The sequence below is a fragment of the Drosophila novamexicana genome, unplaced genomic scaffold (genome assembly GCF_003285875.2).
Source record: "Drosophila novamexicana strain 15010-1031.04,08,12 unplaced genomic scaffold, DnovRS2.1 tig00001809-arrow-arrow-pilon, whole genome shotgun sequence".
Lineage (NCBI taxonomy): Eukaryota > Metazoa > Arthropoda > Insecta > Diptera > Drosophilidae > Drosophila > Drosophila novamexicana.
Window position 1 is genome coordinate 37,063 of NW_020824893.1, and position 72,089 is coordinate 109,151.

The window sequence follows — 72,089 nt, forward strand, 5'->3', positions numbered from 1 at the left end:
GTATATACGATAACGCAGAAGAATTAATTATAAAAAAGGAATTATAACTGTAAATGGCTACAGTATCGTAAATCATTTTCATAACATAAACATATTTGGCAAACGCCACAGATTTTATGAAATTAATAATCTAGACGCAGATCTATTAGCCGGTTATAATCTACTGAAGGAGATTAAGGCAGTAATCGACTTGTCAAACGGAACTTTGTTTTATAATAAAAAAAAGAAAATTATTAATTTTCCAAAACATGTCCAAGAAACGGTTGGCCATTCAAAAAGTTCAGACGAAGCCTATAACGTTGCTTCGTATTTGAACTACCAAAGTGGGAAATGTAAATCATTTTCTTTATTTAATGTATCCGATACAAAATCATCGTCTTTAAGTGACGCTGATAACCCACGTATCGAAAAAACAAAAGTTGACGATATTCTTAATGAAGGAAAGCTAAAGAAATTAAAACTCAAAAAGAGCACACGTCGAAAGATGTCGGTATCCTCTACAACAAGTTCTTCTTTATGCAAAATAAATCATTCCATTAATGAAATGGATAATCTGAATATCCTTGAGCAACAAGTCGTTCAACAAATAGAAACAAAGCATTCTCAGATTCCCTTTTAGAACAGATATAAGAGGAGAGAGATAAGAACATTAAACGAAAAGGCAATTTTTAGTAAACAATATCCTTATCCTCATTCAGCTAACAATTTTAATAGTCAGGAAATAAACAGGATGTTAAATGAAAATATAATAAGGCCCAGCAGAAGTCCTTATAATGCCCCGGTATGGGTAGTAGAGAAAAAAGGTTTTAATGTAGATGGAACGCCTAAGAATCGATTGGTAATACATTTTAAGAAACTGAATAACGATACAATCCCTGATAGGTATCCAATGCCTGATCCTTCAGTCATTCTATCCAACCTAGGCAAAGCCAAAATGCTTTCGACAATTGACTTAGAATCGGGATTTCATCAGCATCTAATGAAAGAAGAAGACATCGAACAAAACAGCTTTTTCCATTAACAATGGAAAATATGAATTTCTTCGTTTGCCATTTGAGCTTGCGAACGCGCCAAGCATCTTTCAGAGAGCAATGGACAATATATTACGTGAAAAAATCGGATAAACTTGTCACATTTATATGGACGACATAATAGTTTTTTCAAATACCCCGGAACAACATTTTGATGATTTACAAGAAATCATTGAAATTCTATTCAAAGCAAACATGAAAATATCCTTGGAAAAATCAAAATTCTTTAGAAAAGAAATAGAATTACATAGATACATAGAATCATACAATATCATTAAAACTGATCCGAAAAAAATAGAATCAATCATGAAATACCCTCCTCCTAATAATTTAAGGGAATTAGGAGGTTTTCTTGGCTTAACAGGCTACTACAGGAAGCTTGTAAAAAACTACGCGACTATAGCAAAACCACTCACTAAATTGTTACAGGGACATAACGGTATGGTTTCAAAGCATATGTCCAAAAAAACAGAAATATATCTAGACGAAGAAGCAATCGAACTAACTCAGCCAGATTATACAAAAAAGTTCGTCCTCACCACAGACGCTTCCGACATCGCCATAGGCGCCGTCCTTTCACAGGAAAACAAACCAATCACCTTTGTTTCAAAAACCTTAAATAAAACAGAAAGAAATTACGCCACAAATGAAATTTTATGGGCATTAAAAACATTAGGAACTACTTGTATGGTGTTACAAATTTAGAAATCCAAACAGACCATCAACCACTTTCTTTTGCAGTTTCTGCACGAAACCCTAACTCAAAAATGAAAAGATGGCATGCTTTCATAAAAGAATTTTCCCCTAAAATATTTTACAAACCAAGATCTACCAATGTCGTCGCTGACGCGTTATCAAGGGTAATGATCAATCATATTTCCAATGAAAGTAATCGTGTCCGAAGAAGAACCGTCGTCCGATAATGAAACTAGTCATTAAGCCGACAGTAGCGTAATTGAAGAAACACACAAACCATTGAACCAATTTAAACAACAATTGTTTCTAAAAACAACATAACAATTCATGAAAAATATGAAGTTTTCAACAAAACAAGACATCTTATAGAATACGACACAGTGCACAATTTAATAATCATACTTAAAGAATTTCTTCAACCAAACCTGACTACAGGAGTTCATTGCAGTCTCGAAGATTTATACGAAATCCAAAACTCATTAAAAAACACTTTTAACAACAAATTTTTATTTACTAAAAAGTTTGTCCTAGACATCGAAAACAAAAATGACCAAGAAATTATAATAGAAGAAACACATGCTCGTGCTCATATAGGTTTGGACGAAAATCTTAGGCAAATTTTCAAATACTATTATTGGCCAACACTATATAAAACCCTTAAGCAACACATACGCTACGGCGAAATTTGTAATAAAAATAAATATAACAGAAACCCTAAGCAAATTCCTATTTCTAAAGCCCATATTCCGGAGAGAGAAACCGAACAATTACACATTGACATTTTTTATGCTCAAAAATTAACATTCTTGACATGCCTAGACGCATATTCTAAATTTTTAGTGATTAAGGAAATCAATGACAAATCAGATATGGCAAACAAAGTGTTGAAAGTTATCCAAACTTTTCCTTTCGCTAAATCCATAATGATGGACAACGAACATACGTTTTCCTCGACACAATTCAAATCGTCAATGTCTCGTTCAGGTATAGCGATTTATCATGCAGACCCCAGACACAGTTTAAGCAACGGTCAGGTAGAAAGAGTTCATTCAACAATTATCGAAATTTCTCGTTGTATTCAAGAATAATACAATATAATGGATCATTCCGAAGTCGTATACCGAGCAGTTAAATAGTAGTAGGTGATATAATTTATGAAAAAAAACATGGCGAACGAAACAAACTACAACCTAGATTTAAAAAACAGGTAGTTAAAGTCAAAATAAACAATAGGGATCGTATTATTCACAGAGACAATATCAAATTCTAACCTATTTTATGTTTTTTTAAATGAATTTTTAGAATGCACATTTTATGTATCTTATCTGTTATACTGCCTTTTTGCGGTGCAGACATTATTAATTATTCAAATGATGACTATGTCATACTTGAGGATACAGATAATCTATTTTTATACGAAGCATATGGATAAGTTTTTCATGTTACTAATCTAAGTTTTTAAAATGATACTTTTGAAAAAGAATTAAATTTTTTTAATAACAAAAACAATACAATTGATTGGGAAGTAACCTTGGAATTGAATTTAATCAAAACACTCCTTTCTGAATTTACACCTCATAAAATTGCCAAACGTAGTATCAATGAATTAGACACAATTTTTAAATGGATCACAGGAACACCAGACCATGATGACATGATAACTATCCAAACTAAAATCAATAAACTTGTGCAAAACAATAATAAGCAAAATTAAATCAATTCTGCAATTTTCAAAGAAGTCACTAAAATCACAAATTTTTTAAGAGATATTAAATTTAATCATGAATTATTTTCGAAAAAATATCGACTTAAGTGTTTATCACTTGACCTACAAAATCTGCTGCATACTATCACTAACCATACAATGTATAGACATACCAAATGGCACTTTTTATCGAAACATGAAAAATCGAAACGAGGCGACCCCAATGGTACCTGCGACCATTTTAGTGTGCCCAGACAGAGTAAGAGTGCTGAGGGTGGCAGCCGAACGCCGGCCTCAAAAGCCGAACGTTCAGTATGAAGCCGCATCTCGCTCAGCGCACAACGTCGCGGCTGATGATGCGTTTTCTTAATATATGTATGTATGCCATTTTTAAATCCTTACAGCCCAAAAGCATGTGTGTATGCATGTGCCTCGCTCATTGCTTTGCGCACTTGCGTCCATCTCTTTCTCCCTCTCCGAGATCTACAAACATTCCTAAGTTTGTGTTGTGTGGATGTGCGCACAAGTAGATCGAGGCGTTTGTCGCGAGCCAGAGGTTATTTCTTCAATTGTGTGCCTTTGGTATCACTCACATTTAAATGCTCTATCATGTATTTCTTCGTCCAGTCAGGCATGATGAGAATAATTTGATCAAATTTTATTTAATACACAATTAATTGACCTAAATGAAATATTTAAATTTATTTTCTATTTACTGTAGGGACCTATTTTGCTTAAAATACAAAGATATCTAAGTCGTATTTCTGCAACGGTGATTCATCGTCGACTTGTAAGAATTTTCAGAAAAGGTCAAAAATTTCCAATCTTCAATTTTTGCGACTTGCTGCTTGTGCACACGCACACTCTTTCGAGTAAGCAGTTGTGTAATATTATTAAAGGGTTTGGCCTCATCATGTGCAAAATTGCTATTTCCCATGCTTGTTGAAAGCGTAAGGGTACCTCAAAGTTGGCATGTCGCATGTCGTTAGTTTGCATTTTTTGTTAGGGATGCAGAAGCAAGCTAGACATTTCGACCGTTATGACCTGCCATAAAACCATTTAACACATTTTTTGCAATGTCAATAAATGCATAAACAGATCAGTTGAATTTTTGAGAATTTTTTGGCAGTTCTGGACATTTTAGGCGTTAAATATCGTAAAAGAGATTGCCTCTCATAAAAACCTTTAACCTACATTTTTTACAATGTCAATAAATGCATAAAAAGATCACTTGCGTTTTTGATAATTTTTTGGCAGTTCCGGACATTTTAGTCGTTAAATGTCATAAAAAGACGATAACCGGCAGACTTTGAAGAAAAAGTTGTAAAAAACTCCTTAAAATTTACCTCTGCAAGCGAAAGTACGCGCGCAGGATCAGTTGACAGCAAACAACGTAATGGAGCGGTCTTGTCGATCGAATTACATAGTTTCTTCACCTATTCATGCGATTAACAAATATAAAAAAAAACGAAACAATGAAGGATAAAAGAAGAAGTGGTTTGAAGTGTATTAATAATTCGTAGTTGCGAAGCTATAGAGAAGACGGCGATGTGAGACTGTTTAAGTTTCCTAAAAATGATTGGCTTCGCTGTCAATGGGTCACAAAATGTGAATTACCTGAAAATACCGATATTGACAAAGCGTTAATCTGCGATAAACATTTTGAACAAAACTGTTTAGGCAAGACGAGGTTAAAAACAATGCAGTGCCCAGCCTGATATTATTCGCCTCTTCAAAATTAAATATTAACATAACTAGGGCTAGGGACAGTATTGACGCGTTCACATTTTGTAATGAAGACGATACTATCGAAACATTTTCGGCATTTAAAATAACAATATCACAGTAGAAACTAAAACAAGAATTGATTGTGAGCATGTTATAGAACTATCTGATTCAGCTAGTTTAGTAAAAATATCACAATATAATGACCCAGAAAAGACTAAATGTAATTTAAGTAACAATGTGGGGTTCCCTGAATTATATGATAACATTTCATTTAGTGCGGAGAAGGATAGTCAGGACATTAGATTTTGTCCAAACTGTTTAAAAAAGGAACAAAATGAATTGTATTACCGAAATAAGTATTGGAAAATTTTCCAAAAATTTACAAGGGAATATAAGCAAGTCCAGCTTTATAAGAGATGCTAATTTTATTGAGAAGCGAAAGGATAAAGAAAAGAAGGTTTTTCAAAGAAAGCAGGAAAAATAGAAATATATTTGCAATACTTGATAGCAAACCAATCTTATCTAAGAATTCAAATACAGTCTGTAAAATGTTGCTTAAAAATAAGAATTCTTGGGAAGAGGAAGAGAAAGTTGTAGCGCAAAGCATACACTTTTATTCTGCAAAAGCATACGATTTTATGCGAAATGACCTGCATCTATATCTTCCTTCTAAATCGTCATTGGCTAGGTGGGCCCCGGTAAAATATTTGGTTCCAGGCCTAAATGAGTGTTTATCAAACACATTGCTGAAAATTTTTTCAAAAATGGATGAAAAAAGTAAGCAGGCTGTGTTATTATTTGATGAGATGTTCATTAAGAGAGGTCTGCAATATAATTCACGACGGGATGAAATTAAAGGATTTACGGACGATGGTGTAGAAAAAACACCTGAGTTGTGCAAGCAAATTTCAGTTTTTATGGTAAGAGGCCTTTATGACAATTGGAAATTTGTTTTAAGTTATTTTGCTACGTCCACTGGACTATCCTTAATATAAGAGCAATTGTATGCGACTAAGGCTCAAATAACCGTGGTGCTTTTACAAAATATGGTATCAATAAAGAAGTGCATTATTTTACCATCGATGACAAAAAAATGTATGGTATATACGATGTTCCTCATTTGTTTAAGTCTCTTCGCAATATTTTAATGCGAAACTTTCTCGAAACTCCTGATGGTACAGTGTCATGGCAAATATTAGTTAAATTATTTCAGATTGACACTGATAACAGTTCTACTCGATTATGTCCAAAGCCTTCTAGGAAACATATATACCCCAACTCTTTCGAAAACATTAATACCAGCAATAGAACAAATGAAGTCATAAATAAATTAAAACTTCCTGACCAATTTAAAAACAAGCTTACTGATTTATGTACCAATTACACTGATATATTTGCTCTAGAAACAGAGTAATTTCAAAAAATAATTTTTAAAAAGAAAAATTAAGATTAGCAGACAAAACACCCGCATATATTAAAAAGTACAGAAATGCAGAAACAGAAAAGCCAAAAACTAAGAGACAAGTTGAAAAACTAATAAAATATGGTATATATGGTATAGATCCATCTATCTTAGAATATAATAGCCCACTTCGTTTAGTAGTTCGTTTAATAGTTGATTATCGCCAAATAAACAAACAACCTTTAATAGACAGAAATCCACTGCCAAGAATTGAGGAAATACTCGAAACTAGTATGAGCTAAACATTTTTGATGTATATATCTTATGCCTGGCTCCACCAAATTGAACTAAATAAAAAATCTAGAAATATAACATCATTTTCGTCAGGCATGGTGTTAAGGTAGCAATAAATTCATTTACGCGAATGAATGCACTAGCATTTTCCGGACTAGAGCCATCCCAAGCCTTCTCTATATGGATGACTTAGTAGTTATCGGCTGCTCAGAGCAGCACATGTTCATAAAGTTGACAAGCATATTAGACCTTTGTAGAAAACAATAATTAAATAGAAATGCGCGTTTTTTCACACTTTCATTTTTGGGCCGTGAACTATGTCGGTCATTTAGTTAGCTCGTTCATTCATTCAGTTGGTCATGAATGTAGTATTTCGTACTCGTTCAGTCGGTCATGAAATGACCTATTTAGTTCACTGATCACTGAATAAGTTCAGCAGTTCATTTTAATGACCCGTTCAATCGAACTTAGTCTGAACTAAACGACACAACTCTAGTGAAATGTGTTTTCTTATGGGAAAACGTACAAGCCGCATTTTATACATTTTGCAAAAATGTGACATTTTCAGAAATGTGTAAGAAAAATATTTTTAGTGGACAGATGCTATTAAAAAAGGAAAACGAATATTTTCACAATTTTCAGGTAATAATTTGTACTCTAATTGAAAATTCGACTTAGATAAATTTTTTAAAAGGCTCACCAGAAGCCGGAATACATAACTGTTAAAACACAGTTGTCACCAAACGAACAAAAATCCTAATTTGTAACATTAAATGAATTTTAAAATATAGGGAGTAAATATTTTAATATATGATACTAAAAAAGTGACACTTATACCCAAAAATATCATGATGATCCTATAGAAGGATACCATACAAAAACCACAACACATACTAAAGCCCCAATGATATTAACAAATACTCCTGTTTTAATAAACACAATCGGTTCATTCCACATCGTACAAAGAATGGCAACTAATACGCTGTTACTATAATATGTGATCTCACTAAATATCTAGTTACAATACCAGTAACAGATAGCTGAAAAACAGTAGGTAAGGCAATATTTGAATCGTTTGTACTAAAGAACGGTCTTATGAAGACGTTCTTAACGTACCTGGGTAATGAATACATAAACTCGTTAATAAATGACTTGTGCAAGTATATTAAATATAAATAATGTACAATCAACAGCACATAATTACCAGACATTAGGAATAGTAGAAAGAAGTCCTCGAACATTTAACGAATTTATTCGTTCATATATTTCGATTGACAAAGACGATTGGGACTTATGGTTGACTTATTTCCCATATTGTTTCAATACTACACCATCGACAGTACATGAATACTGTCCATACGAACTTGCTTATGGTAGATTACCTAGACAATTCAACGAGTTCAATAACATGTCCAAAATAGATCCTATTTACAGAATAGATGATTACGCTAAAGAATTCTAGTATAGATTGGAAACAGCCTACTAAAGATCGAAAACAATGTTAGAAATAGCAAATAAAAATGAAAATTAAAATATAATATAAAAATAAAAGATCGAAAACAATGTTAGAAATAGAAAATAAAAACGAAAATTAGAATATAATATAAAAATAAATGATATAGAACTAGAAATAGGAACCAAAAAAAAAAAAAAAATAAAAAAAAAAAAAAAATAATACATTTTTAATACATATATATTCGATCATTTAAAAAAATAAATAAAAAATAATTTGCATATTACATATAGAAAACTAACTAACTAACTAAAAAAATCTATATATTATTTTAATGAATTTCATTTAAACATATTTTAATCAATTTCTATACCCTGAACCCATTAAAAATGGGTAACAAGGGTATATTGTGTTTGTGCAAAAGGCAAGTGTGTTTAACAAGCAGAAGGAAGCTTCTCCGACCCCATAAAGTATATATATTCTTGATCAGAATCAATAGCCGAGTCAATGTAGCGATGTCCGTCTGTCTGTCAGTCGGTGTGTCCGTCCGTCCGTCTGTCCGTATGTATGAACGCAAGGATCTCAGAAGCTATAAGAGCTTGAAATTTTAGATTTAGGTGCTCCTAGTGCCTGCGCAGATCGAGTTTGTTTCTGATAATCGATAACTTAATCCGTTTCCAAGCAATTGCTAAAAATCTATATCGATATCCTGTTTTTTGGACAATTTTGGTAAATAATAGGTGCTAGAGTCACCAACCTTGACATTTAGCTTCTAAAATAAAATATATAAATGCATTTCATGTTGGAAGAAGAGAGTTCAGGGTATTCCCTAGTCGGGATCTCCCGAATAAAGCCTCTTGTTAAATTCGTATATATTTTAATACATTTTTCAATTTTTATACTCTTGCAGAGGGTATTATAATTTTGTCGTGAAATGTGTAACGCATAGAAGGAGACATCTCCGACCCCATAAAGTATATATATTCTTGATCACCATCAACAGCCGAGTCGATAGAGCTATGTCCGTCCGTCCGTCTGTCCGCCTGTCCGTCTGTCTGTTTTTAAGCGAACTAGTCTCTTAGCTTTAAAGCTATCTTAATGAAATTATGCAGAAGTCCCTCTTTTTTTTGCCCGCAGCACATATGCGAAAACATGGATCGGACCACTATATCATATAGCTGCCATAGGAACGATCAGTCGAAAATTAAGTTTTTGTATGAAAAAACATTTGGTTTTTCAAGATATCTTGACCAAACTCGGCATTTATTAGTTTTACTAAGCTCCTCATATATATACAAAATCCTATTAAGATCGGACCACGTTATCATATAGCTGCCATAGGAACGATCGGTCGAAAATTAAGTTGTTGTATGAAAAAACATTTTATTTATCAAGATATCTTGCCCGAATTTGGCATAAACTATTTTTCCTGTACTTCTTAGATACGGCATTATGAAAAGGTTGGGTCTGCAAGGGTATAAGATCTTCGACGTGCCGAAGATAGCCCTTCCCTCTCGTTATATATACATATAGAAAGAAAATTAGACTTTTTATTATTATTACTAGCACTAGCGTACACCACTTTGTAGCTGTTAAACGTTAACAGCATAAGCATAGACATGCATCCATAGGTTATGTCCGTGGGCTTTGAATAAACTCATTCTATATAACTAAGCATACCAGGACTGTCGTGCTTTGTTTTCCACATATATATTTTTACATTCACATACACATACGCATACACATACACATACACATACACATACACTTACACATACACACATACACACACACACATACACACATACGCACAAACACATATACACATATACACACACACATACACACATGTGGAAGAAGATTGTTTACCTGGACTGCGGACGCGTTTTTAACTGATAAATATATAACAAGAGGTTCTAGACGGGAGCTCACGACTAGGGGATACCCTGATCCCTCTTCTTCCAACATCAAATGCATATACATATTCTATTTTACAAGCTACAAGTTTGGTGACTATAGCTCTTATTATTTACCAAAATTGCCCAAAAAACAGGATATCGATATCGATTTTTATCGATTGCTTGGAAACGGAGTAAGTTATCGATTAACGGAAACAAACTCGATCTGCGCGGGAACTAAAAGCATTTACATCTAAAATTTCTCTAGCTATTCTAGGTTCTGAGATACTTGCGTTCATAAATACGGACGGAAGGACGGACAGACAGACAGATGGACATGACTAGATCGACTCGGCTATTGATGCTGATCAAGAATATATATACTTTATGGGGTGGGAGAAGCCTCCTTCTACCTGTTACATACAGTTGGATTTTGCACAAGTAAAATATATCCTTATACCCATTTTTAATGGGTTCAGGGTATACAAATTAAGCAGATTACTGTGCAAAGATAGCTAACAAATCTTAGTGGATTCTTAAGGAGTGTTATACATATTACTGTTGTTGCTAAAAATGAATAAATCTAAATACAATAAAAAAGATTAAAAAAAATGAACAGTAAGGTACCGTTTTAAACCCACCTATACACAACGACTACATTACCTTTATTATTGTATACATAATCAACCATCATCGGTGACAAGTGTTCAGACTTTTATTCTTCGAACAAACCACCCAATAGAAAACAATATAACACAGTATAAAATATTCTATGTGTAAGTCGCATATGTATATATGTGTGAATATGATCTCATATCTCATAAAAAAGTACTGAAGCGCTAACCTAATCGCTGATCAGTTCCAATATTTCTACTCATTACATTTTGTCGATTCGAAGTTTAAACGAAAAAGTCAACGCGTATGGGTCGACACCGATTTATTTGTGTAAAAACGATACCAACACGAAAGAAATATTTTTAACACATATTTAATTTTGTTTTCTGATTAACTTCACACTTACCTTGATAACTTTCTATTCTCTCGTGTAGTGTTTCCATTTCCTGGGCCATTTCATCTCTTTCTTTTTCAGCCTTTGATTTAAGTATATATGCTTCATCTAGTCTAATATTCAGCTTATTTAAATCCAAATTTAAGGAACTGATCATATTTGTCTTTAGCATCATATCATGTCTTAAGTCTGCGATAGAGTTGTTCAATTTGATAATTTCACTGCGTAAACTATCACGCTCTTTCTGTAAGGAGTCCTTAACACGGCGAATATCGTCTGCGCGTCCACTTGCATTTAGTACATCTTTCTCAAGAGAATTAATGTTATTTCTAAAAATAAAAATATGGGTGATAGAAGTAAGCTATAATTACATATTTACTTATGACGCATTATTTCGTTATTAAGTATCATCACTTTCCGGTTTAGCTTATACAATCGAGTGCTTGCGTTATTTTGATCTTCCACTGACTTCTTTAGTTTACTGGTCAACTGAATAACTGCATTTGATTTCTCTTTTTCTATTAGTCTTAACTGCTTGATAATCTCATCGTTATTCTTTTGATTTTTAGTTAATTCTGTAATATCATCCTCATATTTATGCATGGCTTTGTTAAGTGCGTTGACTTCACTTTTGTATTTATCTACTTGTACTTTCTGCCGGTCGAAATCAGTCATTTTCTGGCTTAACTTACGAGATGTCTCTGCTAAGTCTCGATTGGCTATTTCAAGCTTGTTCATTGTTTTACCATGCGCTTCTTTCTGTTCTTCCATGGACTTCATAAGAGCTCGTAGCTTGGATTCAACATTAATTCGTTCACCTTCTGAAAATTTAGCTCTCGAAGCCATTTTACTTAAAGCGTCCTCATTATTTCGAATTATATACTCTAGGTTCTCTGAATAGTAACGATTAGTGGCCAGCCTTTTTTCCATGTCAATTACTTCGCCGGCTAATCGATCACGTTCGCGAAGTATGATGTTTTTGTATTTTGCTAAATAGCCAAATCTACAGTTAAAACAGCATTATAAATCTAAAAAAATATTTTTGGACCCTCGGCATATAATTCCCTTGTAGACAATATTCTTAATTAATGTCAACAGTCGCGTCGTTATAACCATGTCTGTCTATATATTTCTATTTAATCTAATCTTTTAACATTATAACGATCTTAAATGAAATCTTTTACGTTGCATTTAGTTTGCAAAAATTTATCGGAGCACTATTTCCATAGATCAGTCATATGGCTAATATGGTAAATTTGTTCACTCCAATATGTGTGTTGATTTTTTATGACAGGCTCAAGCATGTAGGCATGAATAGTTTTACGATCGAGTAAGGGTGAGTGAACGCACATCAGCTTATTCAAAATAATAAAAAACTATTAAAAAAAACAAACACCCTACGTGCCATAAAGAAAAAAGAAATGCATATCGATGTTACCTCGAAGAGCAATATTTGTCGTGATCAGGGATCACAGGACTTGCAAATGGTTTTCTGGTTGGCTTTCTGGTAGGAAATGCATGGAATGCATGGAAATGCACAGGCAGATATTACAACATATGGAGACGATAAATGAGGTGCTTTTTGCATATTATTTTACATAGAACTGCAGGGTATGTGTGCCTATAGGTTATGCGAATTGGTTCAAGGGGAAAGGTGCAGCGGTTGACATGACATATATTATAGGAGGGAAGGTACAGAGCAATTGGACCGTAAGCATGAATTCGGTCTAATTTTACTTGGGGAATACAACTTACTAGGCTTGTGGCGCTGTCGATACGGTAGAAGTTTAATCGACAAATAGGTCGAAGCGGCAGTAGTATAAATAACAGCGGAATAACAGCATAAGTGCGAGCTCTATAAATTCGCGAATAAAGAAAGACAGAAAATAATGCTTTAAGAATATAAGTACACATCGTATACATTATTAAAAATTAAACTAAACAAAAAAATACAAACACTAAGTGCACAGAAATTGAGCACTTGCTGTAGAATGTCGACAAGTTATTATCGTTATTTCTTATATAATCCGATTGCAGTTATTGTGAATGTTCTTAGTAATTTCTTACTTCAAACTCTTCCCACATTTACCTTAGAAATTCATATTAACCGATCATAAAACTGTCTACTTCGAAAAAGCTTGACAAAGTCAAATTTTCGGCAGTCAATCAAGCATAATTTGCCAAATATTTGGTAATGTTGATCAGTTTATATGTGCGGAGTACACTGGAGGATTCTATTTTCCACAGTAATGGTTTGCACTATAGTTGCGACTCGTGTAGGGAGACTGATGGTGAAATTTGTGCGATTTAGGAGCTCGAATGTTGGTTTTCGCAGCCCAGCCCTATAGACTCAGCGTCTACAAATTCAACATCTCATGACTTGCCGTTACCAAATCCTCTTCAGTCTCTGATTCCAATTCAGCAGCTTACCACTCTGATCACACAGCAGATATCTCTTTTGTCACTCCTCAACCTGTCTATTACAGGTATGGCGCTTAGTAATATTTTTATAAACATATTATAATGAGATATTATAGTCTTTCGGGATTCTGCAATTAGCAGCGGCAACCAATTTCTTCTTCGACTGCCTACCCTAAATATGCAGAACACTTGTATTTGCCCTCATTAATTCGCCTTGACGCCAATAACTAAATCAGCTGAGCCCAGCTTTATCACAGTTCGTCTAATATCGTTCGTTCTCTCTCGCCTGGGAATTCGAAAAAGGAATTAGGAAGAGACGATTGCCGTTGCCGAAACTCCAAAAATCAGTTGGAAATCGTTCCCTGGTGGCTGTCGTCGTCGAAAGCAGTTTCAATTAATTTTGTCGCGTAATAATTTTTATCTCATATACGCGAACTGGAAAATTAATAATTAGCTGAGCTAACAGAAATGTAAAACTTTTCTTAACATCTATTGTGAACGCTTTGGAAGTAGTTAAGTCGTCTTAAGCGCATAATTTAAATAATGCGTTAGTTAGGTGTGAGTTTTTATCCTTTCTCGGATAAAGCATGCCACCGCATGGTACAAATATTGATTTCTGATTTATTTCCTTTTTTCCCTTTGCTCTACATATTCTTTCCATTGCTTCAAAATTTTCTAAAATTTTTTTTTAAAAAAGATAAAGATAAAGAGATAGAATACGAGCCACATGAAATTGAAAAAGATTTTATCTAGTGCCTTCTTTTTTTCAATTTTTTTTCCTGTGCAATTCGAAGTGTAACAGTTTTTTCTCAGTAGATCATCGCACATTACATCGATGAAAGCGCTTTTGGAAATGGAGTGAATGCATGTAAGTGAAGTGGAACTCTTCAAATTTTATTTTTTGCATTAATTTATGAGACAAAGAAAATGGCCTGATAAAAAGATTAAAAAAAATAAATTTAATATTTTAACGACGCGTTAAAAAGCAAACTAAGCGCGTTAAGGAGAAAATATTTAGAGATCAATATACCGAAGATAGTCCTTTCTCGTTTACATTGATGACGGCAGTGGCAAGTGGGACAACAACGTGCTTGAGATGCTAGTCGGTAGGGAGTGTCGAAGATGAAGTTGCCGCCAAGATGTTTTGAGATGAGGTATAAGTTTCGGCTCCTTGAGCATTGTGTGAGATAGAAGCAGCGCTGACTGCTTGGATTGCCAAGATGGAACAGGCTATGATGTTTGCTTTTACATCCAACAGACTATCTTAGATTGTTTCAAATTTCGCCTGCAAGTCAGATGCCATGCATATGTAATCTTGCAGCTCGTAGTCATCAACCCGTTTGAGACCGCATCGCATAGAAGGATACAGCGAGTCGCGCAAATCCTGGAGGCGCCGCTCCAAACGGCACTACCTTTATCTCCAATCACATTCCCCTGGGCAAGATCGGTTGGACAACCAGTCAATTAAGCTATTGCCATACATGGCGGTGCTTTTTCTCGTCGCCTTTTTTAATGCAACTCTTCGGCTAGGTCCTTTTCCAGTAGCCTGGAAGAAGGCGCATATAGTTATGTTGCACAAGTGCGGAAAGCCCCCTAATCAACTGGACTCTTATCGCCCCATCAGCCTCCTGCCTACCTTTGGAAAGGTAGAAGGATCCTGGATACCCCGGAAATCCCGAAGTTCCAGTTTGGGTTTAGACTGAAACACGATACCCCTGAGCAACTTCAAATTTTATTTTGGACGGCTTTCACAGGAGTGAAAGGAGTATGTGTGGGAGCATTCCTCGACATCCAACTAGCTTTTGACCGGGTGTGGCACGCAGGACTCCTCTCCAAGATTAAGGGCAAATTGAATCCGCAGCTCTTTAACATCATTGCGAGCTTCTTGAACGAGAGGACATTTAGAGTGGTACAGGATGGCATTACCTCTCATACCAAACGCATAAGAGCGGGAGTTCCACAAGGTAGCGTTTTGGGTCCCACTCTTTACAGCCTCTTCACACACGATATGCCCAAGGCAAGCGAAATAGCCCTCGTCAGTCGGCAGGATCTCCTAGTGGCTACGTTTGCTGATGACACGGCAATCCTTGCCAAGAATAATTGCCTTCTACGAAGCAACAGACATCCTGCAAGAGTATCTGAAACGCTTCGAAAACTGGGCTTGCAGGTGGAATATCTCCGTGAACCCCCAAAAATGTGCTACGGTTACTCAAACCCTGCGCAAGGACTCCTCCCCTGGACTTTTTCTTCATGGCGAGCTCTTAGAGCAGGTGCGTGGCCATAAATACCTAGGGATTACACTCGACAGACGACTAACGTTCAAAAAACATGTCACTGAGGTAACCAACAACTTGAAAAACAAAATCAGACGTCTGAGCTGGCTGCTAAACCCAAACATAATATATAAAGTAATACTTGCCCCTGCATGGCGATATGGACTCCACGTATACGGAATTGCCGTGAAGACGCACCTTGACAAACTTCGCATCATGCAGGCCAAGATCTTGCGAAAGATCTCTGAAGCCGAATGGTATATTCGAACTCGAGACAATGCAAAGGACCTTAAGGTTACTGTGGTAGGAGACCTTATTAACCAACAAACAGCAAGTCACTTATTTAAGCTCCGCAACCACCCTAACGTCTTGGTAAGAAACCTGCTAAGGAGGTGAAGAAGGAGGCTTAAAAAGAGTTATCCTATAGACCTGGCCAAACGCCGACTATAATGAAGCAAAATTAACGTGTATATACACATTGTAAATATTTAACTTAAGCTTTCATTAACAAAAACTCACGCTGATAAAAGTTGCTAAAAGTAAAAAGTAACAGAAAATTCGCAAAAATGAAAGTAACTTACAACCCCCCAAAAAAAAAAAATATATATTATATAATTAAAAATATATTATATAAAGCAAAAATCTAGGACATATATACCAACAAAAATATTTTATGAACATAAATTGGATATCATTCATCAAGAATCCATTAATTTTATTAATTGAACAACTACATTATATTACGTATTCGTCTAAAAGGTGGGTGTAATGTTTATATGCATTAAATAACACCCTGTATTTAAATACTTAAGTATGCGACACTTTGTTGCATACAATAACAAACGTAAATCCAAAAGCGCAGATCCAATTGACCGTACAATATATGTATACTTTGTAAATGACGTGATTAGAGCCTACAGCTAAGAAGAAGGGTGTAAGTAGGAATATAGTATACTAATTAAAATACAAAATAATCTCAATTTGCTATATTATTTAAGAGAATACAATAAAAAAGAAAAAGTAATGTAAGAAGATAGTTAAGAAAGTAAATGTATGCTGGATATATAAAGTGTTAAGCAGATAGGATAAAGAGATAGTAATGGGAAATCACCGACCGGTGGTCAAAATTTATTTATAACACTCTACTTAAGCCTTTCTTCTTACTCTTATAACTCTAATGACGTCACTGACAAAATAAGCTGTGAGAACAGACTTCCCACCTTTCTTTCCAAAGAGATAGAGAGACAGAAGTTTCATATAAACTTGAATATCAGAAGAAGGTGGGACATAAGAGCATGTTACATAGAAATTTAGAATTTTTTCTTTTACATTGGTGTAGGTAACATTGTTTATGGTTACTATGGTTTTAAATGTAACAAGGTAAATGCCTGTAAGCCAGGTTTCGTTAATACAGTTTGTGCTTGATACTAAAATAGCGCCGTGTGTTTTAAATTCCATTGGTTTATTTTTTTCGGATAATTATAAGGAGAATTACAAAACAGTTTGGTTCAAAATTAATGTGGGCAAAACTATTATAAATTTCTCTCTTAAAGTTATCAATGAGGTAAAATGTGTTATTACATTTAGCAATTTTGTCGTTAACGAAAAATTTTCCATCTGTTTGGGATATGGATTTAGCGTGGTATAACTTACAATTGTAATTAATTGTAGGGTATTTTATAAAAACTATGATTATGATGGTATGAAACGATCGAAAAAGAGGAAATGTCTAAAAAATCGATTAGAGTGATATTGAGTGTTTAGTGATTAAATATATTTATCATGTCTTGTTTATTTAAGATTTTTGGATTCAATATTCTGGCTTTGGAAAAAGTAATCGTATCCAGCAGATTTTGTAGGTCAAGTGATAACAACTTAAGTCGATATTTTTTCATAAATAAATCTTGTTTAAATTTAATATCTCTTAAAAGATTTGTGATTTTAGTGACTTCTTTGAAAATTGCAGAATTGATTTAATTTTGCTTATTATTGTTTTGCACAAGTTTATTGATTTTAGTTTGGATAGTTATCATGTCATCATGGTCTGGTGTTCCTGTGATCCATTTAAAAATTGTGTCTAATTCATTGATACTACGTTTGGCAATTTTATGAGGTGTAAATTCAGAAAGGAGTGTTTTGATTAAATTCAATTCCAAGGATACTTCCCAATCAATTGTATTGTTTTTGTTTTTAAAAAAATTTTATTCTTTTTCAAAAGTATCGTTTTAAAAACTTAGATTAGTAACATGAAAAACTTCTCCATATGCTTCGTATAAAAATAGATTATCTGTATCCTCAAGTAGGACATAGTCATCATTTGAATAATTAATAATGTCTGCACCGCAAAAAGGCAGTATAACAGATAAGATACGATACGATACGATCCCTATTGTTTATTTTGACTTTAACTACCTGTTTTTTTTAAATCTAGGTTGTAGTTTGTTTCGTTCGCCATGTTTTTTTTTCATAAATTATATCACCTACTACTATTTAACTGCTCGGTATACGACTTCGGAATGATCCATTATATTGTATTCTTCTTGCATACAACGAGAAATTTCGATAATTGTTGAATGAACTCTTTCTACCTGACCGTTGCTTAAACTGTGTCTGGGGTCTGCATGATAAATCGCTATACCTGAACGAGACATTGACGATTTGAATTGTGTCGAGGAAAACGTATGTTCGTTGTCCATCATTATGGATTTAGCGAAAGGAAAAGTTTGGATAAGTTTCAACACTTTGTTTGCCATATCTGATTTGTCATTGATTTCCTTAATCACTAAAAATTTAGAATATGCGTCTAGGCATGCCAAGAATGTTAATTTTTGAGCATAAAAAATGTCAATATGTAATTGTTCGGCTTCTCTCTCCGGAATATGGGCTTTAGAAATAGGAATTTGCTTAGGGTTTCTGTTATATTTATTTTTATTACAAATTTCGCCGTAGCGTATGTGTTGCTTAAGGGTTTTATATAGTGTTGGCCAATAATAGTATTTGAAAATTTGTCTAAGATTTTCGTCCAAACCTATATGAGCACGAGCATGTGTTTCTTCTATTATAATTTCTTGGTCATTTTTGTTTTCGATGTCTAGGACAAACTTTATAGTAAATAAAAATTTGTTGTTAAAAGTGTTTTTTAATGAGTTTTGGATTTCGTATAAATCTTCGAGACTGCAATGAACTCCTGTAGTCAGGTTTGGTTGAAGAAATTCTTTAAGTATGATTATTAAATTGTGCACTGTGTCGTATTCTATAAGATGTCTTGTTTTGTTGAAAACTTCATATTTTTCATGAATTGTTATGTTGTTTTTAGAAACAAGTAATTGGTTCAATGGTTTGTGTGCTTCTTCAATTACGCTACTGTCGGCTGAATGATTAGTTTCATTATCGGACGACGGTTCTTCTTCGGACACGATTACTTTCATTGGAAATATGATTGATCATTACCCTTGATAACGCGTCAGCGACGACATTGGTAGATCTTAGTTTGTAATATATTTTAGGGGAAAATTCTTTTATGAAAGCATGCCATCTTTTCATTTTTGAGTTAGGGTTTCGTGCAGAAACTGCAAAGAAAGTGGTTGATGGTCTGTTTGGATTTCTAAATTTGTAACACCATACAAGTAGTTCCTAATGTTTTTTAATGCCCATAAAATTTCATTTGTGGCGTAATTTCGTTCTGTTTTATTTAAGGTTTTTGAAACAAAGGTGATTGGTTTGTTTTCCTGTGAAAGGACGGCGCCTATGGCGATGTCGGAAGCGTCTGTGGTGAGGACGAACTTTTTTGTATAATCTGGCTGAGTTAGTTCGATTGCTTCTTCGTCTAGAGATATTTTTGTTTTTTTGGACATATGCTTTGAAACCATACCGTTATGTCCCTGTAACAATTTAGTGAGTGGTTTTGCTATAGTCGCGTAGTTTTTTACAAGCTTCCTGTAGTAGCCTGTTAAGCCAAGAAAACCTCCTAATTCCCTTAAATTATTAGGAGGAGGGTATTTCATGATTGATTCTATTTTTTTCGGATCAGTTTTAATGATATTGTATGATTCTATGTATCTATGTAATTCCATTTCTTTTCTAAAGAATTTTGATTTTTCCAAGGATATTTTCATGTTTGCTTTGAATAGAATTTCAATGATTTCTTGTAAATCATCAAAATGTTGTTCCGGGGTATTTGAAAAAACTATTATGTCGTCCATATAAATGTGACAAGTTTATCCGATTTTTTCACGTAATATATTGTCCATTGCTCTCTGAAAGATGCTTGGCGCGTTCGCAAGCTCAAATGGCAAACGAAGAAATTCATATTTTCCATTGTTAATGGAAAAAGCTGTTTTGTTCGATGTCTTCTTCTTTCATTAGATGCTGATGAAATCCCGATTCTAAGTCAATTGTCGAAAGCATTTTGGCTTTGCCTAGGTTGGATAGAATGACTGAAGGATCAGGCATTGGATACCTATCAGGGATTGTATCGTTATTCAGTTTCTTAAAATGTATTACCAATCGATTCTTAGGCGTTCCATCTACATTAAAACCTTTTTTCTCTACTACCCATACCGGGGCATTATAAGGACTTCTGCTGGGCCTTATTATATTTTCATTTAACATCCTGTTTATTTCCTGACTAACAAAATTGTTAGCTGAATGAGGATAAGGATATTGTTTACTAAAAATTGCCTTTTCGTTTAATGTTCTTATCTCTCTCCTCTTATATCTGTTCTAAAAGGGAATCTGAGAATGCTTTGTTTCTATTTGTTGAACGACTTGTTGCTCAAGGATATTCAGATTATCCATTTCATTAATGGAATGATTTATTTTGCATAAAGAAGAACTTGTTGTAGAGGATACCGACATCTTTCGACGTGTGCTCTTTTTGAGTTTTAATTTCTTTAGCTTTCCTTCATTAAGAATATCGTCAACTTTTGTTTTTTCGATACGTGGGTTATCAGCGTCACTTAAAGACGATGATTTTGTATCGGATACATTAAATAAAGAAAATGATTTACATTTCCCACTTTGGTAGTTCAAATACGAAGCAACGTTATAGGCTTCGTCTGAACTTTTTGAATGGCCAACCGTTTCTTGGACATGTTTTGTAAAATTAATAATTTCCTTTTTGTTATTATAAAACAAAGTTCCCTTTGACAAGTCGATTACTGCCTTAATCTCCTTCAGTAGATTATAACCGGCTAATAGATCTGCGTCTAGATTATTAATTTCATAAAATCTGTGGCGTTTGCCAAATATGTTTATGTTATGAAAATGATTTACGATACTGTAGCCATTTACAGTTATAATTCCTTTTTTATAATTAATTCTTCTGCGTTATCGTATATACCATCTTTTATATAACTAGCGGTGGCACCGGTGTCAATTAATATTTTTAAAATTGTATTTATTTTATTGTCTATTCTGAAAATGTAGGGGAGTTCTCCCCCTCTTCTTCTAAATAATGGTCTTCCTCGAGGTTATTGATACGCATGAGTTTGTTAGGTTGCTGAACCGAAGGGGGAGCGTCTTCCCGTTTCTTTGGTTGAGCCGAATTTCGATTTTGGGGATACGGATAAGGTGTATTCTGTAGTTGTATGGAGTCTTGTTGCTTTGCGCAAAAATTTGATTTTGTGGAACTTGATTGAACCTTAAGTGATTGTCATATCTTTTATTAGGTTGTTTTGGGGATTCAGTCTTCTTTGCTGAATGTTAAGCCCTGGGTTTAGATTGTTACGTTGATGGGAATTTGCGAAATGGTGGTAAGCAAAGTTAGCCCTTTGGTAATTCGCTTCCAGTTCCTGAGCTTTTGCCAAAGCATTAGGCAAATTTTCAAGTTTAAGGGAGAACAAAACTTCTGATAAAGAACCGTTAAGACCTGTGATGAAAATTCTTAAAGCGTTGTCTCTGTTTTTCTTGTTCATTTCCGTAATGATGTGGGCTTTGTCACTATACGTCATAATAGTTTTGTTTATCAAAAGGGTTAGTTTTTTATTAACTAAATTGTAGTATTCGAGAACGGATAAGTTACCCTGTCGTAAAATACTTAACTCCTGTTCTATTATATAGATTGGTCGTCTATCACTGTAGGCGAAATCCAACCTTGCAAGTATAGCTTCAAAATTAAGAACGGTACCGTGATTAGTCAAGGTGTCATTAGCTTTACCTGCTATTTTATTTCTTAATATTGTTAAAGCACCTACGTACTTTCTACTTCCTTCTTTATACATTCGCATGGCACAGCAAGCGGCTTCGCGCCAACTAACATATGCCTGAGAATTCTGGTATGGACTTGATAACATCAAAAGATTCATTGCAACGAATAAGGTCATTTATTTCAGTAATCTTATATTCTTCTTCATTATTAGATGAGAGAGTGATTTATAACTTCAATTCTGCAATTTGCTCTTGAAGCGCTCTGGTCTGAGTTGCAATCAACTGAGCTACCAAATCAGCTGTCAAGTTATTACTGTTAGCCATTTTTAAATTTTGAAAATCTTCAATTAAACTTTCTATATGGTTATCCAGGAGGTGGCCTGCGTAAGCTAGACGCTTTGAGTCATGTTTACGTTAGCAATTGCGTTCTAGAGACTGGGTCTTTAGTTTACGTTATAAATTGCGCATTAGAATATGAATCTTTATGTTAAGTGGTTGCGCTTATACTGAAATGTTGTTTATAATTGCAATAAGAATTGCCTTGCGGGCTGGGTGATAACTTAGATATTCCGTGTAGGCAAAGACACTTTAACTGAGACAATCTCAGCGTCAGTAGGCGTTAAAACAGAAAAGTTCTGACTGGAGAGTGGCTTTAACGGCAATTAACACCACACCACTTCGAGTCGGCCGATCATTTCTATACAAAATAAAGTTACTAGATAAAATTTCAAAATCAGATATGGTTGAGTTTAACCATGTTTCTGAAAATGCTATTACATCCGAATCGAAGAAAGTGCTGGTCATGAAAAGATTTTTAAGCTTTGAAATGAGACCTCTAACATTCTGATAATGAATAAAGATTTGGTCAGAAGGTGAAACTAGTTTTTTGGGGCAGAAATGGTACTCTGTATTGAAGGGACTGGAAGGGTGACAGGCTGGTTACGCTTTTTAGGCTTGAACTCGTGAACAATCATGTGTGGAGGCCAAAATTTGGGATCACAAATGATTGGGAACAGATCATGTGAAACATTTATTTTGAATGATGATATTTCACGAGGGGTGGAGAAATTAAATTTGGTTATTGACACGCTAGCAGAATATTTGCTAGCAATATAGGCTGCCAATGACTCAGAAGTGGTGTCCGACGTAAGTCGAGACACAAAAACTTGCCTACGAGGGGCAACTACCGTTAAAATAGGCGCTGATGGGACTGCAGGTAATACAGGAGTTGGAGGAGCTAAAGAGGCACAATGATTGTTTTGAACAATCTGGGCAAGATTGCGCGCAGGTCTACCTTTGCGGGGGAAATAGGGGAAATTGGACAGTCGCTTGGAGAAGGCGATAGGGACAACATTGGAGATACATCCAAGTTGCTAGGAAGGGACATGAAAGGCGTAGGTGTCTGAACAGATGTAGAGGGCACTTGCAAAAGTTGAGGCTCCAACCGGCGATTGGTTGGGGACTCGAATTTATAGTTGCCAAGCAACTCGAAACTCGAGTCAAAATTACTCGAGAGCTGCTTAGCCACACTATTCAATTTTGAGAACTGATTTCTCACAGAATTATACATTCTGGAGAAATCAAATTGCTTGTCGATGCATTCTGGGCACGACCAACGCAAGCCACCGCAGCCCTTCTTGGCAATTGCAGCGATCTTGTCGCAATCACGCCCATGGAGACCTGCACATTTAGCTCGCATTATATTCTCACACAGCCAGCAATTAACAAATTGCGGCAGTGCAGAATCATCAGCCTGCTTGAACGTGCACGGTTTCTTACAGCACAACATAATTATTTAATGCGTATGCAATTTGCGAGAGCACAGAGCAAAACGAAAACGGCGCACAAGATAGAGCAAGTAAATACTCAAAAAACAATCACTCGTACACAAACAAACTGTTTGGAGCGAAGATATAGAAAAAGTTTGCGAGAGCGCGATGCACAAGCAGAAAATATGCAGCGAACACACGCACAAACAAGTGTATGCACAGGGGAGCACAAAAGCAAAATAATCAATACTGGCAATAACAACAACACGGAACTGACGCCGCGTTTTATAAATGCAATAATTAACAGACTTACGCTGCACAACAGATAACACTTTGTTGCGTCCTCTATCCGCCTAGTGCAACAAACATCAACTGGCAGCCCCAACCTTAAGCGTCCCTTAAGGTTCCAACCTTTAATTTTCTATCTTTTCCATTTGTCTACAGCAGTATGTGCATATATTGAGGGTACACTGTACCAATACAGTTACATCGGTTAAGCATAAATATATTAGCAACACATTGTTGTAGTACACAAACAAAACCATTTCAAGGCAGCGTGTAATATGATCACCCACTTATGAGCTTAGCTAAGTCAGCAGTCCCACACTGACCACTTGTAGCATATATATCTCTATATATATACATATATATATATATATATATATATATTTATACATATATGTACATAAGACTCTCACTCTCCCGATTATGCTGATAAGACAAAATATGTATGAAGCCGCTCCGCTGCTGGCGTAACCGGCAGGGCAGCTATGCGGTCTTAGCCATAAGAATATATTGAATTTTTTATGATTTTGCATGTACATGAGAAGTATAATAATACTAAAAAATGCCGAGTTTGATCAAGATATCTTGAAAAACAAAATGTTTTTTCATACAAAAACTTAATTTTCGACCGGCAGCTATATGATATAGTGGTCCGATCTTAAAAGGATTTTGTCTATATATGAGAAGTATAGTAAGACTATTAAATGCCGACTTTGGTCAAGATATCTTGAAAAACAAAATGTTTTTTCATACAACAACTTAATTTTCGACCGATCGTTCCTATGGTAACTATATGATATAGTGATGCGATCTTAATAGGATTCTGCATATGTATGAGGAGTATTGTAAAAGTAATATATTCCGAGTTCGGCCAAGTTATCTTGATAAACAGTATGTTTTTCATACAACAACTTAATTTTCGACCGTTCTTTCCTATGGCAGCTATATAATACATGTTTTTTCATACAACAACTTAATTTTCGACCGATCGTTCCTATGGTATCTATATGATATAGTAATCCGATCTTAATAGGATTTTGTATATATATTAGGAGCATAGTAAACTAAATGCCGAATTTGGTCAGGATATCTTAAAAAACAAAAAGTTTTTTCATACAAAAACTTAATTTACGACCGATCGATCATATGGCAGCTATGTGATATAGTGGTCCGATCTTAATAGGATTTTGCATATATATGAGAAGCATAGTAAAACTGATAAATAACGAGTTTGGTCAAGATATCTAGATAAACAAAATGTTTTTTCATACAACTTAATTTACGACCGATCGTTCCTATGGAAGCTATATGATATAGTGGTCCGATCTTAATAAGATTTCGCATATGCATGAGGAGTATAGTAAGACTAATAAATGCCGAGTACGGTCAAGATATCTTGAAAATCAAAATGTTTTTTCATACAACAACTTACCTTTTGACCGATCGTTCCCAGTAACAGCTATATGATATAGTGGTCCGATATTTATATTATTTTGCATATACATGAGAAGTATGGTATAACTAAAAAATGCCGAGTTTGATCTAGATATCTTGAAAAACAAAGTTTTTTCATACAACTTAATTTTCGACCGATCGTTCCTATGGCAGCTATATGATATAGTGGTCCGATCTTAATAAGATTTCGCATATGCATGAGGAGTATAGTAAGACTAATAAATGCCGAGTACGGTCAAGATATCTTGATAAACAGCATGATTTTCATACAACAACTTAATTTTTGACCGATCATTCCTATGGCAGCTATATGATATAGTGGTCCGATCTTTATAGTGGTCCGATTTTAATCTTTATATATGAGGACCTTAGTAGAACTAATAATTGCCGAGTTTGGTGATCAAGATATCTTGATAAACAAAATGCTTTTTCATACAACTTAATTTACGACCGATCGTTCCTATGGAAGCTATATGATATAGTGGTCCGATCTTAATAGCATTTTTCATATATATGAGGAGCTTTGTAAAACAAATAAATGTCGAGTTAGGTCAAGATATCTAGATAAACAAAATGTTTGTTCATACAACTTAATTTACGACCGATCGTTCCTATGGAAGCTATATGATATAGTGGTCCGATCTTAATAAGATTTCGCATATGCATGAGGAGTATAGTAAGACTAATAAATGCCGAGAACGGTCAAGATATCTTGAAAATCAAAATGTTTTTTCATACAACAACTTACTTTTTGACCGATCGTTCCCAGTAACAGCTATATGATATAGTGGTCCGATATTTATATTATTTTGCATATACATGAGAAGTATGGTATAACTAAAAAATGCCGAGTTTGATCTAGATATCTTGAAAAACAAAGTTTTTTCATACAACTTAATTTTCGACCGATCGTTCCTATGGCAGCTATATGATATAGTGGTCCGATAAATGGACTAATAAATGCCGAGTACGGTCAAGATATCTTGATAAACAGCATGATTTTCATACAACAACTTAATTTTTGACCGATCATTCCTATGGCAGCTATATGATATAGTGGTCCGATCTTTATAGTGGTCCGATTTTAATCTTTATATATGAGGACCTTAGTAGAACTAATAATTGCCGAGTTTGGTGATCAAGATATCTTGATAAACAAAATGCTTTTTCATACAACTTAATTTACGACCGATCGTTCCTATGGAAGCTATATGATATAGTGGTCCGATCTTAATAGCATTTTTCATATATATGAGGAGCTTTGTAAAACAAATAAATGTCGAGTTAGGTCAAGATATCTTGAAAAACAAAATGTTTTTTCATACAAAAACTTAATATTCGACCGGTCGTTCCTATGGCAGCTATATGATATAGTGGTCCGATCCTTATAGGACCTTGCCTATATATGAGGAGTTAAGTAAAACTAATAAATGCGGAGTTTGTTCAAGATATCTTGAAAAACAAAATGTTTTTCATACAACTTAATTTACGACCGGTCGTTCCTATGGCAGCTATATGATATAGTGGTCCGATCCTTATAGGACCTTGCCTATATATGAGGAGTTAAGTAAAACTAATAAATGCGGGGTTTGTTCAAGATATCTTGAAAAACAAAATGTTTTTTCATAGAACTTTATTTTCGACGGATCGTTCCTATGGCAGCTATATGATATAGTGGTCCGATATTTTTATGATTTTGCATGTACATGAGAAGTATAGTAAAACTAAAAAATGCCGAGTTTGATCAAGATATCTTAAAAATAAAAAATGTTTTTTCATACAACAACCTAATTTACGACCGATCGTTCCTATGGAAGCTATATGATATAGTGGTCCGATATTAATAGCATTTTTCATATATATGAGGAGCTTTGTAAAACTAATAAATGCCGAGTTTGGTCAAGATATCTTGATAAACAAAATATTTTTTCATACAACTTAATTTTCGACCGATCATTTCTATGGCAGCTATATGCTATAGTGGTCCGATGTTAATAGGATTTTGCCTATATAGGCATATATGAGGAGTATAGTAAAACTAATAAATGCCGAGTTAGGTCAAGATATCTTGAAAAACAAAATGTTTTTTCATACAATTTAATTTTCGACCGGTCGTTCCTATGGCAGCTATATGATATAGTGGTCCGATCCTTATAGGACCTTGCCTATATATGAGGAGTTAAGTAAAACTAAAAATGCGGAGTTTGGTCAAGATATCTTGAAAAACAAAATGTTTTTTCATACAACAACTTAATTTTCGTCCGATCGTTCCTATGGCAGCTATATGATATAGTGATGCGATCTTAATAGGATTCTGCATATACATGAGAAGTATAGTAAAACTAAAAAATGCCGAGTTTGATCAAGATATCTTAAAAATAAAAAATGTTTTTTCATACAACAACCTAATTTACGACCGATCGTTCCTATGACAGCTATATGATATAGTGATCTGATCTTAATAAGATTATAGTAAAAGTAATATATGCCGAGCTCGGTCAAGATATCTTGATGAACAGCATGTTTTTCATACAACAACTTAATTTTCGACCGTTCCTTCCTATAGCAGCTATATAATATAGTAGTCCGATCTTAATAGGATTTTGTATATATATAAGGAGCATAGTAAAACTAATAAATGCCGAGTTTGGTCAAGATATCTTGATAAACAAAATATTTTTTCATACAACTTAATTATCGACCGATCATTCCTATGGCAGCTGTATGCTATAGTGGTCCGATGTTAAAAGGATTTTGCCTATATATGAGGAGTATAGTAAAACTAATAAAAGCCGAGTTAGGTCAAGATATCTTGAAAAACAAAATGTTTTTTCATACAACAACTTAATTTTCGTCCGATCGTTCCTATGGCAGCTATATGATATAGTGGTCCGATCTTAATAGGATTTCGCATATGTATGAGGAGTATTGTAAAAGTAATATATGCCGAGTTCGGCCAAGTTATCTTGATAAACAGTATGTTTTTCATACAACAACTTAATTTTCGACCGTTCTTTCCTATGGCAGCTATATAATACATGTTTTTTCATACAACAACTTAATTTTCGACCGATCGTTCCTATGGTATCTATATGATATAGTAATCCGATCTTAATAGGATTTTGTATATATATTAGGAGCATAGTAAACTAAATGCCGAATTTGGTCAGGATATCTTAAAAAACAAAAAGTTTTTTCATACAAAAACTTAATTTACGACCGATCGATCATATGGCAGCTATGTGATATAGTGGTCCGATCTTAATAGGATTTTGCATATATATGAGAAGCATAGTAAAACTAATAAATAACGAGTTTGGTCAAGATATCTAGATAAACAAAATGTTTTTTCATACAACTTAATTTACGACCGATCGTTCCTATGGAAGCTATATGATATAGTGGTCCGATCTTAATAGGATTATAGTAAAAGTAATATATGCCGAGCTCGGTCAAGATATCTTGATGAACAGCATGTTTTTCATACAACAACTTAATTTTCGACCGTTCCTTCCTATGGCAGCTATATAATATAGTAGTCCGATCTTAATAGGATTTTGTATATATATAAGGAGCATAGTAAAACTAATAAATGCCGAGTTTGGTCAAGATATCTTGATAAACAAAATATTTTTTCATACAACTTAATTATGGACCGATCATTCCTATGGCAGCTATGTGATATAGTGGTCCGATCTTAATAGGATTTTGCATATATATGAGAAGCATAGTAAAACTAAAAAATGCCGAGTTTGACCAAGATATCTTAAAAATAAAAAATGTTTTTTCATACAACAACCTAATTTACGACCGATCATTGCTATGACAGCTATATGATATAGTGATCCGATCTTAATAAGATTATAGTAAAAGTAATATATGCCGAGCTCGGTCAAGATATCTTGATGAACAGCATGTTTTTCATACAACAACTTAATTTTCGACCGTTCCTTCCTATGGCAGCTATATAATATAGTAGTCCGATCTTAATAGGATTTTGTATATATATAAGGAGCATAGTAAAACTAATAAATGCCGAGTTTGGTCAAGATATCATGATAAACAAAATATTTTTTCATACAACTTAATTATCGACCGATCATTCCTATGGCAGCTATATGCTATAGTGGTCCGATGTTAAAAGGATTTTGCCTATATATGAGGAGTATAGTAAAACTAATAAAAGCCGAGTTAGGTCAAGATATCTTGAAAAACAAAATGTTTTTTCATACAAAAACTTAATTTTCGACCGGTCGTTCCTATGGCAACTATATGACATAGTGGTCCGATCTTAATTCGGCATATGCATGAGCAGTATAGTAAGACTAATAAATGCCGATTTCGGTCAAGATATCTTGATAAACAGCATGTTTTTCATACAACTTAATTTTTGACCGATCGTTCCCATGGCAGCTATATGATATAGTGGTCCGATCTTAATAAGATTTCGCATATGCATGAGGAGTATAGTAAGACTAATAAATGCCGAGTTCGGTCAAGATATCTTGATAAACAGCATGTTTTTCATACAACAACTTAATTTTCGACCGATCGTTCCTATGTTAGCTATATGATATAGTGATCCGATCTTAATAAGATTATAGTAAAAGTAATATATACCGAGCTCGGTCAAGATATCTTGATGAACAGCATGTTTTTTATACAACAACTTAATTTTCGACCGTTCCTTCCTATGGCAGCTATATAATATAGTAGTCCGATCTTAATAGGATTTTGTATATATATAAGGAGCATAGCAAAACTAATAAATGCCGAGTTTGGTCAAGATATCTTGAAAAAAAAATGTTTGTTCATACAACAACTTAATTTTCGACCGATCGTTCCTATGGCAGCTATATGATATAGTGGTACGATCTTAATATGATTTCGCATATGTATGAGGAGTATAGTAAATGTTTTCTCATACAAAAACTTAATTTACGACAGATCGATCTTATGGCAGCTATGTGATATAGTGGTCCGATCTTAATAGGATTTTGCATATATATGAGAAGCATAGTAAAACTGATAAATGACGAGTTTGGTCAAGATATCTTGATAAACAAAATGTTTTTTCATACAACTTAATTTACGACCGATCGTTCCTATGGATGCTATATGATATAGTGGTCCGATCTTAATAGGATTTTTCATATATATGAGGAGCTTAGTAAAACTAATAAATGCGGAGTTTGGTCAAGATATCTTGAAAAAAAAATGTTTGTTCATACAACAACTTAATTTTCGACCGATCGTTCCTATGGCAGCTATATGATATAGTGGTACGATCTTAATATGATTTCGCATATGTCTGAGGAGTATAGTAAATGTTTTCTCATACAAAAACTTAATTTACGACCGATCGATCTTATGGCAGCTATGTGATATAGTGGTCCGATCTTAATAGGATTTTGCATATATATGAGAAGCATAGTAAAACTAATAAATGACGAGATTGGTCAAGATATCTTGATAAACAAAATGTTTTTTCATACAACTTAATTTACGACCGATCGTTCCTATGGATGCTATATGATATAGTGGTCCGATCTTAATAGGATTTTGTATATATATAAGGAGCATAGCAAAACTAATAAATGCCGAGTTTGGTCAAGATATCTTGAAAAAAAAATGTTTGTTCATACAACAACTTAATTTTCGACCGATCGTTCCTATGGCAGCTATATGATATAGTGGTACGATCTTAATATGATTTCGCATATGTATGAGGAGTATAGTAAATGTTTTCTCATACAAAAACTTAATTTACGACCGATCGATCTTATGGCAGCTATGTGATATAGTGGTCCGATCTTAATAGGATTTTGCATATATATGAGAAGCATAGTAAAACTAATAAATGACGAGTTTGGTCAAGATATCTTGATAAACAAAATGTTTTTTCATACAACTTAATTTACGACCGATCGTTCCTATGGATGCTATATGATATAGTGGTCCGATCTTAATAGGATTTTGTATATATATAAGGAGCATAGCAAAACTAATAAATGCCGAGTTTGGTCAAGATATCTTGAAAAAAAAAGGTTTGTTCATACAACAACTTAATTTTCGACCGATCGTTCCTATGGCAGCTATATGATATAGTGGTACGATCTTAATATGATTTCGCATATGTATGAGGAGTATAGTAAATGTTTTCTCATACAAAAACTTAATTTACGACCGATCGATCTCATGGCAGCTATGTGATATAGTGGTCCGATCTTAATAGGATTTTGCATATATATGAGAAGCATAGTAAAACTGATAAATGACGAGTTTGGTCAAGATATCTTGATAAACAAAATGTTTTTTCATACAACTTAATTTACGACCGATCGTTCCTATGGATGCTATATGATATAGTGGTCCGATCTTAATAGGATTTTGTATATATATAAGGAGCATAGCAAAACTAATAAATGCCGAGTTTGGTCAAGATATCTTGAAAAAAAAAGGTTTGTTCATACAACAACTTAATTTTCGACCGATCGTTCCTATGGCAGCTATATGATATAGTGGTACGATCTTAATATGATTTCGCATATGTATGAGGAGTATAGTAAATGTTTTTTCATACAACAACTTAATTTTCGTCCGATCGTTACTATGGCAGCTATATGATATAGTGGTCCGATATTTTTATGATTTTGCATGTACATAAGATGTATAGTAAAACTAAAAAATGCCGAGTTTGATCAAGATATCTTGAAAAACAAAATGTTTTTTCATACAACTTAATTTACGACCGATCGTTCCTATGGATGCTATATGATATAGTGGTCCGATCTTAATAGGATTTTGTATATATATAAGGAGCATAGCAAAACTAATAAATGCCGAGTTTGGTCAAGATATCTTGAAAAAAAAAGGTTTGTTCATACAACAACTTAATTTTCGACCGATCGTTCCTATGGCAGCTATATGATATAGTGGTACGATCTTAATATGATTTCGCATATGTATGAGGAGTATAGTAAATGTTTTCTCATACAAAAACTTAATTTACGACCGATCGATCTCATGGCAGCTATGTGATATAGTGGTCCGATCTTAATAGGATTTTGCATATATATGAGAAGCATAGTAAAACTGATAAATGACGAGTTTGGTCAAGATATCTTGATAAACAAAATGTTTTTTCATACAACTTAATTTACGACCGATCGTTCCTATGGATGCTATATGATATAGTGGTCCGATCTTAATAGGATTTTTCATATATATGAGGAGCTTAGTAAAACTAATAAATGCGGAGTTTGGTCAAGATATCTTGAAAAAAAAATGTTTGTTCATACAACAACTTAATTTTCGACCGATCGTTCCTATGGCAGCTATATGATATAGTGGTACGATCTTAATATGATTTCGCATATGTCTGAGGAGTATAGTAAATGTTTTCTCATACAAAAACTTAATTTACGACCGATCGATCTTATGGCAGCTATGTGATATAGTGGTCCGATCTTAATAGGATTTTGCATATATATGAGAAGCATAGTAAAACTAATAAATGACGAGTTTGGTCAAGATATCTTGATAAACAAAATGTTTTTTCATACAACTTAATTTACGACCGATCGTTCCTATGGATGCTATATGATATAGTGGTCCGATCTTAATAGGATTTTGTATATATATAAGGAGCATAGTAAAACTAATAAATGCCGAGTTTGGTCAAGATATCTTGAAAAAAAAATGTTTGTTCATACAACAACTTAATTTTCGACCGATCGTTCCTATGGCAGCTATATGATATAGTGGTACGATCTTAATATGATTTCGCATATGTATGAGGAGTATAGTAAATGTTTTCTCATACAAAAACTTAATTTACGACCGATCGATCTTATGGCAGCTATGTGATATAGTGGTCCGATCTTAATAGGATTTTGCATATATATGAGAAGCATAGTAAAACTAATAAATGACGAGTTTGGTCAAGATATCTTGATAAACAAAATGTTTTTTCATACAACTTAATTTACGACCGATCGTTCCTATGGATGCTATATGATATAGTGGTCCGATCTTAATAGGATTTTGCATATATATGAGAAGCATAGTAAAACTAATAAATGACGAGTTTGGTCAAGATATCTTGATAAACAAAATGTTTTTTCATACAACTTAATTTACGACCGATCGTTCCTATGGCAGCTATATGATATAGTGGTCCGATCTTAATAGCATTTTTCATATATATGAGGAGCTTTGTAAAACTAATAAATGCCGAGTTTGGTCAAGATATCTTGATAAACAAAATATTTTTTCATACAACTTAATTTTCGACCGATCATTTCTATGGCAGCTATATGCTATAGTGGTCCGATGTTAATAGGATTTTGCCTATATAGGCATATATGAGGAGTATAGTAAAACTAATAAATGCCGAGTTAGGTCAAGATATCTTGAAAAACAAAATGTTTTTTCATACAATTTAATTTTCGACCGGTCGTTCCTATGGCAGCTATATGATATAGTGGTCCGATCCTTATAGGACTTTGCCTATATATGAGGAGTTAAGTAAAACTAAAAATGCGGAGTTTGGTCAAGATATCTTGAAAAATAAAATGTTTTTTCATACAACAACCTAATTTACGACCGATCGTTCCTATGGCAGCTATATGATATAGTGGTCCGATCTTAATAGGATTTTTCATATATATGAGGAGCATAGTAAAACTAATAAATGCCGAGTTTGGTCAAGATATCTTATAAAACAAAATGTGTTTTCATACAAAAATGTAATTTTCGACCGATCGATCTTATGGCAGCTATGTGAGATAGTGGTCCGATCTTAATAGGATTTTGCAAATATATGAGGAGTAAAGTAAAACTAATAAATGCCGAGTTTGGTCAAGATATCTTAATAAACAATGTTTTTTCATACAAAAACTTAATTTTCGACCGATCGCTCCTATGGCAGCTATATGATATACTGGTCCGATCCAGCTGGTTTTCGGAATTCTGGATTTCTGCAAAATTTCATTAAGATAGCTTTAAAACTGAGAGACTAGCTCGCATAGAAACAGATAGACGGACAGACGGACATGGCTCTATCGACTCGGCTGTTGATGCTGATCAAGAATATATATACTTTATGGGGTCGGAGATGTCTCCTTCTATGCGTTACACATTTCACGACAAAATTATAATACCCTCTGCAAGGGTATAAAAAATAGGTAAAATAAAAATATTCAATAGAAAACCCTACATTTTCTTTCATGAACACTAAAAAACAAAAAAATAATATTTTTCTCATTGAATATATATAAAAAAAAAAATTACATAATGGGATGGTTTAGTGATTCTATTGAGGCTAAAGACAATACTGCCAACGTTGTAAACAACGTCAAGATAATTGAACACACAGACGATATAAAATCGTTGTAGACCCTGTTATTAATTCTCACGATAGTATCAGTTTTACAATTTCTGCTTACAATCAAACATTATAAAATTATTAACAAAATATACATGAGTAGGGCAAATATCTTAAATAAGATCTAAAAATAAATAAGGAGAACACCTGTAGCACACTTATACACTGGTATAAAGCAGAAAAGGCAATGAAACTTAACACTTCAAAATTAACAGAAAAAGCAAACCCATATTAGGTATATCAACTACATGGTTAGTACGTTTACAAAAGTAAGAAAAGTCCAGTAAAAGAATGTAATGCAACGAAATTGCAAAACAAACGCATTTCGTTACAAGTTTGACTAATCTTACCAATGCATCCATAAAGATGCAGTTATAAAAGCGGAAACACTAAAAAACCATATAGAAATATAAGTAAGGGAATACAATAATATAGTTACCTTAGTAAATAGATATGAAAATAAATTTAACGGTAATAAAATCATTAAACACAAGATTGATTACTGTTACCAATAGGCGACATATTCAGAGCTTGATCCCGACCAATTAAGAGAATTAAACGAATCAATTCAACCAAGCGACGCCGAATCTGATAGTGACACTGAAACACTAGAAGAAAGCAATCCAATCGAAACCAAACTGGAAATAATAACAATCTCTGAAATGGCACAAACAGTTGTAGAATTTATCAAGCTAGCCACATCTGTGATTCAAGAGTTTGACGGTAAGCCGGAAAATCTACAAAGTTTTCTAGATTCTTTGAATCTATTAGATACCTTAAAAGGCACACATAGGTAAAAAGGCCATTCGAGAAATTTAATAAGCAATAAGTAGACAATTGCTGCAATCATTACGCAACTATCAAATGCAGTAAAAGGAGAATCTGTAGACGTTGTATCTGCTAAGCTTCTAAATCTACAACAGAAAAAATCACCCAAGAGGTGAAAAAACTGACAAAGGCCCTTGAAGGAGCCTATATCAGTGAAGGTCTAAGCCAATCAATTGCAAACAAATACAGCACTACAACAGCTGTAAAAGCTATGACCCAAAATTGTTCAATTGATAAGGTTAAACTTATGCAGGCAGGCACATTCACAAATATGAATGATGCCGTTTCCAAATTTGCCAATAGTGGCACGGATATAACAGGTCAAAGTAACACTCTCCTGTATTATCGACGAGGAGCAAACAACAATAATAGAGGAACTATTATTACAATAAACGTGGAGGAAGACGGGCCCAAGGTAATAATAAATAACTAATTTCGACCAATTGGTCCAACTAAACAAAATCCAATATGAAAATTTAACAAATTATGACATTTATAACACTTATCCAGAAAATAGAAGCGAACAAGTACTTTAAAAATTAAAGAACAATTTTCTAGAACTATTGAAAAGAATTATGCATCAAGTATAGTGATATGTTCGGACTGGAAACCGAACCAATAGCGACAAATAATTTTTATAAACAAACCTTAAGACTTAAAGATGATGAACCCATTTATATTAAAAACTACAGAAGCCTGCATAGCCACGTCGAAGAAATTCAAACAAAAGTAGGGAAATTAATAAATGACAAAATCGTAGAACCATCCGAGCATAACAGCCCACTCTTGTTAGTTCCGAAAAAATCATTACCAAATTCGGAAGAAAAGAAATGGCAATTAGTAATTGACTATCGCCAAATCAACAAAAAACTACTTTCTGAATAGTTCCCAGTGGCAGCTATATGATATAGTCTTCCGATCTTAATAGGATTTTGCATTTATATGAGGACCGATCGATCTTATGGCAGCTATGTGATATAGTAGTCCGATCTTAATATAATTTTGCATATATATGAGAAGCATAGTAAAACTAATAAATGACGAGTTTGGTCAAGATATCTTGATAAACAAAATGTTTTTTCATACAACTTAAATTACGACCGATCGTTCCTATGGAATCTATATGATATAGTGGTCCGATCTTAATAGGATTTTTCATATATATGAGGAGCTTTGTAAAACTAATAAATGCGGAGTTTGGTCAAGATGTCTTGAAAAACAAAATGTTTTTTTATACAACTTAATTTTCGACCGATCGTTCCTATGGCAGCTATATGATATAGTGTTCCGATCTTAATAGGATTTTGCCTATATATGAGGAGTATAGTAAAACTAATAAATGCCGAGTTTGGTCAAGATGTCTTGAAAAACAAAATGTTTTTTTATACAACATAATTTTCGACCGATCGTTCCTATGGCAGCTATACGATATAGTGGTCCGATCTTAATAGGATTTTGCCTATACATGAGGAGTATAGTAAAACTAATAAATGCCGAGTTTGGTCAAGATATCTTGAAAAACAAAATGTTTTTTCATACAACAACTTAATTTTTGACCGATCGTTCCTATGGCAGCTATATGCTATAGTGGTCCGATCTTAATAGGATTTTTCATATATATGAGGAGCTTTGTAAAACTAATAAATGCGGAGTTTGGTCAAGATGTCTTGAAAAACAAAATGTTTTTTTATACAACTTAATTTTCGACCGATCGTTCCTATGGCAGCTATATGCTATAGTGGTCCGATCTTAATAGGATTTTGCCTATATATGAGGAGTATAGTAAAACTAATAAATGCCGAGTTTGGTCAAGATATCTTGAAAAACAAAATGTTTTTTCATACAACAACTTAATTTTTGACCGATCGTTCCTATGGCAGCTATATGCTATAGTGGTCCGATCTTAATAGGATTTTTCATATATATGAGGAGCTTTGTAAAACTAATAAATGCGGAGTTTGGTCAAGATGTCTTGAAAAACAAAATGTTTTTTTATACAACTTAATTTTCGACCGATCGTTCCTATGGCAGCTATATGCTATAGTGGTCCGATCTTAATAGGATTTTGCCTATAAATGCCGAGTTTGGTCAAGATGTCTTGAAAAACAAAATGTTTTTTTATACAACTTAATTTTCGACCGATCGTTCCTATGGCAGCTATACGCTATAGTGGTCCGATCTTAATAGGATTTTGCCTATACATGAGGAGTATAGTAAAACTAATAAATGCCGAGTTTGGTGAAGATATCTTGAAAAACAAAATGTTTTTTCATACATAAGTCTTATAAAAACAAAGCTAAAAGGCCATGCGAAAATTTAATAAGTAATGAGCAGACAATTGTTGCAATCATTACGCGACTATCAAATGCAGTAAAAGGAGAATCGGTAGATGTTGTATCTGCTAAGCTTCTAAATCTGCAACAGAAAAATAAAACGGCTAATCAATACACCCAAGAGGTGAAAAGCTTACAAGGACCCTTGAAGGCGCCTATATCAGTGAAGGTGTAAGCCAATCACTTGCAAACAAATACAGCACTACAACAGCTGTAAAAGCTATGACCCAAAATTGTTCAATTGATAAGGTAAAACTTATCATGCAGGCAGGCACATTCACAAATATGAATGATGCCGTTTCCAAATTTGCCAATAGTTGCACGGAGATAACAGGTCAAAGTAACACTGTCCTGTATTATCGACGAGGTGCAAACAACAATAATAGAGGAGTCCGAGGTTATAATCGTGGCAGAAATTACAAAAACAACAATTACAACCGAGGCGGTAACAACAACAACTATTATTACATTAAACGTGGAGGAAGACAGGCCCAAGGTTATAATAAACAACTAATTTCGACCAATTGGTCCAACTAAACAAAATCCAATATGAAAATTTAACAAATTATGACATTCATAACACTTATCCAGAAAATAGAAGCGAACAAGTACTTTAAAAATTAAAGAACAATTTTCCAGAACAATTCAAAAATCAACTAACAAGCATAGTGATGTGTTCGGACTGAAAACCGAACCAATAGCGACAAATAAATTTTATAAACACATATTAAGATGATGAACCCTTTTATATTTTAAAATTTCAGAAGCCCGCATAGCCACGTCGAAGAAATTCAAAAACAAGTAGGGAAATTAATAAATGACAAAATCGTAGAACCATCTGTTAGTTCCGAAAAAATCATTACCAAATTCGGAAGAAAAGAAATAGCGATTAGTAATTGACTATCGCCAAATCAACAAAAAACTACTTTCTGATAAGTTCCCACTCCCCAGAATTGATGATATTCTAGACCAACTGGGCAGAGCTAAATATTTTTCATGCCTTGACTTAATGTCAGGTTTCCAACAAATTGAACTTGAAGAAAATTCAAGATATATAACATCTTTTTCAACGAGCAATAACTCATATCGCTTCACGCGATTACCATTTGGTCTTAAAATAAAACCAACCAGAATGATGACATTCTCGGGTTTAGAACCCTCTCAGGCATTCCTTTATATAGATGACTTAATGGTGATAGGATGTTCCGAAAAACACATGATTTAAAACTTAACTGATGTTTTTAATGTATGCAGGAAATATAACCTAAAGTTGCAACCAGAACAAGTAAGAGGTTCTAGTCGGGAGCTCCCGACTAGGGGATACCTTGAACCTTCTTATTCCAACACCAAATAAATTAATAAAAAAAAGTTCCCTTGGCAGGGCTCGAATTTGCAACTGACCGCATTACTTACTGTCGACTCTATTCAACAGCCACAACAGCAAAAAAAAAAAATAATAATACTTTCCCCGGTAGGGCTCGAACTCGCAACAGACCGCACCACTTGCTATGCCTCTACTCAGCAGCCACACCAATAATAAAGTACTTCAGATAAAAAAGGAACTAAAATAACATTCCAAAAAAAGATGAAATTATCATGCTATTAGACGGTCAGACGCAAAGACGCACAGACGCACAGACGGACAGAAGGTCAGACGGACATGGCTATATCGACTCGGCTGTTGATGCTGATCAAGAATATATAGATGTCTCCTTCTATGCGTTACACATTTCACGACAAAATTATAATACCTTCTGCAAGGTTATAAAAGGAATCTTTATGTCTACATACCATGACGATCCAATTCAAGAAGGTCATACAGGCATGTTTAAAACGCTAGCGAAAATCAAAATGGAAAAATATTACAAATAAAAGAGTACATACGTAGATGTCCTTCTATGCGTTACACAATTCACGACAAAATTATAATACCTTCTGCAAGGTTATAAAAAGAATCTTTATGTCTACATACTATGACGATCCAATTCAAGGAGGTCATACACGTATGATTTAAACGCTAGCGAAAATCAAAATATTACAAATAAAAGGGTACATACGTAGATGTCCTAAATGCCAAAAGTAAAAAGCAATAACACACAAAATCACCTCTGACAATTACAGAAACACCTTTAAGTGCGCTCGACAGAGTGATAGTGGATACAATTAGTAATATATGCAATCACATTGATATGCGATTTAACAAAATATCTTGTAGATATTCCAGTACCAAATAAATCGGCTAATATCGTTGCAAAAGCAATATTTATATCTTTTATACTGAAGTTCGGTCCAAAGAAGTCGTTCATTTCGAGCTGAATATAAAAATTCTGTTATTACTGACCTTTGCAAATACTTAAAAATAGACAACTTAACGTCTACAGCACACCACCACTAGACAGTAGGAACAGTAGAAAGAATTTATTGAACTTTGAACGAATACATACGTTCATATATATCAGTTGATAAAACTGATTGGTATGTATGGCTCCAATATATTGTTTACTGTTTCATCACGACCCCCTCTATGGCACACAATTATTGTCCATATGAGTTAGTTTTCGGCAAACAAAGCAACTTGTCAAAATATTTTAATAAAATAGATAATATTGATCCTTTATATAATATAGACGATTACGCTAAGGAAACAAAGTTATGACTAGAACACGCATATAAAAGAATTAGAATAATGTTAGAAAAACATAAGGTTAAGAATAAAGAATATTATGATAATTAGTATGTATATATTGGATGAGGAGTATAGTAAGGCTAATAAATGCCGAGTTCGGTCAAGATATCTTGATAAACAACATGTTTTTTCAAACAACTCAATTTTCGAGCGATCGTTCCTATGGCAGCTATATGATATAGTGGTCCGACCTTAATATGATTTTGCCTATAGATGAGGAGTATAGTAAAACTAATAAGTGCCGGGATTAGTCAATATATCGTGAAAAACAAAAAATTTGTCCATACAACAACTTAATTTTCCACCGATCGTTCCTATGATAGCTATATGATATAGTAGTCCGATCTTAATAGGATTTTGTATATATATATAAGGAGCATAGTAAAACTAATAAATGCCGAGTTTGGTCAAGATATCTTATAAAACAAAATGTGTTTTCATACAAAAACTTAATTTTCGACCGATCGATCTTATGGCAGCTATGTGAGATAGTGGTCCGATCTTAATAGGATTTTGCAAATATATGAGGAGTAAAGTAAAACTAATAAATGCCGAGTTTGGTCAAGATATCTTAATAAACAATGTTTTTTCATACAAAAACTTAATTTTCGACCGATCGCTCCTATGGCAGCTATATGATATACTGGTCCGATCCATCTGGTTTTCGGAATTCTGGATTTCTGCAAAATTTCATTAAGATAGCTTTAAAACTGAGAGACTAGCTCGCATAGAAACAGATAGATGGACAGACGGACATGGCTCTATCGACTCGGCTGTTGATGCTGATCAAGAATATATATACTTTATGGGGTCGGAGATGCCTCCTTCTATGCGTTACACATTTCACGACAAAATTATAATACCCTCTGCAAGGGTATAAAAATTAGGTAAAATAAAAATATTCAATAGAAAACCCTACATTTTCTTTCATGAACACTAAAAAACAAAAAAATAATATTTTTCTCATTGAATATATATAAAAAAAAAATTACATAATGGGATGGTTTAGTGATTCTATTGAGGCTAAAGACAATACTGCCAACGTTGTAAACAACGTCAAGATAATTGAACACACAGGCGATATAAAATCGTTGTAGACCCTGTTATTAATTCTCACGATAGTATCAGTTTTACAATTTCTGCTTACAATCAAACATTATAAAATTATTAACAAAATATACATGAGTAGGGCAAATAACTTAAATAAGATCTAAAAATAAATAAGGAGAACACCTGTAGCACACTTATACACTGGTATAAAGCAGAAAAGACAATGAAACTTAACACTTCAAAATTAACAGAAAAGGCAAACCCATATTTAGGTATAGCAACTACATGGTTAGTACGTTTACAAAAGTAAGAAAAGTCCAGTAAAAGAATGTAATGCAACGAAATTGCAAAACAAACGCATTTCGTTACAAGTTTGACTAATCTTACCAATGCATCCATAGAGATGCAGTTATAAAAGCGGAAACACTAAAAAACCATATAGAAATATAAGTAAGGGAATACAATAATATAGTTACCTTAGTAAATAGATATGAAAATAAATTTAAGGGTAATAAAATCATTAAACACAAGATTGATTACTGTTACCAATAGGCGACATATTCAGAGCTTGATCCCGACCAATTAAGAGAATTAAACGAATCAATTCAACCAAGCGACGCCGAATCTGATAGTGACACTGAAACACTAGAAGAAAGTAATCCAATCGAAACCAAACTGGAAATAATAACAATCTCTGAAATGGCACAAACAGTTGTAGAATTTATCAAGCTAGCCACATCTGTGATTCAAGAGTTTGACGGTAAGCCGGAAAATCTACAAAGTTTTCTAGATTCTTTGAATCTATTAGATACCTTAAAAGCACATAGCTAAAAAGGCCATTCGAGAAATTTAATAAGCAATAAGTAGACAATTGCTGCAATCATTACGCAACTATCAAATGCAGTAAAAGGAGAATCTGTAGAAGTTGTATCTGCTAAGCTTCTAAATCTACAACAGAAAAAATCACCCAAGAGGTGAAAAAACTGACAAAGGCCCTTGAAGGAGCCTATATCAGTGAAGGTCTAAGCCAATCAATTGCAAACAAATACAGCACTACAACAGCTGTAAAAGCTATGACCCAAAATTGTTCAATTGATAAGGTTAAACCTTTGCAGGCAGGCACATTCACAAATATGAATGATGCCGTTTCCAAATTTGCCAATAGTGGCACGGATATAACAGGTCAAATTAACACTGTCCTGTATTATCGACGAGGAGCAAACAACAATAATAGAGGAACTATTATTACAATAAACGTGGAGGAAGACGGGCCCAAGGTAATAATAAATAACTAATTTCGACCAATTGGTCCAACTAAACAAAATCCAATATGAAAATTTAACAAATTATGACATTTATAACACTAATCAAGAAAATAGAAGCGAACAAGCACTTTAAAAATTAAAGAACAATTTTCTAGAACTATTGAAAAGAATTATGCATCAAGTATAGTGATATGTTCGGACTGGAAACCGAACCAATAGCGACAAATAATTTTTATAAACAAACATTAAGACTTAAAGATGATGAACCCATTTATATCAAAAACTACAGAATCCTGCACAAGTAGGGAAATTAATAAATGACAAAATCGTAGAACCATCCGAGTATAACAGCCCACTCTTGTTAGTTCCGAAAAAATCATTACCAAATTCGGAAGAAAAGAAATGGCGATTAGTAATCGACTATCGCCAAATCAACAAAAAACTACTTTCTGAATAGTTCCCAGTGGCAGCTATATGATATAGTCTTCCGATCTTAATAGGATTTTGCATTTATATGAGGACCGATCGATCTTATGGCAGCTATGTGATATAGTGATCCGATCTTAATAGGATTTTGCATATATATGAAAAGCATAGTAAAACTAATAAATGACGAGTTTGGTCAAGATATCTTGATAAACAAAACGTTTTTTCATACAACTTAATTTACGACCGATCGTTCCTATGGAAGCTATATGATATAGTGGTCCCATCTTAATAGGATTTTTCATATATATGAGGAGCTTTGTAAAACTAATAAATGCGGAGTTTGGTCAAGATGTCTTGAAAAACAAAATGTTTTTTATACAACTTAATTTTCGACCGATCGTTCCTATGGCAGCTATATGCTATAGTGGTCCGATCTTAATAGGATTTTGCCTATATATGAGGAGTATAGTAAAACTAATAAATGCCGAGTTTGGTCAAGATGTCTTGAAAAACAAAATGTTTTTTTATACAACTTAATTTTCGACCGATCGTTCCTATGGCAGCTATATGCCATAGTGGTCCGATCTTAATAGGATTTTGCCTATATATGAGGAGTATAGTAAAACTGATAAATGCCGAGTTTGGTCAAGATATCTTGAAAAACAAAATGTTTTTTCATACATAAGTCTTATAAAAACAAAGCTAAAAGGCCATTCGAAAATTTAATAAGTAATGAGCAGACAATTGCTGCTACCATTACGCAACTATCAAATGCAGGCACGGATATAACAGGTCAAAGTAACACTGTCCTGTATTATCGACGAGGAGCAAACAACAATAATAGAGGAACTATTATTACAATAAACGTGGAGGAAGACGGGCCCAAGGTAATAATAAATAACTAATTTCGACCAATTGGTCCAACTAAACAAAATCCAATATGAAAATTTAACAAATTATGACATTTATAACACTAATCCAGAAAATAGAAGCGAACAAGTACTTTAAAAATTAAAGAACAATTTTCTAGAACTATTCAAAAAAATTATGCATCAAGTATAGTGATGTGTTCGGACTGGAAACCGAACCAATAGCGACAAATAATTTTTATAAACAAACCTTAAGACTTAAAGATGATGAACCCATTTATATTAAAAACTACAGAAGCCTGCATAGCCACGTCGAAGAAATTCAAACACAAGTAGGGAAATTAATAAATGACAAAATCGTAGAACCATCCGAGTATAACAGCCCACTCTTGTTAGTTCCGAAAAAATCATTACCAAATTCGGAAGAAAAGAAATGGCGATTAGTAATCGACTATCGCCAAATCAACAAAAAACTACTTTCTGAATAGTTCCCAGTGGCAGCTATATGATATAGTCTTCCGATCTTAATAGGATTTTGCATTTATATGAGGACCGATCGATCTTATGGCAGCTATGTGATATAGTAGTCCGATCTTAATATAATTTTGCATATATATGAGAAGCATAGTAAAACTAATAAATGACGAGTTTGGTCAAGATATCTTGATAAACAAAATGTTTTTTCATACAACTTAATATACGACCGATCGTTCCTATGGAATCTATATGATATAGTGGTCCGATCTTTATAGGATTTTTCATATATATGAGGAGCTTTGTAAAACTAATAAATGCCGAGTTTGGTCAAGATGTCTTGAAAAACAAAATGTTTTTTTATACAACATAATTTTCGACCGATCGTTCCTATGGCAGCTATACGCTATAGTGGTCCGATCTTAATAGGATTTTGCCTATACATGAGGAGTATAGTAAAACTAATAAATGCCGAGTTTGGTCAAGATATCTTGAAAAACAAAATGTTTTTTCATACAACAACTTAATTTTTGACCGATCGTTCCTATGGCAGCTATATGCTATAGTGGTCCGATCTTAATAGGATTTTTCATATATATGAGGAGCTTTGTAAAACTAATAAATGCGGAGTTTGGTCAAGATGTCTTGAAAAACAAAATGTTTTTTTATACAACTTAATTTTCGACCGATCGTTCCTATGGAAGCTATATGATATAGTGGTCCGATCTTAATAGGATTTTTCATATATATGAGGAGCTTTGTAAAACTAATAAATGCGGAGTTTGGTCAAGATGTCTTGAAAAACAAAATGTTTTTTTATACAACTTAATTTTCGACCGATCGTTCCTATGGCAGCTATATGCTATAGTGGTCCGATCTTAATAGGATTTTGCCTATATATGAGGAGTATAGTAAAACTAATAAATGCCGAGTTTGGTCAAGATGTCTTGAAAAACAAAATGTTTTTTTATACAACTTAATTTTCGACCGATCGTTCCTATGGCAGCTATACGCTATAGTGGTCCGATCTTAATAGGATTTTGCCTATACATGAGGAGTATAGTAAAACTAATAAATGCCGAGTTTGGTGAAGATATCTTGAAAAACAAAATGTTTTTTCATACATAAGTCTTATAAAAACAAAGCTAAAAGGCCATGCAAAAATTTAATAAGTAATGAGCAGACAATTGTTGCAATCATTACGCAACTATCAAATGCAGTAAAAGGAGAATCGGTAGATGTTGTATCTGCTAAGCTTCTAAATCTGCAACAGAAAAATAAAACGGCTAACCAATACACCCAGAGGTGAAAAGCTTACAAGGACCCTTGAAGGCGCCTATATCAGTGAAGGTGTAAGCCAATCACTTGCAAACAAATACAGCACTACAACAGCTGTAAAAGCTATGACCCAAAATTGTTCAATTGATAAGGTAAAACTTATCATGCAGGCAGGCACATTCACAAATATGAATGATGCCGTTTCCAAATTTGCCAATAGTTGCACGGAGATAACAGGTCAAAGTAACACTGTCCTGTATTATCGACGAGGTGCAAACAAAAATAATAGAGGAGGCCGAGGTTAGAATCGTGGCAGAAATTACAAAAACAACAATTACAACCGAGGCGGTAACAACAACAACTATTATTACATTAAACGTGGAGGAAGACAAGCCCAAGGTTATAATAAACAACTAATTTCGACCAATTGGTCCAACTAAACAAAATCCAATATGAAAATTTAACAAATTATGACATTCATAACACTTATCCAGAAAATAGAAGCGAACAAGTACTTTAAAAATTAAAGAACAATTTTCTAGAACAATTCAAAAATTAACTAACAAGTATAGTGATGTGTTCGGAATGAAAACCGAACCAATAGCGACAAATAATTTTTATAAACACATATTAAGATCATGAACCCATTCATATTAAAAACTACAGAAGCCCGCATAGCCACGTCGAAGAAATTCAACAACAAGTAGGGAAATTAATAAATGACAAAATCGTAAAACCATCTGTTAGTTCCGAAAAAATCATTACCAAATTCGGAAGAAAAGAAATAGCGATTAGTAATTGACTATCGAAAAATCAACAAAAAACTACTTTCTGATAAGTTCCCACTCCCCAGAATTGATGATATTCTAGACCAACTGGGCAGAGCTAAATATTTTTCATGCCTTGACTTAATGTCAGGTTTCCAACAAATTGAACTTGAAGAAAATTCAAGATATATAACATCTTTTTCAACGAGCAATAACTCATATCGCTTCACGCGATTACCATTTGGTCTTAAAATAAAACCAACCAGAATGATGACATTCTCGGGTTCAGAACCCTCTCAGGCATTCCTTTATATAGATGACTTAATGGTGATAGGATGTTCCGAAAAACACATGATTTAAAACCTAACTGATGTTTTTAATGTATGCAGGAAATATAACCTAAAGTTGCATCCAGAACAAGTAAGAGGTTCTAGTCGGGAGCTCCCGACTAGGGGATACCTTGAACCCTCTTATTCCAACACCAAATAATAGGTGCTCCTAGTGCCTGCGCAGATCGAGTTTGTTTCTGATAATCGATAACTTAATCCGTTTCCAAGCAATTGCTAAAAATCTATATCGATATCCTGTTTTTTGGACAATTTTGGTAAATAATAGGTGCTAGAGTCACCAACCTTGACATTTAGCTTCTAAAATAAAATATATAAATGCATTTCTTGTTGGAAGAAGAGAGTTCAGGGTATTCCTTAGTCGGGATCTCCCGAATAAAGCCTCTTGTTAAATTCGTATATATTTTAATACATTTTTCAATTTTTATACTCTTGCAGAGGGTATTATAATTTTGTCGTGAAATGTGTAACGCATAGAAGGACACATCTCCGACCCCATAAAGTATATATATTCTTGATCACCATCAACAGCCGAGTCGATAGAGCTATGTCCGTCCGTCCGTCCGTCTGTCCGCCTGTCCGTCTGTCTGTTTCTAAGCGAACTATTCTCTTAGCTTTAAAGCTATCTTAATGAAATTATGCAGAAGTCCCTCTTTTTTTTGCCCGCAGCACATATGCGAAAACATGGATCGGACCACTATATCATATAGCTGCCATAGGAACGATCAGTCGAAAATTAAGTTTTTGTATGAAAAAACATTTGGTTTTTCAAGATATCTTGACCAAACTCGGCATTTATTAGTTTTACTAAGCTCCTCATATATATACAAAATCCTATTAAGATCGGACCACGTTATCATATAGCTGCCATAGGAACGATCGGTCGAAAATTAAGTTGTTGTATGAAAAAACATTTTATTTATCAAGATATCTTGCCCGAATTGGGCATAAACTATTTTCCCTGTACTTCTTAGATACGGCATTATGAAAAGGTTGGGTCTGCAAGGGTATAAGATCTTCCACGTGCCGAAGATAGCCCTTCCCTCTCGTTATATATACATATAGAAAGAAAATTAGACTTTTTATTATTATTACTAGCACTAGCGTACACCTCTTTGTAGCTGTTAAACGTTAACAGCATAAGCATAGACATGCATCCATAGGTTATGTCCGTGGGCTTTGAATAAACTCATTCTATATAACTAAGCATACCAGGACTGTCGTGCTTTGTTTTCCACATATATATTTTTACATTCACATACACATACGCATACACATACACATACACATACACATACACTTACACATACACACATACACACACACACATACACACATACGCACAAACACATATACACACATACACACACACATACACACATGTGGAAGAAGATTGTTTACCTGGACTGCGGACGCGTTTTTAACTGATAAATATATAACAAGAGGTTCTAGACGGGAGCTCACGACTAGGGGATACCCTGATCCCTCTTCTTCCAACATCAAATGCATATACATATTCTATTTTACAAGCTACAAGTTTGGTGACTATAGCTCTTATTATTTACCAAAATTGCCCAAAAAACAGGATATCGATATCGATTTTTATCGATTGCTTGGAAACGGAGTAAGTTATCGATTAACGGAAACAAACTCGATCTGCGCGGGAACTAAAAGCATTTACATCTAAAATTTCTCTAGCTATTCTAGGTTCTGAGATACTTGCGTTCATAAATACGGACGGAAGGACTGACAGACAGACAGATGGACATGACTAGATCGACTCGGCTATTGATGCTGATCAAGAATATATATACTTTATGGGGTGGGAGAAGCCTCCTTCTACCTGTTACATACATTTGGATGATGCACAAGTAAAATATATCCTTATACCCATTTTTAATGGGTTCAGGGTATAAAAATTAAGCAGATTACTGTGCAAAGATAGCTAACAAATCTTAGTGGATTCTTAAGGAGTGTTATACATATTACTGTTGTTGCTAAAAATGAATAAATCTAAATACAATAAAAAACATTAAAAAAAATGAACAGTAAGGTACCGTTTTAAACCCACCTATACACAACGACTACATTACCTTTATTATTGTATACATAATCAACCATCATCGGTGACAAGTGTTCAGACTTTTATTCTTCGAACAAACCACCCAATAGAAAACAATATAACACAGTATAAAATATTCTATATGTAAGTCGCATATGTATATATGTATATGTGTGAATATGATCTCATATCTCATAAAAAAGTACTGAAGCGCTAACCTAATCGCTGATCAGTTCCAATATTTCTACTCATTACATTTTGTCGATTCGAAGTTTAAACGAAAAAGTCAACGCGTTTGGGTCGACACCGATTTATTTGTGTAAAAACGATATCAACACGAAAGAAATATTTTTAACACATATTTAATTTTGTTTTCTGATTAACTTCACACTTACCTTGATAACTTTCTATTCTCTCGTGTAGTGTTTCCATTTCCTGGGCCATTTCATCTCTTTCTTTTTCAGCCTTTGATTTAAGTATATATGCTTCATCTAGTCTAATATTCAGCTTATTTAAATCCAAATTTAAGGAACTGATCATATTTGTCTTTAGCATCATATCATGTCTTAAGTCTGCGATAGAGTTGTTCAATTTGATAATTTCACTGCGTAAACTATCACGCTCTTTCTGTAAGGAGTCCTTAACACGGCGAATATCGTCTGCGCGTCCACTTGCATTTAGTACATCTTTCTCAAGAGAATTAATGTTATTTCTAAAAATGAAAATATGGGTGATAGAAGTAAGCTATAATTACATATTTACTTATGACGCATTATTTCGTTATTAAGTATCATCACTTTCCGGTTTAGCTTATACAATCGAGTGCTTGCGTTATTTTGATCTTCCACTGACTTCTTTAGTTTACTGGTCAACTGAATAACTGCATTTGATTTCTCTTTTTCTATTAGTCTTAACTGCTTGATAATCTCATCGTTATTCTTTTGATTTTTAGTTAATTCTGTAATATCATCCTCATATTTATGCATGGCTTTGTTAAGTGCGTTGACTTCACTTTTGTATTTATCTACTTGTACTTTCTGCCGGTCGAAATCAGTCATTTTCTGGCTTAACTTACGAGATGTCTCTGCTAAGTCTCGATTGGCTATTTCAAGCTTGTTCATTGTTTTACCATGCGCTTCTTTCTGTTCTTCCATGGACTTCATAAGAGCTCGTAGCTTGGATTCAACATTAATTCGTTCACCTTCTGAAAATTTAGCTCTCGAAGCCATTTTACTTAAAGCGTCCTCATTATTTCGAATTATATACTCTAGGTTCTCTGAATAGTAACGATTAGTGGCCAGCCTTTTTTCCATGTCAATTACTTCGCCGGCTAATCGATCACGTTCGCGAAGTATGATGTTTTTGTATTTTGCTAAATAGCCAAATCTACAGTTAAAACAGCATTATAAATCTAAAAAAAATATTTTTTTGGACCCTCGGCATATAATTCCCTTGTAGACAATATTCTTAATTAATGTCAACAGTCGCGTCGTTATAACCATGTCTGTCTATATATTTCTATTTAATCTAATCTTTTAACATTATAACGATCTTAAATTAAATCTTTTACGTTGCATTTAGTTTGCAAAAATTTATCGGAGCACTATTTCCATAGATCAGTCATATGGCTAATATGGTAAATTTGTTCACTCCAATGTGTGTGTTGATTTTTTATGACAGGCTCAAGCATGTAGGCACAAATAGTTTTACGATCGAGTAAGGGTGAGTGAACGCACATCAGCTTATTCAAAATAATAAAAAACTATTAAAAAAAACAAACACCCTACGTGCCATAAAGAAAAAAGAAATGCATATCGATGTTACCTCGAAGAGCAATATTTGTCGTGATCAGGGATCACAGGACTTGCAAATGGTTTTCTGGTTGGCTTTCTGGTAGGAAATGCATGGAATGCATGGAAATGCACAGGCAGATATTACAACATATGGAGACGAGAAATGAGGTGCTTTTTGCATATTATTTTACATAGAACTGCAGGGTATGTGTGCCTATAGGTTATGCGAATTGGTTCAAGGGGAAAGGTGCAGCGGTTGACATGACATATATTATAGGAGGGAAGGTACAGAGCAATTGGACCGTAAGCATGAATTCGGTCTAATTTTACTTGGGGAATACAACTTACTAGGCTTGTGGCGCTGTCGATACGATAGAAGTTTAATTGACAAATAGGTCGAAGCGGCAGTAGTATAAATAACAGCGGAATAACAGCATAAGTGCGAGCTCTATAAATTCGCGAATAAAGAAAGACAGAAAATAATGCTTTAAGAATATAAGTACACATCGTATACATTATTAAAAATTAAACTAAACAAAATAAATACAAACACTAAGTGCACAGAAATTGAGCACTTGCTGTAGAATGTCGACAAGTTATTATCGTTATTTCTTATATAATCCGATTGCAGTTATTGTGAATGTTCTTAGTAATTTCTTACTTCAAACTCTTCCCACATTTACCTTAGAAATTCATATTAACCGATCATAAGACTGTCTACTTCGAAAAAGCTTGACAAAGTCAAATTTTCGGCAGTCAATCAAGCATAATTTGCCAAATATTTGGTAATGTTGATCAGTTTATATGTGCGGAGTACACTGGAGGATTCTATTTTCCACAGTAATGGTTTGCACTATAGTTGCGACTCGTGTAGGGAGACTGATGGTGAAATTTGTGCGATTTAGGAGCTCGAATGTTGGTTTTCGCAGCCCAGCCCTATAGACTCAGCGTCTACAAATTCAACATCTCATGACTTGCCGTTACCAAATCCTCTTCAGTCTCTGATTCCAATTCAGCAGCTTACCACTCTGATCACACAGCAGATATCTCTTTTGTCACTCCTCAACCTGTCTATTACAGGTATGGCGCTTAGTAATATTTTTATAAACATATTATAATGAGATATTATAGTCTTTCGGGATTCTGCAATTAGCAGCGGCAACCAATTTCTTCTTCGACTGCCTACCCTAAATATGCAGAACACTTGTATTTGCCCTCATTAATTCGCCTTGACGCCAATAACTAAATCAGCTGAGCCCAGCTTTATCACAGTTCGTCTAATATCGTTCGTTCTCTCTCGCCTGGGAATTCGAAAAAGGAATTAGGAAGAGACGATTGCCGTTGCCGAAACTCCAAAAATCAGTTGGAAATCGTTCCCTGGTGGCTGTCGTCGTCGAAAGCAGTTTCAATTAATTTTGTCGCGTAATAATTTTTATCTCATATACGCGAACTGGAAAATTAATAATTAGCTGAGCTAACAGAAATGTAAAACTTTTCTTAACATCTATTGTGAACGCTTTGGAAGTAGTTAAGTCGTCTTAAGCGCATAATTTAAATAATGCGTTAGTTAGGTGTGAGTTTTTATCCTTTCTCGGATAAAGCATGCCACCGCATGGTACAAATATTGATTTCTAATTTATTTCCTTTTTTCCCTTTGCTCTACATATTCTTTCCATTGCTTCAAAATTTTCTAAAATTTTTTTTTAAAAAAGATAAAGATAAAGAGAGAGAATACGAGCCACATGAAATTGAAAAAGATTTTATCTAGTGCCTTCTTTTTTTCAATTTTTTTTCCTGTGCAATTCGAAGTGTAACAGTTTTTTCTCAGTAGATCATCGCACATTACATCGATGAAAGCGATGAAAGCAAAGAAAATGGCCTGATAAAAAGATTAAAAAAAATAAATTTAATATTTTAACGACGCGTTAAAGAGCAAACTAAGCGCGTTAAGGAGAAAATGTTTAGAGATCAATATACCGAAGATAGTCCTTTCTCGTTTACATTGATGACGGCAGTGGCACGTTAGGGTAGGGAGTGTCGAAGATGAAGTTGCCGCCAAGATGTTTTGAGATGAGGTATAAGTTTCGGCTCCTTGAGCATTGTGTGAGATAAAAGCAGCGCTGACTGCTTGGATTGCCAAGATGGAACAGGCTATGATGTTTGCTTTTACATCCAACAGACTATCTTAGATTGTTTCAAATTTCGCCTGCAAGTCAGATGCCATGCATATGTAATCTTGCACCTCGTAGTCATCAACCCGTTTGAGACCGCATCGCATAGAAGGATACAGCGAGTCGCGCAAATCCTGGAGGCGCCGCTCCAAACGGCACTACCTTTATCTCCAATCACATTCCCCTGGGCAAGATCGGTTGGACAACCAGTCAATTAAGCTATTGCCATACAAGGCGGTGCTTTTTCTCGTCGCCTTTTTTAATGCAACTCTTCGGCTAGGTCCTCTTCCAGTAGCCTGGAAGAAGGCGCATATAGTTATGTTGCACAAGTGCGGAAAGCCCCCTAATCAACTGGACTCTTATCGCCCCATCAGCCTCCTGCCTACCTTTGGAAAGGTAGAAGGATCCTGGATACCCCGGAAATCCCGAAGTTCCAGTTTGGGTTTAGACTGAAACACGATACCCCTGAGCAACTTCAAATTTTATTTTGGACGGCTTTCACAGGAGTGAAAGGAGTATGTGTGGGAGCATTCCTCGACATCCAACTAGCTTTTGACCGGGTGTGGCACGCAGGACTCCTCTCCAAGATTAAGGGCAAATTGAATCCGCAGCTCTTTAACATCATTGCGAGCTTCTTGAACGAGAGGACATTTAGAGTGGTACAGGATGGCATAACCTCTCATACCAAACGCATAAGAGCGGGAGTTCCACAAGGTAGCGTTTTGGGTCCCACTCTTTACAGCCTCTTCACACACGATATGCCCAAGGCAAGCGAAATAGCCCTCGTCAGTCGGCAGGATCTCCTGGTGGCTACGTTTGCTGATGACACGGCAATCCTTGCCAAGAATAATTGCCTTCTACGAAGCAACAGACATCCTGCAAGAGTATCTGAAACGCTTCGAAAACTGGGCTTGCAGGTGGAATATCTCCGTGAACCCCCAAAAATGTGCTACGGTTACTCAAACCCTGCGCAAGGACTCCTCCCCTGGACTTTTTCTTCATGGCGAGCTCTTAGAGCAGGTGCGTGGCCATAAATACCTAGGGATTACACTCGACAGACGAGTAACGTTCAAAAAACATGTCACTGAGGTAACCAACAACTTGAAAAACAAAATCAGACGTCTGAGCTGGCTGCTAAACCCATACATAATATATAAAGTAATACTTGCCCCTGCATGGCGATATGGACTCCACGTATACGGAATTGCCGTGAAGACGCACCTTGACAAACTTCGCATCATGCAGGCCAAGATCTTGCGAAAGATCTCTGAAGCCGAATGGTATATTCGAACTCGAGACATTGCAAAGGACCTTAAGGTTACTGTGGTAGGAGACCTTATTAACCAACAAACAGCAAGTCACTTATTTAAGCTCCGCAACCACCCTAACGTCTTGGTAAGAAACCTGCTAAGGAGGTGAAGAAGGAGGCTTAAAAAGAGTTATCCTATAGACCTGGCCAAACGCCGACTATAATGAAGCAAAATTAACGTGTATATACACATTGTAAATATTTAACTTATGCTTTCATTAACAAAAACTCACGCTGATAAAAGTTGCTAAAAGTAAAAAGTAACAGAAAATTCGCAAAAATGAAAGTAACTTACAACCCCCAAAAAAAAAAAAATATATATTATATAATTAAAAATATATTATATAAAGCAAAAATCTAGGACTTATATACCAACAAAAATATTTTATGATCATAAATTGGATATCATTCATCAAGAATCCATTAATTTTATTAATTGAACAACTACATTATATTACGTATTCGTCTAAAAGGTGGGTGTAATGTTTATATGCATTAAATAACACCCTGTATTTAAATACTTAAGTATGCGACACTTTGTTGCATACAATAACAAACGTAAATCGAAAAGCGCAGATCCAATTGACCGTACAATATATGTATACTTTGTAAATGACGTGATTAGAGCCTACAGCTAAGAAGAAGGGTGTAAGTAGGAATATAGTATACTAATTAAAATACAAAATAATCTCAATTTGCTATATTATTTAAGAGAATACAATAAAAAAGAAAAAGTAATGTAAGAAGATAGTTAAGAAAGTAAATGTATGCTGGATATATAAAGTGTTAAGCAGATAGGATAAAGAGATAGTAATGGGAAATCACCGACCGGTGGTCAAAATTTATTTATAACACTCTACTTAAGCCTTTCTTCTTACTCTTATAACTCTAATGACGTCACTGACAAATAAGCTGTGAGAACAGACTTCCCACCTTTCTTTCCAAAGAGATAGAGAGACAGAAGTTTCAAGGGATAGATTAAAAAGCTTTAGCAATCGCTAAAGAAGGGAAGAACTACACTCCTTGAGTAGACAACTAGGAATATTGTCCGGCCCAGGAGAGTAAGAAGATTGTAAAGAGTTTATAGCTAATAGGAGAGAGGAGTGTGAAATAATGGTAGGAACTAGAGGAAGAAATAGTATAAGCGTAAGAATTAGTATTAGGACAGACTGAACTACACTGCTTGAGTAGACAACTAGGAATATTGTCCGGCCCAGGAGAGTAAGAAGTTTTTAAAGAGTTTATAGCTAATAGGAGAGAGGAGTGTGAAATAATGGGAGGAGGTATAGAACTAGAGGAAGAAATAGTATAAGGGTAAGAATTAGTAAGTAAGTTGATTGGAAAAAATTAGCAAAGAGGAATCAGAATCAGTGTCATTGCTAGCTTTATCCAAGCCAAGAAAAAAGAAGATGGCAAACTTGAAGATTTACGTTTCAAGTTTACAAAATTATAAAACTGATTCGGATTTTGGGCAAATTGCCTTTTACAACGAGTTAGATAATTCTCATAGCATTGAGAATTAAGAAGAAAGAAGTTCGACTTGGCTATGGAATATTTAGCCAAGTCTGTACACGAACCAGACTTTTTAAACTGTTTAAAATATTTTGATTTAACTTTTTTTAGATGTGATAATCTGGGAGTAAACCAGGGTGGTTTTGAGAAAGTAGTCGAAGCAATTGACTTAGGAATACACACATCTAAGAGGGAGATTAGGGTGATGTAAAAAAAATTAATGGCAGTATTCATATCAACTGAGTCATATAAGAAAGACCAATCGGTTGAATAAATAAGCTGATTCAGCAAAGAATAATTTCCTTTGCGTAAGCAACATCCCGGCTTATTGGCTGATGAGCACGAAATGAAAGGATTACAATTGAGCATTGCAATCTCTAATGTAGGATGATAGCATTCCTCAGGAAGAGATAAAGGAGGGACCTAGACACATTAGAAATAAGGTAATCGTTAACAAATACAGGGTCAAGTGCTCTATTCAAATGATTAGAAATTAAATTGATTTGAAACAACGAAAGATTAAGTCTATAAAATTGTGCTGTGCTGAGGGCACTAGATAAGTTTTAGCAGTAAATAATGACCAAGAGATGTTCGGCAAATTAAAATCACCCAACACCATAAATAGGTCATTATCGCGCACGTGTGAAGAAACTTCTTTGTTCACACAAGAAGTGTATCCGACAGTCGCCATCCAACCGCCATGTAACTCCGGAACCAGTACATGGAACATGTACTGAAATTTCACCACACTTATACTAATACACTTGTAGGTACTCTTGTAATGTACTCTGAAAAAATAGAATAGATGAAAATAACCTTCAAGCGAACAAAACGTGTTTTTCTTTCAAAACCTGAGTTAAATTTGTGCAGAGCAGAAACGCTCCCCCAACGACAATTCATTTTGTAAAAGTTCAACTGGAAGCCCTGCGGACGCCCTACTACAACATTTGGTCCTTCGAGCCGGATACTTCTACAACATTTGGTATATCCAGTTCGCCCCAGCAAGCATTGGTGGATCTGCAAGAAAAGGTTCCAGGAACAGCTATAAATTCAAACAAGATAAGTAGCAGTGCACCTACCTCAACTTGTCCATTCCCAAATTTCCGGCAACTCCAGTTAATTAATTCTTTTGTGTGTCTGAACATATTTTTTCGCTTCACATTGTCCGTGGTTAAAGCGAGGGGCAATTGTATTTAAAAAATTCAACAAAAAAACCCGCAGATAAAATATTGTTCGTGGCCATTAAGGCGTCTAAAAAGTGATAAATATTGAAAGAAATAAAACAGAAGGTGACTCCGATAAGGTCGCCATATTGGTGTCTGTACATATATATATACATATATGTACAAGTGCATACCCAAAAATTTAACCGATCGCCATATTGATGTACGCAAGTACATCCAGACATATCTGCACACATAGGCTTTCGCTCCGTTGAACAACAAGTGTATGCGCTTCTCCATTCCAACCTTCACCAAAGAATCACACACTAAATACATATATAAAAACACACAATTCTAATTGGTATTTAATTAACTAAAACCACACTGTGCAAATTCACCTGCATGTATACACACACACACATCCTATTATATGTGTATCGTTTGTTATTTTTCCTCCACAGCAGCTTCAATATTAATTTATATATTTATTTTTACCAATTAATTGGCAAGTGTAAAACGTAAACAAACAACAGGGTTGTAAAGTGTCAAGATCGGTTTTCGATAAACTGATTCTGTGAAACTTTTATATTTTGTATGTTTCCACCTTGCCATTGAGCTGCGTTTACTTAATAAAATACAAACATATACATTACTTTTTCTTATTCTTATAAAAAATTTATAAAACATAATTATAAGTTAAGACGTTTCCAAGTTGCGTATTAAATCGAATATCCGTGCGATTTTTTATTAAAATAACAATTTATATAAATAATTCTATGACAAAAAACCTTTTCATTGAGCTGCGTTTAGAATAAACGTGCTTTTTCTTGAGCTCAACCATCAATAAGCAATAAGCGATAAGCATCATTTTTTTGCGCGATCCGTTTCCCCTACACGGCCGCTTTGTCAAAAGAGAATAAATCCTTTTCTCTGGTGTTTCAATAAAGAAATAATTAGATTTTTTCTCAATTAAAGGAAACTAAATAAGAATCAATTTGGTAAATTATTAGTAAAATAATTAATTTAACAAAATTTTCCGATTTCGTTGGACTCAATAGTGCACACCATTTCGGTCATTCCATTTTATTCTGATATCTCGATTCCATCGTTCCTGTGCCATTTCTTATTCCGTTTTCTCTCTGCTGATTCAAATTATTTGTATTTGATCACATTTCACCTGGTTAGTACAATTTTTGGCTCTGTGAAGAGCCTAGTATGCCAATCGGTGGTGATCAAAACAGCCAAAAACGACTCACAGCACCGTCCGTCAAGGAGTCAAAGCGACCTTTAACCTCACCTAGAGCAGTTTTCGGGAAACTCAAGGTCGAGAGTACCAGCACAACCGTCCGCAAGACTGTGAGTCCGATTCCAACAAGAGATATTACCCCAAAAATTACCCGTTCGACTACGCAAAAAATGCAGAAGTCAAGCGAAATGGCACTGAACGACTTCGTTTCTATAACTGACCGACTAGGCCAGTTTGAAGTGAAGATCAATGACGCAGCGGACAGTGACGTGTCACTGTTCACTCTCCAAGTCCGACGAGATCAGATTAAGACTTTATGGGAAAAGGTAGAACGCGAGTACGAGTTATGTTCCAAAGCTCTCAACCAAGGCGCTTGCAGCAGCAGTGACCTGGTGGCTATGCAAGCTAAATATGATTACTCGTACTCCGTTTACGAGCGATGTGCGGCTCAACTAAGCGAAAAAATAGAAAGAGCCACGGCGTTAAATAGACAAGCTGAGCAACCCCCCTCCAACTTCTCCATGTCCAGGGGTTGCAGTCTCCCGCCATGCGACACTGAAGTTTTCAGTGGGGATTACCTACGCTGGCCTACTTTCCGAGACTTGTTTACAGCTGTTTATATTAACAATCCAAGATTGACGCCGGTGGAAAAATTGTTCCATCTTAATTCCAAAACCAGCGGCGAAGCTAGAGCAATTGTCTCCAAGTCCCCGCTCACGAATGACGGCTTTCAGTCAGCGTGGGCGAGCCTGACGGAGAGATTTGAGAATAAGCGACTATTAGTCAATAGTCAATTGAAAATTCTTTTCAATCTCCCCTCAGCAACACAAGAGTCTGGAGCCGCCCTTAAAGAGCTTCAGGGCACAATCCAGGGATGTTTAACGGCTCTCGACTTGTCCAGGGTGAGCACCGAAAATTGGGATTGTCTGCTAATTTTCTTGTGCTCCTCTAAATTGCCTAAGCTCACGCTGTCGTTATGGGAACAATCGCTCCACGATAAGGCAGAGATCCCTCAATGGTCCGAGATGAATTTATTTCTGATCGACCGATATCGCACCTTGGAGGCGATTAAGGATGTACGACCTACCGCACATACGCCACTCCAGTCCAAACCCACAAGAAAAGAGTCCAACCACCTGAGACCCTTCGAAGCAACAGTGACTGCAAAGCCACAGCACTGCAAACTGTGTCAGAAGGAAAACCATCCCGTGCGTCTATGCCCGCGTTTTCTACAAATGTCCGTACCCGAGAGAGTTTCCGTCATTAAGCAACAAAAGCTGTGCTTAAACTGCTTCGCCAGACAGCACCAGTTGAAAGACTACACCAGCGCACATAGTTGTTTCACGTGCAAGGGACGTCACAACACGCTACTCCACCGTGACAGACCCCAGGTGTCCTCAGCTTCCACAACACCAATAGTTTTGAACCCTCCTTCACCAATACAGTCCACTTCTACTTCAACCCAAGCTACCGCTCAAAACTATTTTTCCGCAAACTCACATGGTGTTCTCCTCGGCACGGCTGTCATCCAAGTGTGTCATTTGGGCACAAAGTATACAGCCCGGGCATTAATCGACTCTGGGTCTGAAGCGACCTTTATTTCAGAGCGATTGTTCAAAAGGGTTAAACTTCCTTATCAACCCGTCGACGCACAGGTCTCCGGTTTGAATCAAGCCATTTCGGCTCAACCTCAAAAACTTTGCCATTTTAATATTGGCTCTCCTATAAAGCCCAGGGTTCATATTGAAACCTCGGCTTATGTTCTTCCAAAGCTGGCAGGCAATTTGCCCTCCTACACCATCCCCCAAACTGCTTTGGAAGAACTTCCAAAATTACACTTGGCCGATCCCTCTTTCTATAGGAGCTCACAGATAGACGTGCTTCTCGGCGCCGATATCCTCCCATCCATATAGTTAGGTGGCTCCTATCCCAACATATGTGGCACTCTCCTTGGTCAAGAAACGATTTTCGGCTGGATCCTTACAGGCCCCGTTTCTAAGACCAGTGCCAAATCTGTCGCATCCTTTTCGACTCAAGTCTCGCTGAATCCAAATGCGAGCTTGGATAAACTGCTCACAAAATTTTGGGAGGTGGAGGATATTCCAGTTAAGCTGGAAAAGGAATCCGACCTTTTTTGTGAGCGCAATTTTCAAAAAAACACTAAAAGGGATAAAAACGGCAGATACTTGGTCACACTGCCATTCAAGAATTCCGATCACATCCAGTTAGGCCATTCAAGGTCCATCGCACTAGCTCAATTTCTACGAAATGAGAATCGTCTGGCAAAAAATGCCCCCCTTAAGGAGCAGTACGATGCGGTGATCCAGGAATATCTGGACTTAGGTCACATGCGACAAGTCCCTCCAAGCAATGGTTCAGATAACTTTTATCTACCACACCATGCTGTTCACAAGCCTGACAGCACCACGACCAAGCTCCGCGTAGTATTTAACGCCTCCCACCCGTCATCGAATGGTAAAAGTCTGAACGATGTGCTACATGCAGGGCCCGTTCTGCAATCCGACTTAACCATTCAAATTCTAAGATGGCGCTTCTACCGATATGTGTTCAATGCCGATATTACAAAAATGTATCGGCAAATACTTGTGCATCCCAACCACACGCCCTATCAGAGAATTCTGTTCCGAACAAAGGACAACGAGCTTCGTGACTTCGAACTCAGCACAGTCACGTTTGGAGTTAACTGTGCCCCCTTTTTGGCAATCCGGGTACTACATCAGCTATCTGATGACGTTCGTTCGCTCTATCCCTTAGCAAGTCATATTATCGCAAACAATATGTATGTCGACGATGTACTAGCGGGAGCCCATTCCAAATCAACAGCAGATCAAGCAATTGCAGAACTCCGCAAGGCCCTTGAATCTGCCGGGTTCCCCTTGCGAAAATGGACATCCAATGAAAAGGACTTGCTAAGAGCGATTCCCAAGGTCCACTTGCTTCACGCCGACTTTTTAGAGATCGAGGAAGCCTGTTCGGCAAAGACTCTCGGGATCAGATGGAAAGCTGACACCGATAAGTTCTTTTTCGCTCCATCCGAGCTAACAGCCAAACAGTCCGTCTCCAAACGTGAAGTCCTCTCACAGATTGCCAAACTGTTCGACCCAGCAGGTTGGCTGGGTCCAGTCATTATCCAGGCAAAAATATTCATGCAGGAGATCTGGCTCCAAGAACTGGGCTGGGACGATCCGCTACCTGAGAGTCTTCTCATTAAGTGGAATTTATTTCTGCAAGAGTTTCCGGGCCTCAGTGCGATTCGCATCCCTAGATGGGTCGAATTCCGCCCACAGGGGACTATCCAATACCATGGGTTTTGTGACGCTTCGCAGCGTGCATATGGGGCCGCCATTTACGTGCGCACTGAGATACAAGATCGCATCTCAGTACATCTCCTAACAGCGAAAACGAGGGTCGCTCCGGTCAAGACGATATCCTTGCCACGACTAGAGCTGTGCGGAGCAGCACTTCTGTCCGAGTTATCCGCTGCACTCAGTCCCCAGCTACCTTCCGCTAGCGGCGACTGGACAGATTCCACAATTGTGCTAGCTTGGCTTCATAAGCCACCATGCGCCTGGACTACCTTTGTAGCAAACAGAGTCGCAAAAATTACTCAGGCCACCGACTCCAATAAATGGTCCCATGTACGATCCGAGTACAATCCAGCGGACCTAGCGAGCAGAGGTGCCCCACCACAAGCGTTAGTCAACAATGAGCTGTGGTGGCACGGGCCAGAATGGTTACGCCTACCTCAGAACCAATGGCCCATTCCTTCAGATCCCCTCCCAGATACGACAATAGAGCAACGTACGATTAAGGTAAACCTCGTAAACACGGCTCCCTCATTTTCTTTCCTCGAGCGCTTCTCCAAGTTCGATCGAGCCCTGCGAGTGTTAGCCTACATCTATCGCTTCTTCAAGCGTTGCAAACGATTGTCGCTCCCGTCAACTATTGAAATTGACAGCAACGAGATTTCTTATGCACAAGAAAAACTCATTCTCCTGACCCAGAGACAAGCATACTCGTCAGAGTACACTTGCTTGAGCACGAAAAAACAGCTCACTTCCAGCAAAATCCTTAATTTGAACCCCTTTTTAGATGGTAAGGGAATTATTCGAGCATGTGGTCGTGTAAGAGCGGCCGAAGCACTCGGCTACGATGAGCGGCATCCAATCATACTGCCATACACATGTGCATATTCGCGTCTCTTGACCGCTTTCACCCATCTTATATCCTTGCATGGAGGCAACCAGCTCATGATGCGTTTAATACGATCACAGTACTGGATTCCAAAGCTGAAGGTGTTGGTCAAATCACAATTCATTCCTGCAAAATCTGCGTCATCCGAAAAAAGAAATTGCAAACGCAGCTCATGGGCGACTTGCCTGTGGAGAGAGTCACATTCTCTCGACCGTTCACTCACACAGGAGTCGATTTTGCAGGCCCCTTCGATGTAAAAAATTACACAGGTCGAGCCTGTTTTATTACGAAAGGCTACGTGTGCGTCTTTGTGTGCTTCAGCACCAAAGCCATCCACCTAGAAGCTACATCTGACCTGACCACAGAAAAATTCCTAGCGGCATTTGCGAGATTTGTGGCACGACGAGGGTGCCCAAGTCAAATGCATTCCGACAACGGCAAAACCTTCGTCGGAGCGGCCAAAGTCCTCTCGCGCGATTTTGTAGAAGCGCTTAAGACTCAACTCCAGGCCACTTACAGTCTCCAGAAACTGTCCTGGCACTTCAACCCTCCTAGTGCACCGCATATGGGTGGCCTGTGGGAGGCAGGTGTAAAGAGTTTCAAAAATCTATTTTATAAATCTACATCGACCTCCAAATACACCTTCGAAGAGCTTTCCACGCTCCTATCCAAAGTTGAAGCATGCCTGAATTCAAGACCGATATCTCCAATGTCGGAAGATCCTACTGATCTCCTAGCTCTGACTCCCGGTCATTTTCTAGTCGGGGGTCCTCTACTTTCCGCCACAGAGCCAGAGATCAAGGAAAACGCCGCGTCCATCATCAACCGCTGGCAGCGCTTGAAGGCTTTGCAACAACAGTTCTGTCTCCGTTGGAAACATGAGTATCTTTTAGAGTTACACAAAAGAAACAAATGGCAAACTCCAACGCGAGACTTACAACGGGACGATCTAGTCATTATTAAAGAAGATAATCTTCCAGTTAATGACTGGCGTCTAGGTCGAATCCAAACGACCTATCCTGGCGACGACCAAAGAGTCCGAGTGGTCGACGTCTTAACAGCCCGAGGGGTCTCCAAGAGACCTATCTCTAAGCTGATCCTGCTCCCGATAGAATCTAGTCTCCATTTTCCATCCAGTAAAATTTCCAGTAAAGACTAGAATCCTAGATCCATAGGTCTGCGGACCATCCGTATAAAGCCGCATCAGTAATGTCTACTATGTTTTTTTTTCACATTCTTCACGTAACAGCACGATGTCTCCACGCCAATAACAAGGCCGATCCAAGAGCCGACCGGCTCGGAATCGTTCCGATGCCGAGTGTGCCGAGGAGTCCACGCGCTGCGCAAGTGCCAGCGGTTCATGCGGCTGTCTCAAGAGAAGAGACTCCGAGCAGTTCTAGTCAATAAATACTGCCCAAACTGCCTGGCTCACCAACATTCCGGGGAGTCATGTCGCCGCAAGGACAAGTGCCGCAAGTGCCAGGGCGACCATCACACCTTGCTTCGTTTGCAAGAAGCGCGTCGCATGCCATCTCCAGAGCGATCCCAGACAAGGCGCAGCACCAAGGCCCAAGCCCGACGCTCCGCGCCGCCTTCATCCGCTGGTTCCATCTCCTTATCATCATTAATGGAACACAAAAGGACAACCGTGCTCCCGAGAGCACTCATCCGACTCGGAAACGGCAAGGCGACCCGCGACACTCGGGCACTTTTAGACCCGTGCTGTCCGGTAAGTCTTATCGACGCATCCTTGGCAAAGGCCTCCGGGCTATCCGTCACCCGCGTCGGTAAAGACAACGCTTGCTCGGCTTCAATAAGCTCTAGGACCTCTAGCTTCTAGCGAGAGGTCATCCTGCAAGTGATGCCAAATCTCCGGTATCAAACTCCAACGAAGCCCGTCAGCGAGGAACTGAACGAGCCCTTCACCAACATTCGATTGGCAGACGATCGCTGGTTCCAGCCGGAAATCTCCAATCTGGTTTTGGGCTCGGATATATATCCGGATTTAATTCTCCAAGGCGTCCTGCCGAGTCTTGGCGGCGCACCACTGGCCCAAAACACGGTCTTTGGGTGGATATTGTCCGGCTCCTGTGCTCAATAGTAGGAACAGAGCCACGTCCCTCTCCCTTTTTCTTTTTGCAATACTGCAAGGCGGGCGGCATGTTCACACAAGAAGTGTATCCGACAGTCGCCATCCAACCGCCATGTAACTCCGGAACCAGTACATGGAACATGTACTGAAATTTCACCACACATACTAATACACTTGTAGGTACTCTTGTAATGTACTCTGAAAAAATAGAATAGATGAAAATAACCTTCAAGCGAACAAAACGTGTTTTTCTTTCAAAACCTGAGTTAAATTTGTGCAGAGCAGAAACGCTCCCCCAACGACAATTCATTTTGTAAAAGTTCAACTGGAAGCCCTGCGGACGCCCTACTACAACATCTTTAATGCAATTAATATGCTTCATATAAACTTGAATATCAGAAGAAGGTGGGACATAAGAGCATGTTACATAGAAATTTAGAATTTTTTCTTTTACATTGGTGTAGGTAACATTGTTTATGGTTACTATGGTTTTAAATGTAACAAGGTAAATGCCTGTAAGCCAGGTTTCGTTAATACAGTTTGTGCTTGATACTAAAATAGCGCCGTGTGTTTTAAATTCCATTGGTTTATTTTTTTCGGATAATTATAAGGAGAATTACAAAACAGTTTGGTTCAAAATTAATGTGGGCAAAACTATTATAAATTTCTCTCTTAAAGTTATCAATGAGGTAAAATGTGTTATTACATTTAGCAATTTTGTCGTTAACGAAAAATTTTCCATCTGTTTGGGATATGGCTTTAGCGTGGTATAACTTACAATTGTAATTAATTGTAGGGTATTTTATAACAACTATGATTATGATGGTATGAAACGATCGAAAAAGAGGAAATGTCTAAAAAATCGATTAGAGTGATATTGAGTGTTTCGTGATTAAATATATTTATCATGTCTTGTTTATTTAAGATTTTTGGATTCAATATTCTGGCTTTGGAAAAAGTAATCGTATCCAGCAGATTTTGTAGGTCAAGTGATAACAACTTAAGTCGATATTTTTTCATAAATAATTCTTGTTTAAATTTAATATCTCTTAAAAGATTTGTGATTTTAGTGACTTCTTTGAAAATTGCAGAATTGATTTGATTTTGCTTATTATTGTTTTGCACAAGTTTATTGATTTTAGTTTGGATAGTTATCATGTCATCATGGTCTGGTGTTCCTGTGATCCATTTAAAAATTGTGCCTAGTTCATTGATACTACGTTTGGCAATTTTGTGAGGTATAAGTTCAGAAAGGAGTGTTTTGATTAAATTCAATTCCAAGGATACTTCCCAATCAATTGTATTGTTTTTGTTTTTAAAAAAATTTTATTCTTTTTCAAAAGTATCGTTTTAAAAACTTAGATTAGTAACATGAAAAACTTCTCCATATGCTTCGTATAAAAATAGATTATCTGTATCCTCAAGTAGGACATAGTCATCATTTGAATAATTAATAATGTCTGCACCGCAAAAAGGCAGTATAACAGATAAGATACGATACGATACGATCCCTATTGTTTATTTTGACTTTAACTACCTGTTTTTTTTAAATCTAGGTTGTAGTTTGTTTCGTTCGCCATGTTTTTTTTCATAAATTATATCACCTACTACTATTTAACTGCTCGGTATACGACTTCGGAATGATCCATTATATTGTATTCTTCTTGAATACAATGAGAAATTTCGATAATTGTTGAATGAACTCTTTCTACCTGACCGTTGCTTAAACTGTGTCTGGGGTCTGCATGATAAATCGCTATACCTGAACGAGACATTGACGATTTGAATTGTGTCGAGGAAAACGTATGTTCGTTGTCCATCATTATGGATTTAGCGAAAGGAAAAGTTTGGATAACTTTCAACACTTTGTTTGCCATATCTGATTTGTCATTGATTTCCTTAATCACTAAAAATTTAGAATATGCGTCTAGGCATGCCAAGAATGTTAATTTTTGAGCATAAAAAATGTCAATATGTAATTGTTCGGCTTCTCTCTCCGGAATATGGGCTTTAGAAATAGGAATTTGCTTAGGGTTTCTGTTATATTTATTTTTATTACAAATTTCGCCGTAGCGTATGTGTTGCTTAAGGGTTTTATATAGTGTTGGCCAATAATAGTATTTGAAAATTTGCCTAAGATTTTCGTCCAAACCTATATGAGCACGAGCATGTGTTTCTTCTATTATAATTTCTTGGTCATTTTTGTTTTCGATGTCTAGGACAAACTTTATAGTAAATAAAAATTTGTTGTTAAAAGTGTTTTTTAATGAGTTTTGGATTTCGTATAAATCTTCGAGACTGCAATGAACTCCTGTAGTCAGGTTTGGTTGAAGAAATTCTTTAAGTATGATTATTAAATTGTGCACTGTGTCGTATTCTATAAGATGTCTTGTTTTGTTGAAAACTTCATATTTTTAATGAATTGTTATGTTGTTTTTAGAAACAAGTAATTGGTTCAATGGTTTGTGTGCTTCTTCAATTACGCTACTGTCGGCTGAATGATTAGTTTCATTATCGGACGACGGTTCTTCTTCGGACACGATTACTTTCATTGGAAATACGATTGATCATTACCCTTGATAACGCGTCAGCGACGACATTGGTAGATCTTGGTTTGTAAAATATTTTAGGCGAAAATTCTTTTATGAAAGCATGCCATCTTTTCATTTTTGAGTTAGGGTTTCGTGCAGAAACTGCAAAGAAAGTGGTTGATGGTCTGTTTGGATTTCTAAATTTGTAACACCATACAAGTAGTTCCTAATGTTTTTTAATGCCCATAAAATTTCATTTGTGGCGTAATTTCTTTCTGTTTTATTTAAGGTTTCTGAAATAAAGGTGATTGGTTTGTTTTCCTGTGAAAGGACGGCGCCTATGGCGATGTCGGAAGCGTCTGTGGTGAGGACGAACTTTTTTGTATAATCTGGCTGAGTTAGTTCGATTGCTTCTTCGTCTAGAGATATTTTTGTTTTTTTGGACATATGCTTTGAAACCATACCGTTATGTCCCTGTAACAATTTAGTGAGTGGTTTTGCTATAGTCGCGTAGTTTTTTACAAGCTTCCTGTAGTAGCCTGTTAAGCCAAGAAAACCTCCTAATTCCCTTAAATTATTAGGAGGAGGGTATTTCATGATTGATTCTATTTTTTTCGGATCAGTTTTAATGATATTGTATGATTCTATGTATCTATGTAATTCCATTTCTTTTCTAAAGAATTTTGATTTTTCCACGGATATTTTCATGTTTGCTTTGAATAGAATTTCAATGATTTCTTGTAAATCATCAAAATGTTGTTCCGGGGTATTTGAAAAAACTATTATGTCGTCCATATAAATGTGACAAGTTTATCCGATTTTTTCACGTAATATATTGTCCATTGCTCTCTGAAAGATGCTTGGCGCGTTCGCAAGCTCAAATGGCAAACGAAGAAATTCATATTTTCCATTGTTAATGGAAAAAGCTGTTTTGTTCGATGTCTTCTTCTTTCATTAGATGCTGATGAAATCCCGATTCTAAGTCAATTGTCGAAAGCATTTTGGCTTTGCCTAGGTTGGATAGAATGACTGAAGGATCAGGCATTGGATACCTATCAGGGATTGTATCGTTATTCAGTTTCTTAAAATGTATTACCAATCGATTCTTAGGCGTTCCATCTACATTAAAACCTTTTTTCTCTACTACCCATACCGGGGCATTATAAGGACTTCTGCTGGGCCTTATTATATTTTCATTTAACATCCTGTTTATTTCCTGACTATTAAAATTGTTAGCTGAATGAGGATAAGGATATTGTTTACTAAAAATTGCCTTTTCGTTTAATGTTCTTATCTCTCTCCTCTTATATCTGTTCTAAAAGGGAATCTGAGAATGCTTTGTTTCTATTTGTTGAACGACTTGTTGCTCAAGGATATTCAGATTATCCATTTCATTAATGGAATGATTTATTTTGCATAAAGAAGAACTTGTTGTAGAGGATACCGACATCTTTCGACGTGTGCTCTTTTTGAGTTTTAATTTCTTTAGCTTTCCTTCATTAAGAATATCGTCAACTTTTGTTTTTTCGATACGTGGGTTATCAGCGTCACTTAAAGACGATGATTTTGTATCCGATACATTAAATAAAGAAAATGATTTACATTTCCCACTTTGGTAGTTCAAATACGAAGCAACGTTATAGGCTTCGTCTGAACTTTTTGAATGGCCAACCGTTTCTTGGACATGTTTTGTAAAATTAATAATTTCCTTTTTGTTATTATAAAACAAAGTTCCCTTTGACAAGTCGATTACTGCCTTAATCTCCTTCAGTAGATTATAACCGGCTAATAGATCTGCGTCTAGATTATTAATTTCATAAAATCTGTGGCGTTTGCCAAATATGTTTATGTTATGAAAATGATTTACGATACTGTAGCCATTTACAGTTATAATTCCTTTTTTATAATTAATTCTTCTGCGTTATCGTATATACCATCTTTTATATAACTAGCGGTGGCACCGGTGTCAATTAATATTTTTAAAATTGTATTTATTTTATTGTCTATTCTGAAAATGTAGGGGAGTTCTCCCCCTCTTCTTCTAAATAATGGTCTTCCTCGAGGTTATTGAAACGCATGAGTTTGTTAGGTTGCTGAACCGAAGGGGGAGCGTCTTCCCGTTTCTTTGGTTGAGCCGAATTTCGATTTTGGGGATACGGATAAGGTGTATTCTGTAGTTGTATGGAGTCTTGTTGCTTTGCGCAAAAATTTGATTTTGTGGAACTTGATTGAACCTTAAGTGATTGTCATATCTTTTATTAGGTTGTTTTGGGGATTCAGTCTTCTTTGCTGAATGTTAAGCCCTGGGTTTAGATTGTTACGTTGATGGGAATTTGCGAAATGGTGGTAAGCAAAGTTAGCCCTTTGGTAATTCGCTTCCAGTTCCTGAGCTTTTGCCAAAGCATTAGGCAAATTTTCAAGTTTAAGGGAGAACAAAACTTCTGATAAAGAACCGTTAAGACCTGTGATGAAAATTCTTAAAGCGTTGTCTCTGTTTTTCTTGTTCATTTCCGTAATGATGTGGGCTTTGTCACTATACGTCATAATAGTTTTGTTTATCAAAAGGGTTAGTTTTTTATTAACTAAATTGTAGTATTCGAGAACGGATAAGTTACCCTGTCGTAAAATACTTAACTCCTGTTCTATTATATAGATTGGTCGTCTATCACTGTAGGCGAAATCCAACCTTGCAAGTATAGCTTCAAAATTAAGAACGGTACCGTGATTAGTCAAGGTGTCATTAGCTTTACCTGCTATTTTATTTCTTAATATTGTTAAAGCACCTACGTACTTTCTACTTCCTTCTTTATACATTCGCATGGCACAGCAAGCGGCTTCGCGCCAACTAACATATGCCTGAGAATTCTGGTATGGACTTGATAACATCAAAAGATTCATTTCATCGAATAAGGTCATTTATTTCAGTAATCTTATATTCTTCTTCATTATTAGATGAGAGAGTTATTTATAACTTCAATTCTGCAATTTGCTCTTGAAGCGCTCTGGTCTGAGTTGCAATCAACTGAGCTACCAAATCAGCTGTCAAGTTATTACTGTTAGCCATTTTTAAATTTTGAAAATCTTCAATTAAACTTTCTATATGGTTATCAAGGAGGTGGCCTGCGTAAGCTAGACGCTTTGAGTCATGTTTACGTTAGCAATTGCGTTCTAGAGACTGGGTCTTTAGTTTACGTTATAAATTGCGCATTAGAATATGAATCTTTATGTTAAGTGGTTGCGCTGTTATGTTTATGTTAGAGCCGGGAATCTGGATATTTATGTTAGCAGAGCTGCAGCTGTTCGTTAAGTGGACGTAGTGATTGAAACGGGTCTAATAAGTCTGAAAGGGCTAAGTAATTGGGATAGCGACTTATACTGAAATGTTGTTTATAATTGCAATAAGAATTGCCTTGCGGGCTGGGTGATAACTTAGATATTCCGTGTAGGCAAAGACACTTTAACTGAGACAATCTCAGCGTCAGTAGGCGTTAAAACAGAAAAGTTCTGACTGGAGAGTGGCTTTAACGGCAATTAACACCACACCACTTCGAGTCGGCCGATCATTTCTATACAAAATAAAGTTACTAGATAAAATTTCAAAATCAGATATGGTTGAGTTTAACCATGTTTCTGAAAATGCTATTACATCCGAATCGAAGAAAGTGCTGGTCATGAAAAGATTTTAAAGCTTTGAAATGAGACCTCTAACATTCTGATAATGAATAAAGATTTGGTCAGAAGGTGAAACTAGTTTTTTGGGGCAGAAATGGTACCCTGTATTGAAGGGACTGGAAGGGTGACAGGCTGGTTACGCTTTTTAGGCTTGAACTCGTGAACAATCATGTGTGGAGGCCAAAATTTGGGATCACAAATGATTGGGAACAGATCATGTGAAACATTTATTTTGAATGATGATATTTCACGAGGGGTGGAGAAATTAAATTTGGTTATTGACACGCTAGCAGAATGTTTGCTAGCAATATAGGCTGCCAATGACTCAGAAGTGGTGTCCGACGAAAGTCGAGACACAAAAACTTGCCTACGAGGGGCAACTACCGTTAAAATATGCGCTGATGGGACTGCAGGTAATACAGGAGTTGGAGGAGCTAAAGAGGCACAATGATTGTTTTGAACAATCTGGGCAAGATTGCACGCAGGTCTACCTTTGCGGGGGAAATAGGGGAAATTGGACAGTCGCTTGGAGAAGGCGATAGGGACAACATTGGAGATACATCCAAGTTGCTAGGAAGGGACATGAAAGGCGTAGGTGTCTGAACAGATGTAGAGGGCACTTGCAAAAGTTGAGGCTCCAACCGGCGATTGGTTGGGGACTCGAATTTATAGTTGCCAAGCAACTCGAAACTCGAGTCAAAATTACTCGAGAGCTGCTTAGCCACACTATTCAATTTTGAGAACTGATTTCTCACAGAATTATACATTCTGGAGAAATCAAATTGCTTGTCGATGCATTCTGGGCACGACCAACGCAAGCCACCGCAGCCCTTCTTGGCAATTGCAGCGATCTTGTCGCAATCACGCCCATGGAGACCTGCACATTTAGCTCGCATTATATTCTCACACAGCCAGCAATTAACAAATTGCGGCAGTGCAGAATCATCAGCCTGCTTGAACGTGCACGGTTTCTTACAGCACAACATAATTATTTAATGCGTATGCAATTTGCGAGAGCACAGAGCAAAACGAAAACGGCGCAC

The 72,089-nt window shown here is 35.7% G+C and overlaps 2 protein-coding genes across 2 annotated transcripts; both read right to left on the reverse strand.

The window, feature by feature from the left end:
• Positions 1–11,228: 11,228 nt before the first annotated feature.
• On the reverse strand, positions 11,229–49,401 carry LOC115768466 (protein Hook homolog 3-like; the record flags this gene model as incomplete). The annotated part of the gene is made up of 3 exons (XM_030713037.1): positions 49,352–49,401; positions 11,596–12,219; positions 11,229–11,545 (listed from the first exon to the last, which is right to left on the reverse strand). Coding segments are annotated over exons 1-3 (991 nt in total), but the record flags the coding sequence as incomplete, so codon positions are not given.
• A 159-nt stretch (positions 49,402–49,560) lies between these two features.
• LOC115768469 (protein Hook homolog 3-like) lies at positions 49,561–52,749 on the reverse strand. Its single transcript, XM_030713042.1, has 4 exons — positions 52,745–52,749; positions 50,105–50,728; positions 49,738–50,054; positions 49,561–49,586 (listed from the first exon to the last, which is right to left on the reverse strand). Exons 1-4 carry the CDS (start codon positions 52,747–52,749, stop codon positions 49,561–49,563), a joined length of 972 nt encoding a protein of 323 aa, XP_030568902.1.
• Positions 52,750–72,089: the final 19,340 nt, after the last annotated feature.

Coding starts and splice junctions, on each gene's coding strand:
- LOC115768469 (XM_030713042.1), bottom strand. Junction 50,055..50,104: donor AACGAAATAATGCGTCATAA/GTAAATATGTAA, acceptor TTTCATTTTTAG/AAATAACATTAATTCTCTTG. Junction 49,587..49,737: donor GAGAATAGAAAGTTATCAAG/GTAAGTGTGAAG, acceptor TGTAATGAGTAG/AAATATTGGAACTGATCAGC.